This window comes from Phragmites australis, chromosome 2, assembly GCF_958298935.1.
Source record: "Phragmites australis chromosome 2, lpPhrAust1.1, whole genome shotgun sequence".
NCBI lineage: Eukaryota > Viridiplantae > Streptophyta > Magnoliopsida > Poales > Poaceae > Phragmites > Phragmites australis.
The window spans coordinates 43,077,762-43,138,709 of NC_084922.1; the positions used below are offsets into that span (position 1 = coordinate 43,077,762).

The window sequence follows — 60,948 nt, forward strand, 5'->3', positions numbered from 1 at the left end:
CAGAAAGGGATGGCGTGAGTTCCAAGGCACCATAAATGGAAAGCAACCATCATGAGCTGTTGCGCGAAGTGACCCGGGGGGGGGGATTGAAAACACGTCCCCGTTCGGTCTTGTAGGTCATCATGCCGTTCTTTAACGGGCGCCGTAGGGAGGGCCCACCGGGCAGCCCGGCATGCTCGCCCGGTCAGAGCAGGCCTGACACATTAGGGCGGCAGGCGGGGCACCTTGGGCTTCACGATGTTATCCCGAGGCGCGCTGGATGTCCCGCAATGGGACCCGTGCATTAAATGTCCCCACGCCTCCCTGCCAGGCCATGACAGGGACTGACAGCAAGCGTGGGGGAGCAGTTGGAGGTGACAGGCCACGCGCCCTCTTAAATGCAGCATTAGGCCTTTCACTGGTTGACACCTCACCGCTGGACCTCTGTGGGGGCCATCGGCGAAGGACTTCTTAGGCCCTCGGGGAACCGAGTGCTTGGGGGCCACTGTTCACAGCCCTGAGCACTCTCTCCCCGATATGCCCTTTCTTGATCCTCGGGGAATCGAGTGCTCGGGGGCTACTGTTCATGGCCCCGAGCACTCTCTCCCGGAGCTGGCTGTTCGGGTCCTCGGGGGACCGAGTGCTTGGGGGCCACTGTTCACGGCCGGAGTCAAGGATTGTCAACGAGGAGGGGGCCAAGAAGGTCCGAAAACTGATGGTGCCCGAAGGCCAGCGGGAGGCGTCGGTGGTAAGGCCAGCGAGCTTCCCGCCCGTCACGGACCGGTCGGAGCGCATCATCGTCTTCGTCTCCTTCGTTGCGGCTGGGCTGATGCTGCCGTTCTTGACGTTCTTCCTACAGATCCTGGACACGTTCGGCATCCAGTTGGTCCATCTGAGTCCGAACTCAGTGGTCATTCTGGCCATATTCGCGCACTTCTGCGAAATGTTCGTAGGAGTGCCACCGTCGGTGGCGCTATTCCGCCACTTCTTCATCCTGCGGCCGGCCGGGAAGAAGAGAGGCTCCTCCACCGTGGACGTCGCCGGGTGCTGCAACTTCTGGCTGCAGGACGAGCTGGCGGAGCTATACATCCCGCAGATACTGCAGAGCAAGTGGGAAGACTGGCAATGCGACTGGGTCCATGTCGACGTCAACCCCCACGACCGCCTCATGCTGTCGGAGGCGGTGGTGGAGCCCCACAGGCCGATCTGGGAGGCGGCTCCGGCGGAGGACGAGCGGATGCAGCCGGTACTAAACCGCATCGATGACCTGCGCCGGGCAGGGCTAACGTCAGTGATGGTGGTGGCGAACTATCTGCGCCGCCGCCTGGCGCCTCTGCGGGAACAGGCCCGGTTCGCCTGGATGTACACGAGCCCCAGGCAGCAGCCATCAGGCCGGCGAGAGAGGCGCCGCTGGTAGCGGAGCGGTGGCCCCAGGGGACAAAGGAAAACACCCCCGGTCGTTCGTTCCCCAGCCGACGTCCTTGTCATCGCCATCGCCTCCACGGCAGTGGCTGACAGCGGGCGATGAGAAAGAAGGAGGCCGGGGTGGCCAGTCGTCCGGTGCGGAGTCCGCGACAGAGGCAAGGTCCAAGGCGCGGGAGCTCGAAGACCAAGGTCGGGCCGGCGGCGCGACAGCGGGTGCCCGAGCCGACCCGCAGCCGGAGGCAGGCTCTACAGCGGCTCCTCAACGGCCCGGGGGGCAGAGCCCCCCGCCGAAGAGGAGGAAGGCAGACCTCGGGCCGAAGCCGCAGGGCCCGGAATTCAAGATTCCAGAGTCTCGATGGCAATACCGCGGACCAAAGTCTACGTGAGTTCCCTTTTTCTCCCAAGAGCATTTGCCCGGATGTAAGTTAGGGTGCAACCCTTTTCTGTTTTCAGGTCGTCCAAGGACCCCGCCGGCGACCAGAGGCGACCAGAGGCGCCAAGGTCGGCCCCCGCCCCCGAGCCGAGCGCGCCCGCGCTTGAGCCGAGCGCGCCGGCCAATCCGGAGCCGCAGGCGCCACCCTGCCCTGAGCCGAGTGCAGCGACCACGCCTGAGCAGCCGGCGCCGGCCGAGCCCGCCACGAGCACGTCGAGGGCGGGGCAAGTGGCCGCGGCGAGGGTAGCGCCGACGTGGCAACCATTGGGGACCCCGAGCGCCTCTGCTGAGAGGGCTCGCAGGGGACCCAGCGCCCGGCCGTCGTCCAGCCAGGTCGCGGAACCCCTCCCGGACGTGCTCGAAAGCGCCCAGGAGGTGATCGAGCGGCTGGAGGCGACCGTGGCGACGGAGCGAGGAGAGCTCGAGAGGCACCGCGTCGCCTTCGTCGAGGAGAGGGGGCGCCTAGAAGAGGTCGGCCGGCTCTTGGAGGCCCGCATTGCCTTGGCCCGCGCAACCCACGATAGGGCAATGCGCGCGATGGCCGAGGAGCGGGAGGCCCTGGAGGAGGTGCGCGACGAGGCTATCACCGCGCAGGAGGAGGCCAGCCGCTTGGCGCAGGCGTCACGGTGGTGGTCCGCGGAGCTCTTTGCGCGGGAGCGGTTGGTCCGTGCTCGGGAGGAGGCCATCGGGCAGCGCGAGAAGTCTGTGGAGACCGCCCGGGCAGACTTAGCCCGTCGAAACGACAAGCTCGAGCGAGGTCACGCCAAAGTCCACCGTCGGGAGGAAGAGGTCGCGATCCGCGAGACTGACGTCGAAATCACAGCGACGGCTCAGGACGCCCGGGAGGAGCAGATTACTCGGCGCGAAGCGGAGGCTGCCTCAGCGTCGGCGGCCCTAACTGCTCAGGAGGAGCAGGCCGCCAAATGGGAGGCCGAGCTGGCCGCCCGGGAGTGGGCCCTTGCTACCCTTACTGAGCAGGTGAAGTGGGGACAAGCCGAAGCCCCGGCGACCAGCGGCGTCTCGACCAGCGCGGTCAAGGGGATTAGCCTTGAGGAAGGGCTGCAGATTGCGAAGAACGAGCTTGAGACCATCGTCGCCGAGCGGGCCAACATGAAGCTGATGATGCGAGACATCCTTTGTCAAGCACGGAGGTCCGTGAGGGTGGTCGGGCTCGGGCGAGTCAACGTGGGTGAGAAGGGGATGGACCAAGAGACCATCTGCCACATTGCCCTCGGCTTCGAGGAGATCAGCCGGCGCTTGAAGGCTCTTTCCCGGGCCGTGCAGGAGTTGGCATCCCGGAAGGGGCGCGCTCTGGCCCAAGCGGTGGCCGAGCACGTCCTTGCCTGCTACCGGAGCTAAGACCCCAACTTCTCGCTGGAGTCGGTCCGGCAGGGGGTGGTCGAGGCCGAGGAAGGGGCCGCCTGGGAGGCTGTTCGGGGCATCACCGCCGAGGTGGCGGCGTGCTTCACGCGGGAGCCGCCGCTGGACTTGAGCAGTGGCAGCAACAGCGAAGACTCCTCGCCGCCTTCAGAGCCCGCCGACCTAGATTAGGCTTTTGTTTTTTGACTTGTTGTAAATATGGGAGTGATCCCTCCGAATGGTTCTTTTTGAATATAATAGAAGGCTTTCTTCGGGATCGCAACTCCAATTTTTGTCTTGATGCTTGATGATGTCTTTTCGCTTTTCACTTGATGTCCCGAGGAGTACTTAGCCGGACCGAGTCCGACCTTCCTTCCCAGAGAGCGAAGTCGCTCCGACCACTCATCGTCCGAGTAGTGAGACCAATCCGCGTGTTCAGCCCCCGAGCCCTCGCGAGTCCGCAGCGGCTAAGTCAAGAGACAAAGGCACAAACTTCCTTGCTCGGGAGATAGGTCGATCCAGCACGGAGCACGTCACGACCAGTGAACATTTTTCCACTTTGCGACCACTCAAACAAGCAGACCGGAGACACGTGCGGGCGGAAATGTGACCAAGAGTCCCTACGGTTTTGTGGTGTCCGGGCTAGGACGGACCAGACCGAGCACCGACAGCCCGCCCCCGGGGTCTAGGCGGTCCCGACCATTCTTTGCTCAAGCGGTAGGATTACCCGAGAACCCTAGAGGCTCGGTAGTGCCCGGGGTACTGCCAAGCTGGCCGAACACCACGACCACCATAAAGGACTTCGGTCAAACATCGCCGTTAGTACGGTACACCCGACTACTGTCTGTTTTGTCATTTCGGAAAAAGCGAGCATGTGGGCAGGGTTTTGTGCGCGAGGAGACCATCTCGCCGAACAGATTAGAATGAAAGGGTCCCGAGGATAACTCGGGAACTATAGATTGCTGAGTAAGTAAGAATGTGAATTCGTATGACTTTAGCAACTCATCGGACAACTATCAGCCTTTTGACCGACCGATCCAGGAGAGGTATGCGCTCCGACCTCGGGGTGCCCAGGAACTTGGTTCCCTCGTACGGAGCGCCTGAGCACTGGATAGCATGAGAGGGAACCAGGGGCTAGGCGGTCCCGACCACTCGTGCCCGAGCGGTAGGACTACCCGAGGACCCCATAGGCTCGAGTAGCGCCCTGGGCACTGAGGCCCTTGCGGTCGGGCAGCTTTACTCTCGATTGTTGATCTGTAAGCTTTAGGAAATAGGAAAAGATTCTTTCTTTGGTGCGCTCTGTTAGTGCGGTACTCATTATAGACTGCTCTCGTTTTTGACCCGGGGCCTCTCGAATACCCGGACCGACGAAGTATACAGACAGAGGCATAACCAAGAGGTCCTATGGTTCGGTGGCGTCCGGGAAGGACTGACCAGACCGAGCACCGACAGCCCGCCCCTGGGGTCTAGGCGGTCCCAACCACTCTTTGCTCAAGCGGTAGGATTACCCAAGAACCCCAGAGGCTCGGTGATGCTTGGGGTACTGCCATGGCACCGGACACCACAGCCTACCACAACAGACTTAGGTCAGCGGCAACTGCCTGCGCCAGCTGTCGAAGGGTGAACTCCTCAAGCAGGGATCCGGAGGGACCCCCTTTGAGATTCGGCCAGGGGGATGATTCTGAATCTGTTTTGCGGGTGGAATAAATGGGTGTAAATGCGATGCAGGTGGAATGGAAGGATCGGATGCAGAAAGCAGTAAATGCTAAGGAGGTTTTTGACAGGTTCGGACCGCACTGAGCGTAACACCCTACTCCTGTGTGTATGCTATAAATGCTCTGAGAATGTCCCTCAGAGGTTCTGCTGGGTTACAAGAATATTTGTCTAGTCTAGGGCTTCGGGCTCCTTGTTCTTCGGTGATCCAAGCTTCTGTGCTCGTCGCCGGTTACCGAAGATTCAATCTCGTCTCCCGTCCTCCTTTTCCCGGGGAGCCCGCCCCGCCTTAAATACCCGCCGGGGCGGTAGCGTGCCCAGAAAGGGATGGCGTGAGTTCCAAGATGCCATAAATGGAAAGCAACCATCATGGGCTGCTGCGCGAAGTGACCGGGGGGGGGGGGGGAATTGAAAACACGCCCCCGTCCGGTCTTGTAGTTCATCATCATGCCGTTCCTCAACGGGCGCCGCGGGGAGTGCCCACCGGGTAGCCACCAAGCAGCCCGGTCAGAGCAGGCCTGACACAGCAGGACGACAGGTGGGGCGCCTTGGGCTTCGCGATGTTATCCCAAGGCGCGTCGGATGTCCCGCGATGGGACCTGTGCATTAAATGTCCCCACGCCTCCCTGCCAAGCCGTGGCAGGGACTGACAAAAAGCGTGGGGGAGTAGTTGGAGGTGACAGGCCACGCGCCCTCTTAAATGCAGCATCGGGCCTTTCACTGGTTGACAGCTCACTGCTGGACCTCTGTGGGGGCTACTGGCGTAGGACTTCGTAGGCCCTCGGGAACCGAGTGCTTGGGGGCCACTGTTCACAGCCCCGAACACTCTCTCCCGGATATGCCCTTTCTTGATCCTCGGGGAACCGAGTGCTCGGGGGCCACTGTTCACGGCCCCGAGCACTCTCTCCCGGAGTTAGCTGTTCGGGTCCTCGGGGGACCGAGTGCTCGGGGGCCACTGTTCACGGCCCCGAGCACTCTCTCCCGGAACTGACTTCCCTTGGGTCCTCGGGGGACTCGGGTGCTCGGGGGCGACTGTTCGCGGACCTGAGCACCCCCTTCCCGGTACTTGGCTTTTCTGGTCGTCGGGGGACTTGAGTGCTCAGAGGCCACTGTTCGTAACCCCGAGCACTCTCTTGGTCTTCTCGGGTCATCGGGGAACTCGGGGACCACTATTCATGGCCCCAAGCACCCTCTCCCAGGACTTAGTCTTCTCGTGCCCCGCGGAGATAATCCCCGCGGGAGGGTGCCACGTGGCAACCTGCTGATCTGGCCTCGGGACTCGGGGACCCCTGGATCCTGTGTCACCGACAATACCGAACTAATGAGATTTCAGCAAGTATGCCACTAGTTTCATACAACTCCGTGGCATATAGTACACCTCCTATACATCTATAAGGCTCCGACATCCCTTATGGTCCATTACTGGAGACTTATTTTAATGTGGCTTCACAAAATACTCCATGTATGCAACCCGTAGTGTCGCACTCTCATGATACACCACAACCACAACCTTTTAGGACATAGCAATATGCTAATATGTTGCCTAATCGGCCCATAGCCGAAACACTTTTAGGGCCTGAAAGTATTAGAGAGCAAATGACTAGTATTTCGAGGGAACATTTTGGGTAGCACCAAAAGGTAGATCACATGTTTATCAAAAGCCATACTATCCCCGTGGGTTTAAGGTACCTGATTTTGATAAATTTAATGGGGAGGATGCTATGACCAGAATGGAATACATAGGATAATTTCTTGCACAATGTGGTGAAGTTGGTAGTAGTGATGCTTGTAGATTGCGTTTGTTTACTTTATCACTTTCTAGCAATGCATTTACTTGATTTACTTTGTTTGCACCTAATTCTATTTACAATTGGGCACAACTTGAGCAAAAGTTTCATGAGTACTTTTATACCGGAGATATGAAGTTGAGGTTTATTCACTTGACATCGTTTACACAAAAATATAATGAGTTCATTTTTGAATATATTAGAAGATGTTTTAATGTATCATTCTCTGATAGGTATCTTGTTGAGTTAGCTTTTGCTAGTTTGCATGCACATATAAAAGAAAGGTTAGATGGTCAAGAATTCTCAGATGTAAACTAAGTATTGCATCAGGCTCTGGCTCAAGAAAACCGTGCCAAAGAGTATAGAAAGGTTAAAAAATTTAGTGAAAAACACAAAACGGATCGTCTCGGTGTTAATGTAGTTGAATATGAGGACGATTCATCGGACGATGATAGTGTTAATATGTTTAGCTGAGTGGCCATGAAAATCGAAATCTAAACCATTTGCTTGCTCTGCTTTAAAGCCGACTCAATAAAAGAATTGACAATAAGAGATCAAATTCACATTTGATGTTAATAAGTGCGACAATATATTTGATCTCTTACTACAAGAAAAATATATTAGTTTGCCTTCTAATCATGTTATTCCACCACTTGAAGAGCTTAAGAAGCGTGCATATTGTAAGTGGTATAATTCATATTCTCATGCTACTAATGATTGCAATGTCTTCCATCGACAGGTTCAATCGTCCATTAATTAAGGACGATTGAAGTTTGCTGAAAATTCTAAGTTGAAACTTGATAGTGATCCATTCCCTGCCAACATGGTCAACTTTGAGGGCAAGAAAGTCTTGGTTCGGCCGTCTCAGGCCGAGTTGACTAAAGGAAAAGATGTGATCATTGGTGAAGATAATGTGAAACTAAAGATGATCAAACGGAAAAGTCCAAAAGTTGATCGTTGGAAGGTGAATGAAGACAAGAGCAAAGCCACTAAGAAGCTTTAAAAGCCAAAAGCTACATTTAGTGCACTTTTGGCTAAGTATGAGAGTGGCAAGGCCGGCTAAAAGGGAGGCAACTGGCCAGATACTCTTAAGCATTTAAGATCACCTCTAAAGCATGAGTTTGGAGGAGGAAAAGGCAATGGGAGAACAATATTACAGCAACACCATTTTCTCCTTTCGGGCCACCAATGCCTATGATGTGGGGGCCTTCTCCTATGGTTTGTCCTCTGCGTCTACCGTGGGGTTGGTGTGGATCTTGGGCAGCACCTCCTATGCCGTTTGCACCATTCCATCCGAGATGGCACAACACCAAAGCAATCAACATTTGACAGACTTTCTCATTCTAGATAAGACCGGTTGATTCAATAAATTGGTCAAATGATGGGAGAGATAGAAAGGAAGTTAAAAAGATTTATAGTGTGAGGAATGTGGGTGTTTGTAATGAAAAATCAGATCTAAAACAGAAGGGAAAACAATTGGTTATTGATGAAGACAAAGTGCAAAAGCAATCAGCTAATAGTGGTTTGAATGGTAGCAACAAAGAGGAAATTCTAGAGGTAGTTAGTACTGATCTTGGGACTAAATTGGAGCTTCCTATAGTAGCACAATAGCCCATGGCACCAAGTGTCAAAGGAACTACTTCTAGTGCTAAGCCGATCGATAGTTTGGGTGATCGGAAGGTTGAGAGGAAGATGTCCTTGCTACCTAGAACTAAACTATAGCTCCAATGGTGTCCTAGAGGTCTCTTACACTTCCAAAAGAGAAGGCTACAAAGACTACACAAGCAAGAGTTGGGAGAAGCTCAAGCTGAAAAGGTGAGGGATGAAGCCTTTAATGAAATCAAGCCGATGTTGCCTATTCGGCAAGAGTGGAGAGTGAAGCAAGTTGCAGCGCCTATTGTGACACCTAGTGATGATGAAGATGATATGCTAGAATACTCTCCGGTAATTAGAGATGATACTCCACCTCATGACAGCATGTACGTCAATATGGTTTTTGTTTTGCCTTCAGAGTTTCGAGCCATCGATGAGGAGGTTGCTCAACTAAATCTTGGTCTGAAGGAAGCTATATTTGAGAAGACTAAAGAATCGAGCCAATACTTGAGGCCATTGTATGTTAAGGGGCATATTGATGGAAAGCTAATTTCTAGGATGTTAGTAGATGGCAGAGCTACAATGAACTTAATACCATATTCAGTTTTCAAGAAACTAGAAAAAGAGGACACTGTGTGAAGACAAACTTAGTGCTTAATGGCTTCACCGGCGATCCTACGGAGGTCAAAGGCGTGATCTCTATGGAGCTCACCATTAGAAGCAAGATGGTACCTTCGACTTTCTTTATCACCGATGTACAGGGCAACTACAATGTATTATTAGGCCGTGATTAGATTCATGCAAATCGTTGTGTGCCTTCTAGCTTGCATCAATTCTTAATTCAATGGGTATATGATGAAGTAGAGATTGCCCATGTGGACACATCAAATTTTGTTGCTTTAGCCGATGCTTTGGTAGATTGGCAACATGGCAATGTACGATGTTTATCTGGATAGGATCTTTCCGGATAGGATCTTTCGGGTTATGTTTTTCTTAGTGTTACTAAAGATGGTTTTGTACCCATGCCTGTACAATCGATTTCTACACCTTGGCTTAGCAATATAATGTTATAAATGGATTAACAAATAATTTAGATTGGTTGCAATTGCGTGTGGAGCAATATCGATCCAAAAGGAACGATATTTGTGAGACTATCGATGATTTTGATGAGGTAGAAAAGCTAGGATAAGGTTTTTCATCGGTCGACCCATTAGAAGAGGTAGATATAGGGGATGGTACTGTTCCTAGGCCGGGAGGTATATATGCATGATGCCCAAAACAACAAAAATAGTCGCATTGCTCAAGGAATATGTTGATTGCTTCGTTTGGGAATATCATGAAATTCCAGGACTTAGCCGTGAGCTTGTAGAGTCTCAGTTTTCTATAAAATCTGGTTTTAGACCTCACAAATAATTGCTAGAAAGTTTATCTTGACATGTATAGGCACATTAAAGAAGAAATAAGTCGGTTGCTCGCTGCGGGGTTTATTCGTCCTTGTAGGTATGCTGAATGGATATCTAAAAATGAATATTCTATGCTTATCACCAATATGTAATGATGCTTCGGGTCATAAGGTCATTAGTTTGTTGGGTGACAACACGGGTTATAATCAAATTTTCATGACCGAAGAGGACATGTCTAAAACGGCCTTTTGTTGTCCGGGTTTTGTTGGTTTATTTGAGTGGGTGGTCATAGCATTTGGTTTGAAGAATGTCGGTGCTACTTATCAAAGAGCTATGAATTTGATCTTTCATGATTTAGTTGGTGTTATTTTAAAAATATACATTGATGATATTGTTGTCAAATCGGATGCTATGGATAGTCATTTCACCGATTTGCGCTTAACTTTTGAAAGGATGCGTCGATATAGTTTAAAGATGAACCCACTTAAATGTGCTTTTGGTGTATCAGCGAGAAATTTTTTGAGTTTTATAATACATGAGAGAGACGTAGAGGTAGATCCTACAAAGATAGTCGCCATAAACAAATTAAGAGCGCCACAATCAAAGAGAGACATGCAAAAATTATTGGGAAAGGTTAATTACTTGAGGCGGTTCATATCCAACTTGTCCAGCAAGATTACTCCTATACTTCGGTTGAAAAAAGAAGCTGATTTTACTTGGGGGTAGAAAAACAAGAAGCCTTTGAAGAGATTAAAAAAACTTGTCTACACCCCCCATACTTGGGGCGCCCAAGGCTAGGAATCCGTTTCGGCAATATGTTGCTACACAAGAGACAGTGATAGGTGTTGTCCTCACGCAAGAAAATAAAGGAAAGGAATATATGATCACTTATTTGAGTTGGCGTCTTTTGGATGCAGAAATAAGGTACATGTTTATTGAAAAAAATTGTGTTTATATGCATGCACTGTTGAGACATTAGTTGCTTTCTAGTACTTGTGTGGTTGCATGCTAAAATGATGATATTAAATATATGCTGCAACAATCGATTTTGAGTGGGAGAATCGAAAAGTGGACGTATGCTTTGATTGAATATCATTTGGCTTATGAACCGTTAAGATCCATGAAAGGTCAAATTATAGCTAATTTTATTATTGATCATTGTATAGATAATGATATATTGATTGGAGTTGTCTATGTGCATCCATGAAAATTATATTTTTATGGCTTGGCTTGTAGAGAAGGTTAAGGTATTGGTATTATTTTAATTTCACATAGAGGTGCTATTTTTGAAATATCTGTATTAGAATATTTTTGTACCAACAATTAAGCCGAGTATGAAGCCTTTTGTTAGGCTTACAAATTTTAGAATCTATGGGTGTGAAAATTGTAGAGGCATTTGGTGATTCATTATTAGTGGTGCAGTAAGTTTCTAAAGTTTTTCAATGCTTTGATGGGTCACTGAATAGCTATTTGGATAAATATTTAGATATTACAGCAATTTTGGATGATTTCACCATCACTCATATATCTAGAGCAGAGAATATGAGGGAAAATAACTTAGCACAGCAAGCATCTGGTTATCGAGTAAGTAGAGGAATATTCTTTGTGTTAGAAAAACCATTGTTGGCTTGTACTAGTATATTTTTGGCCGAACAGCAGGAGAGTGGTTCGGTTGCCCAAAAGTTCAGATTTGTCTACACCTAAAGATTGGAGGAAGTGGTTACTTGAGTATTTAGAAAATCTTAGTTCATCGATAGACAGAAAAATTAGGCGACAAGCTTTAAGGTATGTAATATTAGATGGCGAATTGTATCGTTGAACCATAGATGTGTTGCTTCTAAAATGCTTAGGTTCGAAGCAAAGTAAAATTGCTATGGGTGAAATATATGAAGGGATTTGTGGTACACACCAGTCGGCTCACAAGATGATATGGTTGTTAAGGAGAGCTAGTTTTTATTGACCAATTATGTTTGATGATTGCTTTAGATATTACAAAGGGTGTGAAACATGTAAAAAATTTGGTGATATACAATTACTTCCTGCTTCTATATTGCATCCTATCATAAAACCATGAACATTTTGTGGATGGGCTTTAGACTTTATGGACCAAATTTATCTTTCATCTTCTAATGGTCATCGCTTTGTTTTTGTTTCTACGGATTAGTTTACAAAGTGGACTGAGGCCGTTCCATTGAAGAACATGACGTATAAGGAGGTAATCAAGTTTATTTTAGATCATATTATTTATAGATTAGACATCCCGCAAACTTTAACTACCGATCAAGATTCTTCTTTTATTTCTCATCAAGTGCATGAATTTGCCAAATCATTTAGGATTAAACTTCTTGATTCCTCGTGATATTATGCTCAGGCTAATGGACAGACCGAGTCAAGCAATAAAACTTTGATGAAGCTCATAAAGAAAAAAATAGAGGAGTATCCAAAAAGATGGCATGAGGTTTTGAGCGAAGCATTGTGGGCTCATCGCATATCTAGGCATAGTGCTACTAAAGTTGCTCCTTATGAACTAGTGTATGGACAAGAGGCGGTTTTACCCATTGAGGTAAATCTGGGCGCATTAAGGGTGGCACTACAAAATGACTTGTCGGCCGTAGATTATTATGATGCTATGATGGATAGAATAGATGAAATAATCGATAAAATGTTGAGAGAATGAAGAGAAATTGAAAAAAGATAAATTGAGAGTAACCAAAGCTTATAACAAAAAGGTGAAGGAAAATCGTTTCCGATTGGGGATTTAGTGTGGAAAATGATTTGCCTATTGGAACAAAGAGTGATAAGTTCGGAAAATGGTCTCTGAGTTGGGAAGGGCCATACAAGGTAGTAAAAATAGTCCCAGGAAATACTTATATAATGCAAGATTTGCATGGTGAGACATTTTCCTATAGCTATCAATGGGAAATACTTGAATAAATATTGTCCAAGTGTTTGGAAAGACACTTGAGAAGGGAGGTAAGCATACATGGCCGATGTAGTTTATCATCACCCTAAGACATACAATTGTACATGGCCGATGAGGTTTGTCATCGCCCTAAGACATATAAGTGTACATGACCGATGAGGTTTGTCATCGCCCTAAGACATATAATTGTACATGGCCGATGAGGTTTGTCATCGTCCTAAGCACATGCGTGCATGGCTGAAAATACATAATGAGTTCTTCATGATTATGATGCATAAAAGTATTTTTGGTACGCAAGCTTTAAAAAAAAAAGGGGGGGCATATGTTGATAGCAAAAAAAGATATGACCAAATTTTTTTTACACACCGGATAGTCTGGTGCTTAAGGCCGTGATATCACCAGACTATTCGGTGTGTGGAATGGTGGAATTCTATAGAAGCGTTTCAGATTCCTGGGCAATGGTCCCACGAAGGTTCCGGTGTGTTCATTGGATTATCCAGTGAGTTCAAAATTTCTTGCAGAGAATTGCATCTTCTAAAATTCATCCGGTGGGTAGTCCGATAAAGCATCGGACCATCCAGTGAGCTTAATTTGATTCTTGCAGAAGGTTTGCTCTCTGGAAAAAGTATTTTGGTGATGCATTCGGTGAAGCATCGAACTATCCGGTGAATATTAAAATTCTCTTGCAAAGAGTTTTGCTATCTGGGAAAATCGTCCGCTGAATTATCCGATGTGCACAAATATAAGTTATTGCGTAGAGTTCCGAAGTCTTGAGAATTGGTCAGTTGCAAGCCTCCGGTGAGTTCATTTCCTACATCAGAACATCCGGTGTTCAGTCTAAGTCCAACTCGATTGTGTTTTCTAGATTTGTTCAGATTCATGTTTGTGATCGAACAAGGCGGGTGTAGGCTAGGGTAGAGACGTATTCCATAAGGGCCAAGTCCAAGCCACCCCTATAAATAGTTAAGGGGGTTGAGGCCGATGGCACATATTTCCTAACAGATAATGGCGCCAAATCTTCAAGGCATACATAACTGTCGTAAGATCTAAATTGTGGGTTAGGTAGTTCTCTTCGTGGCACTTCAATTGGCGAGAGGCATAAGCCACAACTCTGTCCTCTTGCATAAGGACACATCCAAGGACTATGCAGGAAGCATCACAATAGACGTCGAAACCCTTGTCCACCTCAGGCTGAGCGAGAACGGGAGTGGTCATGAACAGTTTCTTCAAAATCTAGAAAGCTGACTCACATTCACTCGACCACTTGAACACGTTTTCTTTCTTCAACAGCTCATTCATGGGCTTAGAAATCATGGAGAAGTTCTCAATAAACCGACGAGAATAACTCGTAAGTCTAAGAAAACTCCAGATGTCAGTGACATTCTTAGGCTGAACCCAATTTAGAACCTCTTGCACTTTGCTCGGGTCAATGGTAACTCCATTCTTAGACAACACATGACCTAGAAAAGTGACTTTCTTGATCCAAAACTCACACTTGCTGAACTTGGTATAGAGCTGGTGATCTCGAAGTCGGCCAAGAACAGCTCGGAGATGCTCAGAATATTTTTCTTCAGTCTTGGAGTATATAAGAATGTCATCGATGAAAACCACAACAAGCTTATCAAGTTCCTCCATGAACATCATGTTCATCAAATACATGAAGAATGTCGGAGCATTCGTCAAGCCGAAGGACATGATGGTGAACTCATAAAGCCCGTAGCAGGTGGAGAAAGCCATCTTCGGAATATCCCCCGGTCAAACTTTTATTTGATGGTAGCCCAATCTTAAGTCATTTTTTGAGAAAACACAGGCACCGATCAGCTGATCAAACAGAATATCGATCCTAGGAAGTGGATACATATTCTTCACCGTGACCTCATTCAGTGGACGGTAATCAACATATATCCGCAGAGTACTATCCTTCTTCTTCACAAAGAGCGTCGGGCATCCCTAGGGTGAGGAGCTCGTACGAATGAAAACCTTCGATAGCAACTCCTGAATTTGCTTCTTCAACTCCGCCAATTCATTTGGCGACATCTTATAAGACTCCTTCGAAATTAAGGCCATACCAGGAAAGAGATCAATAGAGAATTCTACTGCTCTGTTGGGTGGAATTCCTGACAATTCTTCTAGAAAGACACTAGAAAATTCACTGACCACAGAAATATCCAGGAGATCTGTGACTGTGATAACCTTCCGACGAGTACAAGTTTATCAGAGCCAGTTTGCATTCTCCATACAAAAAAAAAAAGCTTTGGCGTTCACTTCACTCCATCGTCAGACTATCTGGTGTACACTTTAATCTTTGCTTCTGAAATGAAATACTCTGATGTGTATATATGCTCTCGTCAGACCATCTAGCGCATGTAAGTTTGCCAAAGCCCACTTGCAACGTCTCAGCAATAAATGCTCTGACGTTCACAATGCATATCATCGGACTATCCGGCGTGTACTTCATTTGTTTCTTCTGAGTTGAAATGCTCTGACGTGTACATCATCTAAACACCAGACCATCCGGTGAGTTCAAAATCTCAGGCATCGGACCATCCAGCGTGTACAATTTTCCTAAACTCAGAGAAACACACGCTAATTTCTTTTTCTCTGCAACTTAGGTTAGCTATGATCATAATTGCAACACATATACATACTCGTGTAATCTCAATACCATCAAACTAAATTAACTCTATTATCAACTAAGTGCCCGATTGTTTGACTTCTATTTTTTGTTTTTCTAAAATGCTGTGTTTTTAGTTTTTTTTCTGAAAAACTATTTTTAAAATTTAGCTGTTAACTTTTAAAATAAATTTTTAATTGCTCAGCCTACTATTTCTCATAAAAACTAATCTCAGCTTCTAATTTATTTTCTCAAAAACAAACTTCTGATTTCTCAAAAATCACTTTTCAACGATGCTATTTATTTAGGCTTCTAGCTTCTGACAGCAGAAAAAACAAAAACAAAAACCTAAATAAATAGACCTTTTAAGTCCAGCGTAGTCTTCTAGAGCATCAATATTACTATATTAAAGTCAGAGATCTTCACTTCTCAAGCCCTTCTATAAAGGCAATTCTTTGGCTTATGACATGAGTTGTCCCCCTTTTTTTTCTGTGCTGTTGGTATGGACGTATGGTTTCCCAAGATAACTTTTCTAGAGCTTATTTAGCAGAAAACTCCTTCCCGTTCCATGCTTATGCTTATCCCAATTCTTAAGCAAGTTTGGGACCGGTGCTACACTGCTAATGGATTACTAGAAGAGTCAAATTTGCCGTTCCATGAATTCATCTATAGCAGCTCACTCGGTCTTGATCATTCGTCTTGCCGAATTCGGAATTCATCGATACAGACAGACAAGACAATTAGCAAGAACCACTGCACCTGCAGCTAAATCTTTCTGCCTATCCTCGGCTGGCTGTAGCATAGATTTGGTCAGGCATTCTGCGCCAGAATTGAGCAAGCGAAGACTATTGACTGTGGAGTCCTTCCTTCGTCTACAAGTTTCTTAGCCGGAAGTGGCAGCCAACATGAACCCTTTCGGTTGTGGAAGATTCTGGAGGTAGCCAAGAGGCAAATCGTGCAAAGCAAGAGGCGCATCAACGACGTATGGCTAGGCTTAATCTTGGAAGGCAAAATGGAGTGACATACATCTTCTGCTTGTTTCTCAACGTCCACTCCTTTTGTCTGTAACGTACTGTCCATTCATGATCTGCAAGATGCTTTTCGGCTGTCTGGTCCGACTCCTAGACGAGGAAACGGAGGGATAGTTGGCCCCGGTGCCGTGTCGGCACTGAGTAGGTGCCAATGTTCCCTGATGCTACGATCATGATGGCAGGAAATGAGAAAATACCAAATTTTAAGGCATGGTGGAGGCTTGAGTTACAGCCATTCACTAATCCCTTCTAACATTTTCCGTGTATTGATGGCTAAAGTTTTCATCAATCTATGATGAGATAAGAAAAAGGGAACCCTAAGAAAAAACAGATAGCACCGTCTGACGAACAGCGACAGCTACATTATACAACTTTTGGAGAAATTGCTCGATAATTTACTTAGTCAAGTGGCCAGAAGCTCGGAAATTTCCCAGCAAGTGACACATTGACGGACTATGAGTAGAAGTCTTTCCTTCTATCTCCCCCCCCCCCCCTTCCTACTGTGAAGACCACTACTGATTGGAGCTCCCAGTCGATCGATCACCCGGACGATGAACACCATGGCAGCAAACTCTCAGGTATACAGACCTTCCGATTTTTTTTTGTGTGTTCCACCTTTTTCATGCCTTTCTGCATGCGAGGTCTTCCTTTCATGCGCGTTCACCAGGTTTCTGTTCTACCATTTTTTGGACACTTCCATGATAGATCTATATCAAACTCCATGTTATGCACGATTTATGTCGAAGCCATTAGATCTAGAGCGAAATCCATGTTGTTTCATAAGAAGGATTTCCTTGTTCCCTAGATAGTTGTTTCTTGATGCAAATTGAACTTACTGCCATGTCTAGTCCTATGTTCAGCAGTTTTCATGTCAGCTTATCGGTTACTGTAGCTTGTTTACTAGTATATTTACACCTCACCCCAGTAAAAAATACGTATGATAATCATATATACAGATCTATTGAAGAAAGGCTGTTTTTATCGAGAGCAATTCTACAACCAATGTGTTAGACTATATTTAGTTAGTTTCTATCTCCCGATTGGTTGAGATTGTTTCCTATTTTCTAGGACTTGCTCCAATCCCACCGGTGTTGTTCCATAAACCGTGTTGGCTGATTTGGTATGCGTCCAGCTATATATGTAATTTATGCACCACTGTTCCCATCTATCGCGATTATTTGCGCAATCATGGTATCACAGACTATTCCATTCCTGCGACCTCCCGCCCACCATCCCTAGATCGCCGCCACCGCCCATGATGCCCGCCGGCGACGTTGCCACGCACGCTGCCGAGGAGGCGAAACGCGCTACCGCGGAGGAGGCCAAACGTGTTGCTGATTCTGATGCTGCACGTCTGCCTGCTGAAGAGGCCGAACGCCTCCTTTCAGCTGAGGCTAAACATCTTCGTCAAGCCGCAGAACTCGCGTGCCAGGATGAGGAACTGCGCCGGGCCTATGTCGCTCAGGCTAGCACGGCCCTTCATGCGCAGGCCATCGCTGTTCCTAACATCAAGGCGCTCGTCCCGATCGTCCTCGACCAAGCTTCTACACAATACAGCATGTGGCATGGCCTCGTCCTCAATACGCTCGTCAAGTACGAGTTGGACGATCACGTTCTGTCCGAAGACGACCCCGACCCTGATGATGCTGACTGGAAGCGGATGGATTGCACAGTGCGGTCGTGGCTATTCGGCACCATATCCTCGGACCTTCTCGAGATGGTCATGACGTCCGGCTGCACTGCTCGCACCATCTGGACGGGCCTCGAGCAACACTTCCTTGGAAGTTATTGAGCGCATCGGCATGTCAGACTGCAAGCCCTGTACTACACCTATTGATACAAGCTCCAAGGTATCCAGTTCTGATGGTGCTCCTATGTCTAATCCTACTCACTATAGAGGTCTCGCTGGTGCTCTTCAGTATCTTACTTTCACACGGCCGAATATCACTTATGTAGTTCAGCAAGTGTGTTTACATATGCATGATCCTAGGGAGCCCCATTATAATTTGATCAAACGCATTCTGCGCTATCTTCAGGATAGTTTGGATTATGGCTTGGTGCTTCATCGTACCGCCATCTCTTCATTGGTGGCCTACTCCGATGCTGACTGGGCTGGTTGTCCTAACGCTCGTCGGTCTACCTCTGGTTATGGAGCTTTATTGGTGATAATCTAATCTCCTGGTCTTTCAAGCGCCAGCACACTGTCTCTCGTTCCAGTGCCGAAGTAGAGTATCGTGCTGTTGCCAATGCTGTCGCTGAAACCAGTTGGCTGCGCCAGTTACTTTTGGAGCTCCGTTGTCCCCTGCAGCGTGAGACACTGATTTATTGTGACAATGTGAGTGTTGTTTATCTCTCATCCAATCCCGTATAGCATCAGCGTACGAAACATGTTGAGATTGATCTTCACTTCGTCCGGGAACGAGTGGCCGCCGGTGCTGTCCGCATTCTTCATGTTCCCACGACTTCACAATATGCGGATACCTTCACCAAAGGACTTCCGTCGTCTGTCTTCACTGAGTTCAGGTTCAGTCTGAACGTCCATCTCCTCCCGCTCCGACTGAGAGGGGGTGTTAGACTATATTTAGTTAGTTTCTATCTCCCGATTGGTTGAGATTGTTTCTTATTTTCTAGCGATATGATTTGCCATGACTTGCTCCAATCCCACCGGTGTTGTTCCATAAACCGTGTTGGTTGATTTGGTATGCATCTGGTTATATATGTAATGTGTGCACCACCGTTCTCATCTATCGCGATTATTTGCGCCATCACAATGAATTATTTGACGCAGTGTACTCCAAAAGAAACTGATGAAGCAGTTGATTAGCTATACTGGTAGCATGCAGCAACCTTGATCAGCCTTTCGTTAGTTGAAAATGCCAATGCTCACTATGGGAGGTCATGGAAGTAGTTAGGATCTTGAAATATGTGTGTTAGGCATTCCTGAACTGAAAAAATTCAGATTTCCAGTACTTAATTAAGCTCGTCCATTAGCAATATGTCTTGGTTGTTTATTAATAGTTTACATGTCAATTCAGAAGTTTTTTCAATGGTAGCCATTACAGATGTGTTGGAGAAGTAATGTTTTTTATTAGGAAAGGGAGCATGCACCAATTTTGATCGGCCTTTCATTAGATAGAAATACCAATGTTTACTGTGTGCACACAATTATGCAACAGGTGAATGAAATTAGCCGATAAGAACCCGATTCTTTTAACCTATGATGTTTGTGTCAGGTATTCCTGACCTGAACAATTCATATTCCTATACTAAATTAAGCTAGTTTATTAGCAGTGTCTCTTGTGGTATGAATTGATTCCTAGTTGGTTACCTCTCTGACATGAATTCTGGTGTGTTGAGAGCATGGCCTGAAGGTTAGCAGTCAACTGTCCTGCAAAGTACTAGGGCCTCTAATAGACATTGTTCCTGAAATCAGAGTTAGCTTCTGAGAGACAATTTGTTAATCGCCCAATAAACTTTTCTTTTGAAGGGAAAGAGTACAATGAATGACCCAGAGGCCAATGCTCCTCCCAAGAATGAAACAGAGGAACAGCTAAGGCAGGCAACAAAGAAAATGCTGAAGAGTGTGATCTCACTAGCTCAAACCTTCATTGCCATTGCCACTAGTATCCTCACTGCAGCATTCTCAGTGCGCAAAGATGTCAACTTGCACCGGCACGTCCTGATGGCCGGCGGTTGTTTCCTGGTCATTGCATATCTGTCTGCTCTCGTGCTGGTCTACTTGAAATTGTTCTTGTCAGAACACAGGCAGCTGCACATGTGGCACATCCGGTTCATCCAGCTGCTCTGCGTCACCAGCGGCGCCGCGCTGATCGCGACGAACTCCCTGCTTCTGGTCCTCATCAGCGAAGGCAATGGCTTGCTCTCGCTCAACCTGCTGCCCATACAGGGCATCGTTGGCATGCTGGCGTACCTCGCGACGCCGACGGAGGACAGCATGCGCGACGAGGTGTTCGAAGCGGGGATCAAGAGTGGCCGCAAGGTCGCTCTGTTCGCCACGGCGACGGCCTTCGCCGTGCAGGCCACCCTCGTCTTCGGCTACTTCAACAACTCCAGCTTCCGGGCGCTGGGTCACCGGTTCGACATCTCGGTGTCCTTCCTGGCGTCAGCGCTTAGCGTATTCTTGGTCGTGGCCACCTGCATGCCGCTCGGGTACAGGACCGAGGCTGCGAGGGACAAGGTGCTGTCCATCGTGAGGTACCTGAAGGACGCCGTCATCGCCATGCTTGCGGTCACCGCGGTGACTCTCGGCAAGGAGTTTCTCGGTGGCGACACCGTGCTCGCGCTCGTCCCGGAGACCACCGTAGCAGCCATGTATTACGCTGTGGCCCTGTTTTCTGACGAGAAGGCTGCCGCGCAGGACCAGCGTGACGCCGCGGAGCACAAGATGGAGATGTTGCCGACCGCCGTCGTGGCCACGTTCGGCTTCGGCATGCTGGGCGCGGCCTACGCCACGCTGCTCGGCACGGGGGAGTACGACCTGTACACGAAGGCCCTGGTGTTAACCTTGCTCGCCGCCGTCGTCTCCAGCCTGGGGCGGGTGGCGGGGCCGCTCAGCGGCTCCCGGCGTGACAAGAACGTAGCGACGTGGGTGGTGTTCCTGGGCAACATCCTCCCCATCGTGGAGATGCTGGTGGCCGTCCCGCTCGCCGCGGACGTCGTCATCAATATCCTCCCCGTCTCCTAGCACTGTCAAATGATGAACACGATGTTGTTGTATCTGTTAAGATTTTCTGACCTGTTTCTGGAGATGTCTTGTACGTATGGAGATTGGTAGCCTGCTCTACTGTAACTTTATTTTCACACACGACTTGGCATGGAAATGTAAAGTAACCTTATGAGATGTGGTCTCCTGTATTTAAGGGTTAGATGCAATTTATAGTGTGATACGTGATATTTTATTTTCTTCTTTGTTTTTTACTTATGATTTTCTCTATTCATTCATACGTTTTATAGTAACTTATGTCATGTGTCATATCATAAATTGGATCCAGCTCTTAAATGCACAAGATCAGGTCTCATAGGATTATTTTTCAAAAGGAAAAAGTATCAACATTGTGCTTAAGTGGCTTAAAAAAACATTGCGCTTAACTTACGAGGTGCTGTTGTTTCAGAGCTGTACAAGAGCAGGTCTTGTTTTCAGTCTCACTTAGTATGCAAACACCTGAACCATATATTGTTACTAACATTTGGCAAACAACTCATAAATAGAAATCGTTACAGAAAGGATGCCTGCCAGAGTAAGCTAAGCAACAAATTAGATATAGTACGATAAAACTGAAGGCAACCTGTTCCACAATTGTTTTCCCTAGATACGGAATGGAGGGATTCAGTCAACTGGGTGTGGGTGATATTCACAAACTGAACCAAGATAAGCACAGCCAATCAGCCTGTTCAGTACCGAAGCAAATACATCTCAGTGGGATCATGGATCGAAACAACAGTGAGTAAGATGAAAGCAATGTTAAGCATCTCAGATGGACACCAATTTTCAGGCTCCTCACAACACCCACAACAGTGAGTAAGATGAAAGCAATGTTAAGCGTCGTCGTCGTTTCACCAGAGACAATCATAAGTGGATTGAGCAGACTTGGTGGCACCCTATGCGCCGACCGGCGCCGAGAACCCAGGGGTGAGCGGCCGGGAGAGGATTTGCACTAGAATCAGCCTGGAATAGCAGTCGGCAGGTAACGTGTGTTTCGATCTTGGATCTCGAATGTGCGAATGATGGGCCGGACTGATGGGCTGGAGTTTGACGATTAAGTTGTGGGCTAATGCGGGCTGGCTGAGAACGAAGAGGACCTTTTTTATTTTTTATGTTTTTTTAAATCCGAAAATTACAAATATATGTGTCCGGTTTTGAAAATTTGCAAATATATATGGGAGACATAGTATAGAATTACAAAATTTCAAAACCGATGTATACATTTGCAATTTTTGAATTTAAAATATATAAAAAACGAAGGAAGAGCCAGTTGCCTGATGCCTGCAAGATGGGATCTGAGCGGATCCCCAATTAGCATCAACGGTGGATTTGCACCTAACTTATACATGGACCATACGTGCATGCATGACCAAGCTCTAAGTATACTGACTAGGGATGATAATTTAACTCGATTATCTATTTACCTACAGGCTAAATATCCTAATAGGGTCAGATATGAGTTGTATTTGGTGTCTGTGGGTGTGTTCGTGCGTGAAAAATAGACGTGTATGGGTATGAGTAAGACATACCTATACCCGCCAAACTCATTTACCCATATAAACTCTCTGACAGGTGGGGTCAAATTCTATAAACCCTAATCCCCCAACCGACCCAATTCTTAGAGTTCTAACTCAGATAGCAGTCCACGTCGTCGTCGCCTCCCTTATCCGGTCTCCCCTGTGACCCCATCCTTGTCTCTCCCATCTCACATCACCCGTCTCCCCATCCAGCCCCTCCCCATCTTGAGCCAAGTTACCGCCAACCCCACGTTGCATCACCCTGAGCCTAGCTACCACTGCCAACCCCGCCCTGAGCTGAGCCACCATCGCAAGCCCCGCCCTGCGTCGAGCCGCCGCTGCCAACTATCAATATTTTGGATGTGGATTCGTGGGGTTGGTGGTCTGACTTGATCTGATTCGCCATGCTCCGTATTTTGGATGGGAGAAACAGGTGTGCTTGTGGCCTTCTGGTCTAGATTTGATTCTATGTTGGGCGCTGCATCGATCTATGCTAGTTGTTGTTTGCCCTTTATTGCTTGAATAGCATGTGATAGATGGAATGGTTTCTGCAGCTTCTGCATAAAAGACTAACAAGTTTAAGCTTGATTAGCTCGGTGCCAATCAAACTTCAACAACCAAGTTTCACGTCTGATCTCGACGTGTAGCTTTCATCTACCTTCGGTATGTTTTCACTTTATCAATGTTCACTTAATTGCATATGGCCGGTGGGTAAATGGATATACATGTGGACGACGGATTTGGTGTCCGCTCTTCACCCGCAGGCATTCACGGGTATATCCGTTGACAAGTAAAAACTAGTGGATACGGATATGGATGAGCACTACCCGTACCTGTCATATCCGATTATCATCCCTAATACTTACTAAAAACGCCCAAAACATTGATGAGCATCACCACGTCAGGGCATGAAAAGGATCAAGTCATGTATCAACTTCTATTCTCAACCTCATTGGAATGGTTTCCAGAAATTGTTGAGAAAGGAGGAGGATCGCAACCAATGTATGTCGTCTTTTAGATACTACATTGATGGAAATCTTTACCAAGCATGATATAAGTTCAATAATCAGGTATATGTTTTATATATTGTAAGACTCCTTTCTCGAGATCTCTTATGCCTCTTGTATCAGTCCCTGGATTAAGTAGTTGATACTATAGCACAACAATTGTGATATCGCAGTTATAAAATCGTATATAAAATATTAAGTTTATAACAGTACAAAAGGTCTTAAACCATAAGGTACATTACAACTTGGCCAATAAGCCAACAAAAGCACAACGGAACAACAACCCAAAATCACAGACAACTAGGGTGCGAACTGACCGCTAATCTACTCCTCATGTGTGCCTTCGTCTCCCACGAAGTCGCATCCATCTCTTCATCTGAATAATAGCAAGAATGAGTACGGAATGTACTCAACAAGTCATACTATTGCAAGGATTTGATAGATGCATAAAGGTTGACTCAAGCACAAGGCTTTACAACAAGGGTTTGATAGATGTATAAATGTTGACTCAAGCACAAGACTTTACAGTTTAGTTTTTAAGCGTAAAACAATTTATACAAATATCCATTTATATTCTCTACTGCTAACTTTGAGACAAATTAACAAGATAACAAGGTATAACTGAGGGTTTTCGATCCTAAGAGGGGCTACACCTCACTCCATAGTCCCTATCATTGTGTCTGGTGTACCTCCGGTACTACACAGCTCCTAGCGGACCGAGCCAGCAACCTCATCATATGAACATCTAGTCCACACACTTACTCATTGAAGATACGCAGGACCCGAGGCTAACCAAGTGAGATCATTTCTTTGCATATTTATAACCGTAGACATGGCTATTCAAATAGATTTACATTTTGTATAGGTTGTACCATGTGCCCACATGATATGCTCAGCCTCCAACCGTTGCAAGTGGATGAGCGAATCATACCAAGATGCTTCAATCATCTTCCCTCGCTGGACTATACTAGAGACACCCCTACCGGCGAGACCTTCATAAATAGTCTAGTTCCATGAACATCCCATGAAGCACTTGACAGACGCTTGGGTTCTCATTGCTCCCTTTGCCTCTTAGTAAAATGTCCAGCTTTGTTGGGAGATAGAAAGGTCAAGTCCTGCCCATAGCAAGATGTATTGTTGCAGTGGGGTGGTTTAGCATGACGGCGTAGTGATTCTATACTTAGATGACTGGGGCTGTCAATGAATACTACACAGTTAACTCAAACCCCTAATAGCATCTTCACCAGAGGACTATTCTACTTGCCCCTGCTAAAACAATTTTCACCATTTTTAAACACCACCCCCCATATCCCACACTATATCAAGAATTCAACAATTACCAAATATTAATGGCATATGAGTTGAATTGATATTTAGTGAAGCAACATCTCTGAAGAAATGTATTCTATAGTGACATCTCTGGAGAGATGTATTCCATCATAACATGCTAGGTATCAAGGCATCGTCCGATGTTAATATAGATAACAATAGGTAATCCTAGGGTGACATGGATTCAAAATAATGACATTTAATATATGATAATTGTTTGATAGGATTTAATTACTGCAATCAGTTGAAATAGCACAATACATAACACATGTGATAATAAATCATGTTTTAAGTTGATCAAATAGATTATTGAAACATGGGTTCAAAATTATCAAGGAGATAGAACTTACTTTCTCTGAAGTCTTCTTCTAGTCCTTGGTCGAAGTTAGGGTTCTTTGGCTCCTCTGCGAATTCCTCTGATTCTGCAAGCACGATTACGATTAATGATGGCCTATACTAGAGAAGAATCAAATAACACCAAATATAATATCAAATGAGTCCTAATGGATATCACACTATGATAGAAAGTAGATCTCAAATTTAGACGAATTTAGGCGAAAGAATCGTCGGAATTTGAGTCAGAACGGAGAATTTATGACTCAAGAAGATTTAATCTAAAATTAAATCAAAAAATTATAAAATGATACTATTCATGATGGGCCCACAGGTGGGGTCCATCGAACAGTACCTTGGGGCCCACTAAATAGTACCATGAGCCCACTAAATAGTACCATAGGCCCACTAAATAGTGTATTGTTGGGCCACTAAATAGTGCATGGTTGGGCTAGATATGGACTTGGACTTGTGTCTGGGCCTGGTTGTACAATGACTGACCCATCGGGAAAAAATGGCTTCAGGCCGTTAGGCTAACGGGCTGAGAAGGCTAGGCTAGCCCATCAACTCAGTGGCCCATTGGGAGAAACGGCCGACCGACCTGGCCAATGGGCCAAGGTGCGTGATCTGCCTAGTCGGCCCATGCCGAAGCGACAGGGGATCCCACGTGGCTCATGTGCATCTCACTGGATGGCACAACGCGGAGGAGAGGAACGACGGCAAGGAATTGCGATGGCGCTCATCGGAAGCTCACCGAAATAGCGTACCCGCTGGGGTTTCACGATGATGGTTAGGGGTTGGGCATCTACACGCAACATGGAGCTCATTTTGCCATGGTTCGTTGATGACCAGCCATCAGGGTGAAGCCAGATGGCACCCGGAGGTGGTCTAGGCGATGGAAAAAGAATGGGCAGCACCTACCCTACAAATGGTGTGCTCTACCTGCAAGGTAATGAGGCCTAGCGCCTCTGGGACTCCTTAGCACAAAGGCCAGCACACAGGAGGGGCAAGGTCGATCGGTGGCGATGAGTGGCTCATCGTCATGCGTTCGTTGGCCACTGGCCAACAACAGCTGAGCTAAGGCCAGCTCCATCTATCCTGGCGCGCTACAGAGAAGGGCATAGGGAGACACGGGGATGCTCACCGAGCTCAGGGAGGGTGAAGAGTGATCGGCATGGAGGGGAATCGAGTGGCAGCGAGATGGGCACCGCGGCGGAGAATCCTCCTCGGAGCTCAGAGTCGACAGCTCTGGCAGCTCCTGCTAGGCGAAGGGAAGCTCGAGAGGGCCGGTGACACCATGTGGTAGCCTCCTTCCTGGCTTTCATGGTCGGCGGCCAGATTGACAGTGGCGAGATCGGCAGCGAGAATGGGGAAGAGGGGAAAAAGAGGGAGGGCTTCTTGCTTTATAGAGAGAGGGGAAGTAGGAGGTGGCGGTGGTGAGGTGTTGCGACATGTGTCTTGATGGAAACACCTACCGGAAATTGTGCGGCACCGGCAGCAAGGGCACCGTCCAGCCGACATGGCGGTCACTGAAGTTGTGGATTGTCAGGCCACATCTCGGGTCGCACGTGCTAACGGTGAGAGAGAGAGAGAGAGAGAGAGAGAGAGAGACTGGAGAGGGGGGATGGCCGAAGTCGTCGGCTTTGATGGCGCAGGAAAGTGGTGGCAGTGGCTTGATTAGGAACAACGTGACGAGGTGCACTGGAGGAGAGAGAAGAGAGTGGCGAGAGAGAGAGATAGGCAACATGGAGAGAGCGAGGCGCGCGTCGGGCTGCTGCTACTCGCGCATGTGTGTCATGGCCCGTGTGTGGAGGGAGGGTGCTGGGCTAGCTGCTAAGCTAGCGCAGGGGGGAATAAGTTGGGCTGGCGTGTGGCTAGGCTGTGCAGAGGTGAAGCGATAGGAGCTGGGCCGAGGGGAGAAAAAGGAATGGCATGTGAAAAGAAAACAAAAGGGAAATGGTTTTGTGATTAAATTCAAATGGGAATATTTGAATTTGGATTTGGGTTTGACATTAATTCAAATAAGTTTATTTGAATCAGGATTTGGATTTGAAGCCCTGGAATTTGGTAGAGATTCGAATTCAAAATATTTGAATTTGATTGGATTTCAGCTGAATTGAATCTAAGAAAGATATTTGAATTTTAAAGACATTCAAATTCAAATCTCCACTCAAAGAATCATGAAAACAAATAAACCAAAATTTATATGATCAATTTATTGCTAGGATTAATTTAGAAATTAATTTGGTGCTCTTTGGAATACTTATCCAAAATAATATATTTAAATATATACAAACATATGTGTATATATATATATTTAAATATATATATTTCTTTAATTTTATATTGGTTTTGGATAATTATAATTTTTAAAAAGGTAAATTTTGTTATAACCTAAATGCTAAAACTTGGAATGTTACACATATTCCGTTCCATGTTTTGGTTTCCATTGGACCTTTTGCTTTGTTATAGTGTGGTAGCTTATGGCTATGAACTTGAAATAATAAACGGCCATAAGATAAATTTTATTCCATTGTCTAAAAAACCTACGATTCTCAACTGGCGTTTCAGCATCTCCTTTGGGCACACCCCAGCACGCCATCCGCATCGTCAACCTGTAAACCAATGATGAACAATCACCACGCCACACTATCCTGTTTTAACAATTCAGCAGGTCGATTGGGTGAAAAAGAGAATAAAGACGATCCCGGGTATCAGGAAGGTGAGGCAATACTGTTCCGGCAGTCCGTGTCAGCTGGCAGCTAGCCAATCCATGCTCGTGGTGCTCGCGCAGACTTCCAGATGCTTACGCGAGGGAAGTTCTAGATAACCGGTGACTCCGGTGAGGGAAGTTTCATATCCACACAACTTTCAACTGGTATTTTATGAACAGGACTGAATAACCGGCACAGTGTTCGTCAAACAATATAATTAGCCAACAGGCCTCGTTAAAAATGAACAAGCTGTGATTCGCCAAAAAGAAGTTTTACAAGTTGTAACTTCTCCATTGATTTACCAACTCGATTAATGTGGATTTATTGGGGTGGACTCTTGTAGGACCGATGTTAGTGATTAGATTGGGTAAATAGGTGTTTCACCAAATTCTTTTGAATCGGATATCTTTGACCCCAAGCAAGTATCTCGATGTCGACACGTGTACTTCGTCTTGCAATATTTACTTCCAGCAAGTCTCTCTTGCTCTTGATCCCTCAGGTCGTCTTGTCACTTGCACGGGCATCCCATTCGCTTAACTTTATCACTACGTCATCTTCATCATTCTCATACTTTGCTTAACCTCCATGTACACAACTAGGATCACCCTTGACTCCGTCCGACCTCTTTGATTATTCGACACCAAACTCTCTGCTTGGCCTTGATCATCTCACCGTCGACCGCCAAGTTGCATCCATAACCTGCACAATATTAGACGAGCAAAGTATGTTTCTCTAATTCCATTACGGGTTAGTCCAAAACCAAAATGCTCAATGGAAAGCACATCCCACAGAAAACATGAATATCAAATGTTCCGGTGTGTTCACTCTCTGAACACCGGATCATCCGGTGAGAGTAACACCTTCTATGCTATGAAAATTTTGCTCTCGGCAAGAAATAGTCTGGTGCAATGCTCCGGTGTTCACTTCTGCACTCGCAGGAACATCCAATGCATTGTATTTCCTTTTTCACAGATACAACCATTTTCTGGTAAATGGTCTGGTATACCCTCCGGTGTTCACTCTGCTCATCGTCAGACTATCCGGTGTGTATTTTCTCTCTGGCACCGAAAACATACCTTTCTGGAAAATGCTCTGGTGTTCACATCCACTGAACACTGGACCATCATGTGCACAGTCCAAGTGTTCACCCTTTGTTACGAAAAGTAGAATATAGAGAAAATGCTCATCCAGTGTGTTCACCCTCTGAACAACAGACCATCCGGTGAGAGTAACACCTTCTGCGCTCTGAAAAAAAATTCTCTCTGTAAGAAATAGTCCGATGTAATACTCAGGTGTTCACTTCTACACTCGCTGGACCATCTGATGCTTTATATTTCCTTTTTCCATAGATGTAACCTTCTATGATAAATGGTCTGGTGTACCCTCCGGTGTTCATTTTGCTCATCTTCGGACTATCCGGTATGCATTTTCTCTCTGACACCAAAAACAAAAATTTCTAAAAAATACTTCGGTGTTCATATCCCCTAAACACCGAACCATCCGATGCACATTCTAAATTTTGCCTAAAAAAGCTCCGATGTGTATTGCCTCTGATCTCCGAACTATTTTATGGGTATAATTTCTTACACACCAGACTATCTGGTACGTACAATTTCCCTATACTTAGAGACAAAAACATAAACCTCATTTTTTCGCCTTTGATTATATTTACAATATATAGACATACTCATACAACTCAAAACTTATCGAATTAAAATTACAAACTTATAAATCACTCATCATAAATAAATTAAAATATATTTTCACTGAATCTCTCAACTTTATTATTAATTTTTTTATGTAGGTGTGGTCAGTTGCATCTTGCCGTGCTCCTGAGCTTTATTCGGCATGATGAAGTGCATGGTACCCGCGAATCAATTGGACCATCCCATGCATATCCGTCTCCCCTCTCGTGCCATCGTGTCATTCGGTGGTGCAGCCTGCGGTGATCGACATGGCGCTCCGTCGTCTGCAAGCGTGCGTGTGTACGAAAAGTGACGTCCAACCACCGAGCAAGATCCGCTATATAAGACGCCGCGTCCTTTCCACCTACAGGATACACCGCCGCGGAACACACGAGCGCTTCTTCACTTGGACCGTTCGTTCCACGGTGACATCAGTGAGAGAGAGAGGGAGCGCGATCGAGATGCCTCCCGGCGTCGCGGACATGTCACCGCCGCAGAGCCCTCACCGGAGCATCATGACGCAGAGCCCGCTCCGCATCAAACAGGACGGCAAGTTCTACGAGAGGCTCCTCACCAAGGAGAGCTCCGCGGCCAACCTGTCCTTCCGGTACTACTGGGCGGAGCCCGGCGCGGTGCCGTTCGTTTGGGAGACGCAGCCGGGCACGCCCAAGGACGTCGCCCGGATGGCCGCCGGCGCGCTCCCGGCCATCACGCCGCCCCCGTCGTACCTGCTCAGGCACGGCAACGGTAAGCAGGTGGTCACCTCATCACGTCATGATAATCAGAGGAGCAAGGGGGCGAAGGGCGGCAAGAAGCGGTGCAGGCTCAAGCGCATCAGGATCGGCTTCATCGCCGACATCTTCCGGAGGCTCAGCCTCGGGAAGGCGCGGCGGCGACCGGCGCCACCGGTCAAGGTGTCCTCGTCCAGCCGGTGGCTGTTCTCCTCTGTGGCGGCGACGGAGAGAGGCGAGCACCACGAGGAGACCGCCGTGGCGGCGCACGCGCAGCAGCAGAAGACCGTGCTGCGCAGCTCCCGGGAGCGTCCGAGCCCGTGGCTGCTGCGCTTCCGCCGCTCCGGGAACCGGGGCGGCCGCAACGATGGTTGGGCGTAGATCGGTCGTTCTCAGGCGTGGTGCCGGGAAGTGATCAAGACAGAGTCAAAAGTGGTTTGTTATGGTACGAAAGATGTTGACGATTGTGTTCGTACGTGCAGACTTTGTTTAGAGTTCTATCTCCAGCTGCAAGGCCGACCGTGCCCAGCTAGTGCTGCATGAAAATTTATTCTTGTATTTTTAAGTTTACAGATGAAGTTCACGAGTTTGGAATATCTCGTTAACGTTTAGTGTTTCGTTGCTAGTATATAGCTCCACTTTGTTGTACACATGTAAACCAAATGTGCGTGGTAGCCTGTTGGAACCATTGGTTGTAATCATTGTGCTCTCTCTTTTTTCTCTATAATGAAAATCGGCAGAACTCCTATCTAGTTCCGCAAAAACAAAAAAAAACAAAAAAAAAACACCTTTGTTGTCCATGGATTGTAGATGGAATCCTAGGTTGATTGCTCTGGTCATGGTGATATATATGATCCTATCATTGGCTTCATATAAAGTGGTTGCATCCTTCCTGCACTTGGAAACAGGGTGTCCGGATGATGGACCTTTCCTAATCGAAGTGATGAAATAATGATTTGGACGCCGTGATGCAAATAGTGATCTCTCAGAAGAAACATAAAAACCATAATCGAGTCCACTTTGTCAATGCCAATGTAACCCATCTGACCACTTAACAGTGCTCTTGCACAACTGTTTGATGTGTTGCAAGAGCCAAGAGAAATGGTTAAGTATGACTTGTAGTGACTTCGTTGGCCATATTTACTCCACCGCGCTTAAGGTTTTGGATGGATATTCACTGGTGCATGAAACTCAATAAATGTATGTATCACTCAAAGATAAGTTGCAGATCTTAGCAAATACTCGCTCCGGTAACAAACACATATCACTTTGAGTGTATCAAAACTTATACTATAAATACTATCTCTGTTCTTTTTTACTTATTGTTTAGGACATCGATACGGTCTTCAACAAGCACGTTTGATTATTATTTTTGACAACTATCTATTGGTAAAAGTTAATAAAAATTAGATTATGTTAAAGTATTTTTTCATGATAATTCATTACCATTATTTTTATGTATCAAATTCTAATAGTTTTGTGTATATTAGTGGTCCAAATTTCTAAAGTTTAACTGCATGTATTTTAGGATGATATCTATTTCAGAATGGATGTAGTATATTTTAAATGTTTGCATTGGGAACATGAAATTCATATGGGTAGGTCTGAGATTTTTCGCAGTCCTGGGAAACATTATCATGTTCTTGTAGTTCTTGAACTAATTGTATTTTTATCTCTATATTAACAGGACACCAACATTCTCATGTTAAGTCTGCGACTTCAACTCAGATGGACATGTTCTACTCTAACGACGCTAACTAACTGAGCTATGCTTATTTTACTACTGTTTCCTTTGCTATTTATATGATCAGCCGAAACAAATTTTGTGGCAGTAAATTCACTGTCTATGCATATGCATATTGGGAAAAGCTAAATGACGCGTAGATCGAGATGAATCGGGCAAGATTAGAGTCTGTTTGGATCCTCATGCAAGATTTGTCTCTCCTAGCTGAGCAAGAAATTGGAGCAAACTAAGTGTTTGGATCTCTGGTGAACTTTCCTCAGGATCTGTGTTGGGAAACTTTTTTCTAACTATTTTAAGCTAGTAAATTTGACTCTCCTCCTCTAACAAAATAAGGCTTGCTCGTGATAGCAAAGCAAGATCAGGCTTGCTTGAACCAAACTGACCCTTAATTGCTCCTACTGAACATGCAGGACAGCGCCGACCGGGTAACGTACACTCAGGCTTTTTGAGATGCAGAAACGAGCGCCATCGCTAACGAACCTTGAAAGTAAGCCAGTCTTCGCACAGGCTTTGGGTTAGTGCAAGTGCAACGAATCCCATCACGTACATGGTCCAACTTGGTATCTCTCTCTTCATTCAATAGAAGCAGGGTATGGATGTGATACAACAGGAGTTCGGGAAAAGTCCACACCATCTTATGGAGACATATAGCCAGCTGACAGGCGCTAAATCGTCCAGTGACAGTCCAGTATGTGCTTCCCTGGAAGACCGAGACGATTTAGCTGTGGTGCAAAACCGTAGGTCGGCCAACGCAACCGATCCTGACAGACTCCTTGCTTGCAACAAACTCATACGCTCTAGGCGGGTAACAAACGGGATCTCCTCGACCGGTATGCGTTGTCCAGTTTGCTCTCCATGCAGAAAGACGTACCTAGCTACCTGCAAACTTGCAGTCGAATTGTACTCTGTTTACAGTATAGGAGCTCATTTGTTACTCCTCTGTCATCTGGTGCATGCCGGCAGTGAAGCACGCCATCTCGAGCGTCATTGTTATGTGCACGCCCTGAACTGGTAACTACCCCGTGCTACAGTAAAAAGAGCTCTAGAGAACCCTTCCGTTTGCGGGCAGGATCCGATCTCTCCCCTCCGTCTCCGGCGAGGGATTTGTCTCTTGTATAGCAGTTCTGTAGATCTATTTTACTTTAGGTCTTGAAGTTCCTCTCTCTCGTTCGCCGGTCTTTGCTTCTTCTTTCGTAGGGGCAAATTGTCTTCTCCAGCGTCGGCTTGAATCCCCTCATAGAGACACTGGAGCAGTCGGCCGCGGACCACTCCTTCTCGCCGTAGCCGGCGTCGTGCTGTTCCTAAGCTCTGGGCGCCTGCGCGGCCAGGGTCAACCAGTGGAGGGTGTTCGAGTCCGGCGGCATACGGCCGAGCCCGCATGAGGTCCACTTCATTGTGAGCGCGGAGGCGACTAAAGATGTGCGATGCTCGGGTGTGGGTCAGCATCTCTGTCTCCAAGGTCTGTCAAGCAGCTCGCTGGCCTACGTATGTGTATGTGTTAGGTATGTGTTAGCTTTTGGGTATGATTTACCAGATCACCGGTGTTTTGTCGGTGGTGTTGCGTATCGACGGGCCGTTTCTGGCCGGCCGACCTACTGCAGATATCGTCGGGTTGCTGGTTTGCAGGAGTTTGTTTGAGGAGCTCCGGATTTGGGACTTCGCGGTGAGGAAAGTGCAGCAACGTTTGGATCTGCATCGTGCCTATATCATGTTTCTCTCCGATGCCGTCTTCGACCTATATGAGCTCGCCGGCGACAACTATGTTGGGTTTGTAGGTAGAGTGTCTGCATTTGAAGGGATGAATCCTCTTGGCGTTTTTTCTTGTCTTTGGGTTGTCAGGGTTGCTCTGACAAAGTCCGATCTAATTTTGGGTTGTTAGACCTCGTTACGGTGGTGACCGATCTATTTTCCTCAACCGATTTCGACGACGTCGTCGCCGATATTCGGTTAGGGACTTGGTTGTAACTTGAGGATGTACTGTACTCCCAGTTTAATATAAATCCCCTTATTCGAAAAAAAAACTAGGCCTGTAGAACTTTGTTTCGTTATACCAAGCAGTGCTGAAAGGCCTAATGGCTAAGTCGTAGTACCGCATAGCGATTATCAATCCACGTCTTGTGCAGTCCAGTACTCAGTTCGCTTTGTAGTTCGTAATCAATTGTTTGTTAAAGACCTAGCGCGATCAGCCATACAATGCAAGCATATATCAAGTATCGAAGCCGTATCAGCTCACGTATGAAGTATTCCATGACCAACCATGCAAGTGGCTTCCTGATACTGATGCTCAAGTTTTCCATGTCAGAAAGTCTATACGTCTCCCTAGTCCTAACCAGATGCAGTAGTATTCGCGGACTGTATTTTCTTGCCAATCTACTCCCTTCAGTCCTAAATACAAGTCCATTTAGTTTTATCATAAATTAAATATTGTTAACTTTGGCTGTCAATAGTTAAAAAATCATATAAGTTGATAACTTAAGTTTGGCGTTATTGGATTCCTTATAAAAAAATTCGCATAATATATATCTTTTTCTATTTAAAAAAATCTATTTTCATAGTTACTGTTAGTTAAAGTATCATATGGGAGATCATGGACTTCTATATAGCAAAATACTCTCTCTAGTCATAAATATATGTCATTTTAGATTATGTTAGGTCAAACTTTTAAAATTTTAACTAACAATAGTTTTTAAAATATTTAGTTTAAAAACTTTAAAAATCATATGTATAGATTTATCTTGAAAAATATTTTCATACTATCACAAAATCAATAAATTTTATAAATATATTTTAATAAAAATAGTGATCAAAATTATATATTAGAAACTATATCTTATTTAAAATAATATGTATTTATAACGGAAGGAGTTAGTTTCAGCTAGTACTTCAAATCAACAAGCGTGCATTGAACTACTGATCGACCTAATTGGTCGGCTAGAAATATATGCATGTGCTCTAGCAGGTAGCAGCTATTAGCAGTCGTGTCATGTTTACGCATGATACGTCAGCGGTCAGCTGACCTGTTTGTGCAGTAGCCTGGTAGGGTGACTACAGGGTAAGTATGGCTCGTTTGTCGCATTGTGTTGCTGAGCTTAGTTAGTAAGACTGTTCTAACTATATTTTTTTAATTTCATTCTATTCTTTATTCTTCTTTTCATTGCTATTTTTTTATTTTTTTATCACTAATAGTTTCTCTTCGAAAAGATACATGAGAGAAAAAGGAAGAATCCCGTTCTAAAAGGAATGACATTAAGATATTTTTGTGACGAGAACTGTGAAAGATAATTATTTGAGTATTAAGGGAATAAAAATTCCTTCGTAAAAGGATTCTAGTCTTTGATGAAAATCGATTAGGATAATCTAAGCAGCGACAGGTCTAAAGTTAAAAAAGTAGGAGATTTTTCTTTTTATCTTTTGTTTAAGGATCACAAGTATTCCGAGAGGCAGGGGCTCGTGAATCTGCCCATATTGTACGTACCTGCTTGAAACTCTGGAGAAGACCAGTGAACAGTACTGCAACTAATCCTAGGGTCGCATGGATGTGGACACCTATATGGCTATATCCATGCCTGGTGGTGCGGATGCTCACATATGTTTCGGTGGACGGGACAACTTCAGGTTTACGTTTCTCGTATGATATATATATCTCTAAGGGTCCATCTTACGCCACCTGTTTGTTTGGTGCCTATTAAGATTTTCGTCCTTTATGTCACACGTAGTTTTGTACCGCCTAAACTAAGACTAGATAGGAATCATAGGAGTATGTAGTTCAGCAGTGCAGATCATTCATCGGCTCGTCGTCGTTTCGTCCGAACAGGAATATTGAGACCGATAAAGTTGCTAGCTAGTGCGTGCGTATCACGCGTCAAATCACCTAATGTTGATCGATCGATTATTTGGCAAGATCACGAGCAACTAATGTCCTAATCGAATGCTAATAGGATTCAATATATAATATGAAAGGCAGTAGCCCCACCAAAAGTTTGTTGGATACACTCCAGAGATCGATCAACAGGAAGTTTGTTGGAAGCAGGGAAGCTGTTCATCACTGTTGTGTGAAGCCCAGCATACTATACGTCTATACGTTGATGGACACTTGATGAATGACGAATCTCCCCAACAGAGAACAAATTAATACATAGATGTCAGTAGTTTATCAGTCGATCTCCATGATATCTTATGCAACTGATGTTAACATGCGTGACTGCCCCACATTTGAATTCCAATCAGTGCTACTGTCTTCCAGGGAGCCAGAGACTGGATGATGTTTTCACCGGTGCCCGTAATGAGCTAGCTCGGCTATGGGTTCGAGCTACGCAGGACCATCTTTTCTCTCGGGTTCGTCTTAGCGATCTTTGACTACAAAATTATTATTTTTTTGCAAAATCTGGAAGTTTACATTATGTGCTGTTCAAAGACCTCGTTTTTTTTTTTGTAGAAGTGAAATATGTAAAGGTTTACATAAGGAGGAAACCTATTATACATTATTCGATAGCCATTTAAAAAGGCTTCTTTGGCCCGTTGAGCCATACGTCCAGAACGAGAAGTAGTTGGGCCCAGATAAGACAGGTCTCGTGCACAGCAGGCCTTTGCCTTCATCGGACCGTACAAACTACTGGAGTTTTTATTTTTTAATATTTGCAAAAGTAAATGCTTATTTTAAAATATTTCACGTCTAAGCTATCGTTGCCCGTTGATTGAACGATACCTTTAATAAATTAACAAAAATATTATGTTTTATTACTCTCAAAATTCAAAATATTATCAAAATAGTCATAAAAAATATATGCGGTGGATGATTATGATCTAGCTCTAAAACAATTTCAGATAAAAATATGATTTGTACAATGAGAAAAAAAGACAAAATTATCTAATTGTAAAAGTATTGGCTTATGTTGAAATTCTTTACAGAGATAGATTATAGCATCCTATACAACACATTTTTTTTACATTTTATTGCTCTCAAAATTCAAAACACTATTAAAATTATCATGAAAATTCTGAAATATGTTGGATATCCACGGGGTATCTGGTCACCCTCATGCCCATATGTCCACACCCTGGAGACCATATTGACGCCCTCCTCTCGTTCCTCTCTCTCCCCCCTCCCATCCATCCCCTCGTTAGATCCGAGCTCCTCGTTGTCGGAGAAGGTGGAACAAGCAAGGGAGCAAGTGGTGGAGGCAGCACTATAAGCCAGCAGCGATGGGAGCTTGTCACCAGCGCGAAGCCTGTAGGCTTAACCACCTTGTCGCCACAAGGTTGTCCTCGCTACGGGACCTTCCTCTTGTTCCTCTCCCTCGGTCCCATCCATCCCCTTGTCAGATCCGAGCTCCTCGGAGAGGGGGAAGAGATGGTGGATGAAGTGTGTGAGTGGGCAGTGGAGGCAGCGTGGCATGCCGTGGCGATGGGAGCTCATCGTTGGCACGGAGCCTGCGACTCGATCACCACATCGCCGCAAGGCTGTCCTCACTGTGGGACCTCGACCTCTACAACAACCCCATCCAAGATGTCGATGACCTCGCGTTGTTCACCCTTTCTTCATCTTCGTTAGTCAGCAGGGGCTTCATCGACGGGGCGTGAAAGCGTGAGTTTCCAAATTGCCAACCGAATTGTGTGGATGTGCTCAGGGAATTGCAACAAATTTCTTCTAGTGTTTTTAGTGAATTTGCTAACTGGTTTTGAATTTGGAAAAGTTGCTCACAAATTATACAAAAGTGCTCATACGTATACAACAACTTGCTTTTCCAAATTGTATTAATTTGCTTGCAGATAGACAACAATTTGCTCTCCAATTTTCAACTATTTCTTCTCGGATTTGACTTTTGCACAATTTTCTCCCCCAAATGTACTAGTTTTACTAGAAAATATATAACAGACTGGTCCAAGAAAGCGTTCGTTGATGGTTTACTTTTATATGTGTTGTACCTTGCTTTTGAATTTTATTCAAAATTGCTCATGATATTACGATGATTTGCCTATCATTTCTGGACGCAAATTGGAATATTGAGATGAAATTTCATTTTGATTTACTTATCATTGGATATGTAGCTTTGATCCAATGTTGCACAGATTGCAACAGAGTGCAACAGAAAAGGTGGGAGACGATTTTTTGGTGGGAAGCTTCCCGTGTGTTGGGCACCCGTGTCATGTCCGTTGCAAGTCGGCGTAGCTTGAGTAAGCATGGAAAGACGGGGAATCGGGTTGGGATGGGATGAGTTGCCAAAAATAAAAGTGTGCATGCTACACAACTATAGCATATACATGCATTCTTTAGCCTGGTCCTATAATTTATTCATATTTGTGTATATATGAATCAAAATTTAGATGCATCAACGCATGTTTTAGCTCTAGCAGAAAAGTAGAAGCGATTAAAGTGGGGAGGGATATGGTGAATTTTTTATAATATTATTTTATTGGAAAATTGTAAAAATAATAGGCAAGTTCACAAAATTGTAAGAATAGGTATCTGTCGGCACACGAAATGTCAACTAGTGACCTATCAGCACTTCACGCGCTGACAACCAACGTGGCAACGGGCCCAGGGGCTTGTCAGCACGTATGTGGTGCTGAAAAGGCAGGTTGGAACTCTGAGTACCGACATGCTCCTGGGTAAACACCGACAATGCTATCGGTCCAGGGGAGAGCCGACCAGCCTGTCGACACGTCAAGTGCTGATAGGCCTGTCGGTAATCGGTGTGCCAAAAGATGGCCTCTCTTTTTTGTATTTTTTATTAATATTTTTTAATTTGGGAAGAATCATGTATTTAATGAGGCACAACCAGAGCAAAATTCAGTGTACATCCATATCTCAGGGTTAGGCATATGTTGGTACTAAATAATACCGCTTATAGTATTGAAATGTTATACTTTGCGAAGCACCACATGCCATACCCCGACTCTAACAACGATAGTGACATGCTCAGTATATTTTTCATTCCATCATAGGCATATACCGATGACAAACCTAACGTGCCTTAGGGAATTTAAAGAAGCTACAACAAAAAGTAACGACGATATTGGCGCACAGTACAATTATGAAAGTAACATAGACATGTACTAATTCTAAACCTAACATGCCTTAGGGAATTGAATTTAACTCATTACTATTGACACTCTACTAAGTACAGTGTGGGTACTTTCCCTTCCTCGCTGCCTCATGTCTAACTTCATGAGCCCAACGTTCCCTCTCGCGCTTCCGCTCCCTATCTGCCTCAAGCACCTCCACTTTGAGGTGGTTCTGCTCCTCTCTCCTCTTCTACTCTTCCTCCAGTAGACATTTGTGAGCGTCTCTCTCTGTCACGTCCCAAATCCATAATCACGTAATTAAACATAATTAAGCTTCTTAAGCATTATGCATGATTGTGTGTAATTTCATTTTTGAACGTTGGAGCACTTCGTTTTGAGTCAAATGGATGAGAGAAAGAAAATTGGGAGAGAAAAGAATAGAATTCACAGCTAAAACAGACTTCTTTCTCTAGCACGTGGGTCCCACCGGAGTGGACCAACCACTCTCACCTTCTCTCCACTTGGGCAGCAGCCCACTCCCCTCCCTCTCTCACTCCCTCACCTGCTCCATCTCTCTCCCACCAGTGTAGCCCCTCTCCCTCACCCCTCAACTCCCACTCTCACTCCCCTCTCAAGCTCTCTCTTCTCCCTCAGATTTCTCCCTCAAGAATCGAAGTTGAGGTACGCATGTGGTATCCACGCGATTACTAGCTCATGAGCTTCCCATCCCTCCAATTTTTTTTTTTGTTTTCCCGAAGGATTCGAGCCTGTTTTGATGTTTTTTTGTGTTCATGGTTGAAGCACAAGAAGCATCAGAGTTCTTCCTCTTCCCGAGCTTTTCCCCCTTCAACCGACAGTCCCAAAGCTCGACAAAGTACCTTGGGTGAGTCTACTATGCTCCCATGGCATGAATGCATATTTTGGTTGGTCAAAATCCGAGCTTTGGAGCTTCGTTGCAAAATACCCGAGTTCTTGATATTTTTGGAGCAATTATGAGATTTTGGTGAATTTGAACTCGGGAATCGAGTTGATAGGTTAGTAACTAAGTTCCATCCGCCATGAGCCATTGCAAAACCTTGCTCTTTAGTTTGGAATTGAATTAACCAAAGTTTCCCTTTGAAATTGCTCTATGCGCAATATCCGGAGACTCCGGACAAATGTACGGACAGTCCAGACTTTCTAAAAAGGGGCTATTGAATTGTACTAAAAAATAGTTAGGGTTTAGGGTACAAGTGGGGTCTAGAACCCTTTGTATAGTGTATATGCATGTTTATGTAGCATAGATTCATCATGTGAGTCGAATCGATCGATGAAACAGCGAACGTGTTTTCCACTGGAAGTCTAGAGTGTCCGAAGAATTTTCTGGAGGCTCCATAGCTCGGAGAGTCCAAAAAACTTCCCGGAGAGTCTGGATAAATCCGGAGAGTCCAGAGATTTTCTTGGAGTCTCAAGCCTCCTGTTGGTTTTCTGATGTACTTTAGATTGCACCGTTGTTATTCTTTTCGCATGTCTTACACTTTTAGCATGTTGTTATGCATATTGTAGCATGCTTTGTTGCACTTTATTCATGCTCATCATTGCATGTGTTCTTCTCTAGTGAATGAGGAACCGGCGCGTGACCCGGCTGCGGTTAAAGGTGACGCCAATCTTCCCGAGTTCTGTGAGTGTTACGCAGGCAGCATTTAGCGATCACTAGAGCAGCAAGGCAAACATCTAAGCATATTTCTCCCATTAATTTGGATCATATGCGTCATATGTGATAAATTACACTTTATGTATGTTATACATGAGTTTGAGTCGATATCGGGTTTATGATGGGTAGAATCTATGCTGGTGCACTAATTCTCTTGGCTTGAATAATTGTTGATCTGTATCCTTATAGCCTAGGTTTAATATGATGTTATCTAACTTAAAATGTCATTTGTGATGCTTAGCAAGTGCTTAGGTCCTCGATAGAAGTCGAGAGGTGAAATGTTTCATCGTTCGTGAGCATAGGCTTTGATTACTTGCACAATAATCACAATGATGGGTTGATGGTGTTGGTTGGATAAGTGGTGAGGATGAGATGAGATGTGAGTGGTGGTAGGGGTTTTTGTCCTGCCCGAATGTAGAGTTCCACTGGGCAAGTTGGGAGAGGGACTCGGACACCGTAGACCGCTTGCATCATTTAAGCATCTATCATTGTTGCAGTTAGCTTTAGCATTTCTTGTACTTACTACATATCGTATATGGGAACAATAAGCCGATTACCTTTGTAATTGTGGCTTTTTGGCATGTAGGTCGATGGTGTCGGGCATAAGGCCGGTTGGGGTATCTATTTTGCTCCGGGAGTAGTTCTGGATGACCCCCATACCTATTGCCACATGATCAAACGATCAGGTCTTTTTAGAAAAGGTTGATATAAGTACCTCTTGTATGGACCTGTGTGGTCATGTGAGCCGTATGGTCCTTAAGTCGTGTAGGTAAAGGAGTACCCTTGTAGGGTGTAAAAATATTTTGAAATGCCACGCTCTCAATCATGAGTATGCTTTTATCCATTTACAGCAGTCGTAGAGTTACGAGTGTGGATTGGTGTAGTTGATGGGTTGAGATGGTGCTTTATAGATATTATTCTTATGGTTTTGCTTACGTATATGCTCAGTTGAGGCTTATGTGTTAAATAGTCATGTTGGTTAAGTATAAATGCTCACACATGTTTATGTCAAATTTGCTTTCGCATATGAAGTTTATTTAACCATGTGGCATTTTATTTCTAACATCTAAATGCATAATCCTTGGAGTTGGGCTATAAATGCTCATTATGGATTAAGTCTTGTGAGTACTTTTGTACTCACGTTGCTTTTTCAGGTGCTAACATCGAGGAGTTGGTCTTTGGCTACTTCACGCCCACCGAGGATGGTGGCGGACATGAGTAGGCAACTACTCAGAGGTCACGCTTTTGTGATGAAGCCTAAGGGCATATGGCTCCACCCATCTTTTGTTGTCTTTAGCTTTTGTTTCCATTGGGTAATTTCTTTTGTTGGTTAGGAGTTGAGTCTATTTTTATCTACTCCTAGCTCTCTTTTTCTAGAACTTGGTAAATACTTAAGAACTTGTAATGTAATATTAATTATTCGCTCTTTATTACGTTGTCTTGTGATGTTAAATGTTGGAAAGACATGTGTTTCAATCTTAGGTATAAAATATATGTCGAGACTACCGGAATAGTATTCTGGTAAATCGTTGAAGTTATTATTAAGTAAATGATCGACTTAATGATTAATTTAGAATATTTTTGGATGGTTCCTAATACTCTCCTTTCGTCAGCATCCATTTCATGGAATCATCTCCATTTCACCTAGTGTTGGGTGTGCATGAGGAACGTATCTGCTTCACTCTGCTCATGATTGATTCATTGTATGAAGTCGTATAGTGATGGCGGAGACTAGCAAAGAAGGAAAAATTCGTAAGTGGTAAACAACAAATTATTGTGTTTTAGTTCTGCAATATGTGAGTACCTGGCTGCGGTAGTCACCAGAGATGCTACCCTCCGGTGGGTCATACTCGTAGTTAGGGCACATGAAAAACTTTCTACCGTAGGTGTCCGAGAAGTCATTGGACTTCTTAACTCTACACAGGTCTCCGCACCAGCACATCAGAACTTCGACTCTAGCAGGCAAAAGATTCGGCATTGACTTCTTCGGGTGAGGATCATAAGTCATTTTGGTAAGAGGAGAAGGCTTCGGTTTGTTGGGACAAGTTGCCTCCTACGCTGCTATTTATACAGAAAATCAGTGATGTTTCATGGACCGAGTCCATGGAGATTTTGCTTGGAAACATGAGTCTAAAAATACTACTTCTGAAAAGTCTACGTCTTAAAAGCTTACTTCTGAAAAGTCTACATCTGAAAAGGCTACTTCTTAAAAGACTACGTCTGAAAATGCTACTTCTAAAAAGGTTACGTCTGAAAAGGCTACTTTTGAAAATGGTAGCTCTGAAAAGTCTAGGTCTAAAAAGGCTATATCTGAAATCGTTGGATTAGGGTTAAACGATACGATAATCATCGTACGTAAGGCTTAATGGTAATATTAGCATAATTAATTTGCGGTAGTGTATCTATAAAAGGGCTCGCATAGTTGCAACCATAGGCACAACGAAAGAATGGCTACTAGAGGTGGGAGAGTGAGAACTAGATGGTCTACTGGCGTGGGGAGGGCACCGGTGATATGGCTAGGTTCATTTGGCCCTGTGCGTACGATGAGCCACTCGAGAACTTCCCTTTGCAGCGGAAGAGTGATTTTTGGCCACCCCATCATCTGTAGACTTACAACTAAAGATGCCCAAATGGGCTATGCCTACTGGGCCGGCCCGAGGCACGACACTGTAGGCACGGCCCAAGCACGACACGGCCTGAGCCGAGATGGGTCAGGCTGGCACGGCACAAGGCCACGGGTCGTGCCTGGGCCGAGCGCGCGGCATGGCGTGCCGGCACGGCACGGTCCGGCTAAGTCGGGCCGGTACGGGCACAGCCCAGCCCAGGCCGGCACAGCCAGGCACGATTTGGTCTGGCACGCATGGCTATTTTTAAATTTGTAGCTATTTTTTATCTATTCTATATTTTTATATATTTTCTATATATTTTTTAAGTTTGTAGCTATTTTTTTATTTTTTCGGGCTGACTGTGCCGATAGGCCGGCCGTGTGCTGACGGGACGCCCGTGTGCCGACGGGCCACCCATGTGCCGTTGGGCCGCCTGTGGCATCATGCCCATTAGGCCGACTATGCCCGCCGGGCCGACCGTGTCGCTGGGCCGAAATCGTGCCCGGGCCGGCCCGACACGGCACGGTGACCGACGGACCATGCTATGGGTCGAGGGGGAGGCACGAGGGACAGCACGGCATGACCCGTTACAGTAGTTGGGTCGTGCCGTAGCCGGGCCGTGCCGAGCCGCGCTTGGCCCGTTTGGCCATCTTTGCTTACAACCACCCGAAAGAGGAGGAGCCGAAATACTCCCATGGATACGACTGCGTTGTGCAAATGTATGATAGTAGCATTAACGGCGGTTGATTCTAGGAGTACATTCATCACCTGCAAGATTGTATCTTTGACCAACAGTGTGAGGTTGATTCTATTCCAATCCTTCAAGAGGAGGACGAGCCGATCATCCACATCGACGATCCTACCGTATGTCTTGATCCCTGATGCCCCTTCCCGTGTCACCAAAAATTTCCTCCTCCTCCTCCTCCACAACCACCGACGCACTATGGTCAATGGGGATGCTAGGAGTCAGGAGAGTCTTCACAGTTCATTCTAAGTCAGTATGACTAGAAGTAATGTATCCCGATGTGTTGTCTTAGGCTTATGTTATATTTCCTTGTATCATGTTGTTTGTAGTTTAATAAATTGTACCTGTCATGTAACTTTGTATTCTGATTGCACGCGTAATACTAGTAGGGTTTGTAATGCGAAGGGTATTTATTCGATGCAAGTGAACGATTTATTGTCTAATAGGACAACACACTGATATGGTGCGAAAGCGAATATGATTGCACGATGCTACACTTTGGGATGGAACAAGAACACAAGTAATAAAAATATGGCTGATAACATAGTAGAGACATAATCATCATACATGACATGACAACCACATAATAGAAATAACATAAACTTGTTCAAGTACTATCTAATGGCACGGTCAAGGGGGGTCGTAATGGCCACATGCATGCTTTGTTGGGCACGCCTGCTGGCCTTCGTCGGCCAACTGCTCTGTGATGCATGTGGTTGGTGGAGTACATCAGGGGGTCATGAGAAGGGTGCTGAGGATGTACAGCGTCTGCATGGGTGCTAGGGTCGAGCTACGACGGATGTCGTTAGAGGTTCCTACACTGTCTATGACAGACCCTCCTCGTCAGGCGTGACAGTGAACCGGTCGTTCGGTAGGGAGTGCGTCGAGCCAGACGCAGCGTTGAAGGAGCTTGGAACTATTGTACAGTACAACCATGTCAAATATCATGCATCACATTATAATTTAATTGTAAGGTGAAATTCTGAGTGATAAAATTGATAGTGATGGACTTGGAATTGTAGCACCTGAGTAGAAACCAAGAGTCGGCATCTACCGCATTAGTGGTGGCTGAGATGAGGACGTTGGTTCCTTGTAGAAGCGTAGTGTCATAGCTTGAGCACGTGCTAGAGACCTCGTTTGTGTGCTAGGCTCAATGGTGTATGGTAACCTCTGGCACGAAGCGCACCAAAATCCATCGAGGCAACAATGTGCGAGGCAACGCAGACCAACCATCAGCTCGCCTGGGTCAACCCGAGGTGAGACCGACTCCTAGTGGTCCACAAAGTCTAGTAGCTTTGTGCCGACGTCCTGCACGTGTCTGACTGCAATGCATGAGAAAAAAATGTAATATAAGAATGCAAGTTAGTAGAATATAACAAGCCACATGTACCATGACGTGGTACGCCACCGTTGGCTCCGTAACGGAAGTGTCGGTGATCTCTGGCTCGTGCTGTGGTGCCTCTAGAGGCACTATGATGCACCTAATCCGTGTCACTGCATGGAACTAGCTCAAGTACACGGCCTCCTGCAAGACAAAGTTACCATTATGGAACTGAAAACATAATTAGTAAAGCACTTGTAACAAGAAATACTTGCAAGTGAGTGTTGTTCATCGGTCGGCGCTATACGGAAAGTGTTGGTAATATATGAACTGCTTGTAGACTCTGTCCAGGTAGTAGGGCTCGACCGTGACGTCGAAGATTAGCCGCCACCTCGTAAGACAGAGAGCATGGTCCCTGTGGCACAAGTCGGAGAGGCCAAGAGGGACGTGCGTTGTGACTGCCTCGTGGTCGTAAGGTGTCCAGCGCACCCTGTTCATCTGTAGCTGGTTGAATGCGGCAATGAACTGAGGGTACAAAGTGTGTGTCGTCATCATAGCCCACCTCGGCTGCATGAAAAAATAAAGTGTGAAGCATATAAGCGTAATGAAGTAACAGTACTTAAACAAATGTGTGAAGTTGTATTACTTACGTCATGCTTGCAACAGAGCAAACACATCAAAGGGCCATCTACTATGTCATGCAGCCCTAACTCATCGGGGAAGTACAAAGACTTGTCGTACGACCTCAACTGCGGACGACCTATGTCAAAGCGCTCGTATGAACATAGGTTAAGGAACAATGGACAACATGTGATCTATGAGAAGACACTTCTCCTACAGCAAGCCTCGCCCAACATCCGGTACATCTGTGCTAGGACCATGGAGCCCCAACTGGACTGAGGAACCTACTCTAGGGGGTTGTTCGCAATCTGTTGCACGAAGAAGACAAACCACTTGTCGACGGTGTCCTGGTGCGTGTTGGTGAAGAGGACCCACCCAAACAACCACGACAGGAATGTCTCTAGGTGCTGTCGCACTCTCCACTCCTCTGACTCAGGTGTGAGATGGTCTACCTAGAACTACTTCACCCAGGCCTTTGGCGGACCATGCTTCGAGTTTAAGCCCACCTTCTCTGGCTGCTGGCCCTTGGGGATGACTCCGTTGAACCTGTCAAGCAGCTCATCCCTCCACCCGGTGTGCAAGTCAGGCCAGTACATTGTAGTCTCTGCTACGACAAACCCAGTAGCATGGAGACATCCTGCAATGTGACAGTCATCTCACCTACGGGCAGGTGAAAAGTGTGTGTTTGTGGCCTTGATCAGTCAACAAGTGCAGACAACAATGCCCGATCAAGGGGAATCTAGGGGGTCTGGTCCCTAGTCGGGTCGAGAAGACATGCCACCGGAAGGAAACCCGATGCCCTCAACCTACGAAATAAAGAATGAGAGTAAAGTATCAGGTGATTTAGAATAACAAACATATAATGAATGAACTTATTACCTCAGGATCCAACGCTATCAAGCCTCCAGAAGTGGTCCCGAGTACGTAAATACAAGGTGGGGTGCAGCTGGGTGCCTTCCAAGTGTGTCCGATGCGTCGCATCGATCACTGGGTCGATGAGCTCCATACCTAGAAGCAAAAAAAGATTCTAATGCATAACATAATGAATATAACCGACACATAATAATACAACACAGAATATGCAAAATAAAGATTGAGCTCGAAAGAAATATAACTTAACGAATAATGCATAAATGAAATATAATATTAGAAGAAACAAAGCAGCTTGTTCAAAAACATCATATAGTACACCACATACTAAGGTTGTCCGATAGTCCAAATAATATATAATACAACATGGTCCAAATATTGCATCACATACTCAGGTTGTTTGATACTCCAAATAATACATAATACACCATGGTCTAGATATTAAAACACAAAGTCACATTATCCAAATATTACATAATACAACAATGTACCAATACTACAAGAGTTCAACACATAGTCTGATGAATATTACGAACTTAAGGTACCATCCAATTAGTAATACAACATGGAAACAGTCATGCTGTGCTTCAAATATGAGTCCCGTTCGAAGGTTTTTTCTTCTTCTTCGGCTTGCGTACTGGGACACGCTTAACCTGCTCGCCTAACACCAGTGTCCATTAGATATTGATTGCACTGCCCCCTCCAATGCGGACATCCGCATACCAGGCACTCCTAGCGGGCTCATGCTCCCTCAGCATCGTCCCTTTTTGTCAACCTTGTTGTTTGGATCTAGAATCCAAGACGGGCTACTTTCAGGCGGCTTCGTGAAGTCTTTTACCGCCCGCCACCCAAACAACTTGCCGGTTCAAGTACTTTCTACAGCTTCCTTGCGGTAGTACGGCAACACGAAATGCTTTGACTCTATATTGCCCTTCATACAACAAGCTAGCACATGAGAGCAAGGCAAATGCATCAGTGATGGATTGTTGCGTGTGCACTCGCACTTGTTGTCCGCTGGCCACAACCTGCATTCCATTATTATTTTTTATCTTCCGATGTCCAGTTCGCCCTTGTCACGCAACATCAACTCGAAGATGTGCTGACGGTTACCAACAACATAAACTCTGTGGGACTGGCCCTTCTCGCTCTTCTCTTCCATGTAAGATGTTATCTTCTCCGTGTACACTCTTTGCGGGTTGCTTATATGTAGCGCTACCTTACAGTAACGCTCTCAGAGATACCGTTGCGTTCCACGTGTGACTCCCTTCATAATTGCCACCAATGGCAGTTACCTATTCCCTTTCATTACCCAATTGTAAACCTCAGCGAGCTTAGTTTTCATAATTTCATAATCTGAACCATCAGTTTCCGCAATAAGTGCCCATTTCTCTAATGGTTCATGTCTAATCCAGTCGAAGAAACACTTAACCATCTTTCCACCTTTCCTCCTCCTGGTTACACTATGCGGCTCAAGTGGTAAAGGCTCTAAGCCCTCAGGCTCCTCCTTTGGTAGAACTGGCTTCTTCCAAACTTCATCCATGTGCCTAATAGTTAGTCTATCCATTTGTTCCTACAGAGCATCAAACTTCCTCCTTTGGTTCTATTTGCACAACTTCTTAAAAATATCCATCAATATTTTGCTCCTAAATTGTTTGTAGAAGTTTGCTCCAAGATGGTGCATGCACTAATAGCTATGCAAATCTGGCCATGGCAAGACCACGCTCGCACCACTTTGCAATGTGTTGATAGCGTTCAACAGGCCTGCATGGCAATCATGGAGGACACACACGTTCAGCCTATTACCAATAACACCTCTCTTAACTCACTGCAGGAACCACAGTCAACTATTAGTAGACTCGCGTTCAACGAATGCAAAAACCAAAGGCACAACCTGATTCTCACCATCTACCTCGATAGCTGTGAGTATATGCCATTGTATTTGCCTGTGAGGAATATCCCATCCACGCACATCACCAGTTGGTAATGTCAGAATGCCTCGATCATATAGCCAAATGATCAGAACGCCCATTGGAGGACTTGATCTCCATCTAGATTGACAAAATCATGAGTAGCAATGCAGGTACCCAGGTTCCTCCCCTGAATAACCTCTAGAAATAAAGGTAGGTTGTGGTATGAGTCCTTATATGTGCCAAACCTCTTCTCTAACACATTCTGTTTCGCTCTCTATGTCATGTCATACAAAATATCGTACCAAAATCTATTGTCGATAGCATGCATAATTCCAAACAGGGACATACTAGTCTTCCTCACAATCTCTAGGTACATCTCCTTCGCAAAAAAATCAACGATCATATTCTTGTGTGCGCTCAAATGTCGGCTCAAGTTGCAAGTATGCGGCTCAACAATGGACGCTATCCATATAGTGTCACACATTGGCAAGAATTCATGGACTCGTCATGTGCAACCTTCAGCTAAAAATTTCACGTCGTATGTCCGAGGATTGAAAATTACCACCTTGAACTCCCTCTTTTTCCATGACGACTCGTGAGCATCGTTCACCGTCAACTTCTTCAATGCAAAACTCGACCATTTTTTTGGAAGTCCTTTACATGAGTCCACAAATGTGCGAAACTTGTCGTCTTCCTCCATCTGGTCTGCCTCGTCTAGCTCCCCCTGATTAGCAAGCATCGCTGCCTAATCATCTTCCCTGTTGTTACATTCTTCTCTTGCCGTTTGCACCTGTTGGGATCAAAGTCCCAGACAAGATGGACCTTCGGGGGTGGAAGTGGCGAAGGTCCCTTATAGTGACGTGTACTGGAAGTAGAACAATTTTCGATTACCTTTCACGGTTACACTGTGGCTCTATTTATAGCTCGTACCCGGCGATCACGGACCCGGTTTACATATATTACCCCCTAACCTGCTACATTCCTGGAATATCCGGGGGTAATATGGTACAAATGAGCATGATCCCATAATTACAGCAGTGCCCAGGGCAACTGGGCCCACTGTCAAGCTGACCGTCCAACCGAAGGATATCGAAGCCCTCTTGGTTCGACCACCTGACGAGCTGCCTTCACCGCCTCCTGGCGAAGACCTGGTCGTGTCTTCGCATGGTTCGAAGGATGCGGGACGCGAATTAGGGCTTCACCCGACAATCGAGATCGGTCAGCCTTCGCGTGCGCCAATCCAACGAGAACAAGATGCTTGGACGCTTCGCACGCGCCAGTCCGGTGAGAAGAAAATGCAACCAGCACGACAGCTATCACGTAGCACCTCCAACTAACCTCGCAGTTGTCTTCGAGTGCGGGGATGGCAGGAGATGATCCCTGACAGTACCTCAACCGGTGCACTAGTCCATAGGGGAACCTCCGGAACCACACTCTTCTGCACCTCCTCATCAACAATATTTTCACCAACAGCTTCTATGGTGCTAAGGCTGGCTTCCGTGGAACCAAGAACGCTCGTTTCTACAAGGATGCAGTCTGAAAAAACCATGTCTCAACCCTAGTGACACAAATTGTTGCTATTGCTTCGAACATGTAAGCTCCAGGAGCTCCCACTACCACCCGATTTCGCAACATCTAAGAATCAGAATCTTCACCGTCAGCAGCTGATGTGCCGGATTAAGTTGCAGCAGATTATACAGCCAACCTAACACTTAGGGTGTGTTTGGTTGTCCGCATGAGGTTTTGTAGAGCTGCATCGTATATCCTGGATGAGTGGAAGCAGGCTGAGGGGATCCGTATTCTGGAAAAGAAGTATGTTTGGTTGGTTGGATAAGCGGATGCAGGTAGATTTTGAGTTTGTGTTTGGTAGGTTGAATCTCAGACTGCATGTGGGGATTCGATGTCACTGACGAGTGGGCCCCGCGTCGTCCAGGCTGCATCCTGCCGGCCAGGACGGCACCTACGGCCGATTCGGCCTGCTCCCGGCATGCAGCACGCGCGCGTATTCGCTGCACCCGCGGCTGCAGCGCGCTCCGTCGCTGCACCCATCCAAACGCGCTGCTCCCTCATCGTATACTGCTGTGGCTGCACGCGCGGCTGCATGCACGCACGGCTGCGCCCATCCGAACACGCTCTTAGTGCCCGCCGTATTTCTCCAGGACTATTCAATTATGTGTCCACATACTAGAAGTTACTCAAATCCACCCCATTATCATAATGCATGATATATCCAAAATCGTAAAAAAACCTTCAACCCCACTACAATTGACATCCCTGATTGAACATACAATACCAATATTCCATCAGCTAAATTTACTCTAATTACCTTACAAATTATACTAAAATCACTATAAAACGGTAAAAAATATTATGTCTAGCCACCTAAATATTCCAACCGACAAATCCAATTTTAAATATACCGCATGTTCCTATATAGTCTCTAAATTTTATACCTGTAATTTTCACCAACATCTAATACCTACTGTAAACATTCTCCTCTAATTTTCTAAATTCCCCTAATATTGTAATCCTAGATTTCTACGAAATTGAAATGAAGTACTATTACATAATACATTTGAAATAATATATTTCCTTTATATTCTAATATATCATATCAAAATTATTCCTCTACTGTAACTCTATGTCTCCTATATTTATATCTAAATTTCTGTAATCCTAATTTTTGTATAACATTTCCTAATCTAACCAAAACTATAAATTAATAATATCGATGAACATTGACGTTGCATTCTAGAATCAATGCTACATAAAATTACCAAATCTATAAATTATAAGATGCGCCTAATCACTAAGATGCCTCAAAAATGTTTTATCAAACACTACTAAATTTCTACCAACTCTTTAAATAAATAAACCTAATTTTTGTTTTATCGAATCTTGCCTATCTTAAATGTATTGAATATTGCTACTCTAAATATGCCTCAAATCTAATCAAAATTCATATTCGACATATATCAAAATTTCCTAAATAATAGGCTTACACTATTTCCTATTCTACATGTATTGCAAAATTCTAAACATTATACTAAAAAAATACTACATATTGTGCCTACAAATTCTAGCCTGAATATTCTTAACATTTGACTCTAAACTTTCTAAACATTATATCTATATTACGGAAATCCTACTCTAAATTTTCTATCTATACCACTAAAATCCTACACTAAAATTTCTAAACACTCTAAATATCCAAGTCTAAATATACCATGCACATCCTACACTAAAATTTCTAAACACTCTAAATATACCGCGCAAATCGTGCTCTAAATTTTATATCCGCCATTCTATACAACTATGTCTCTAACTTAATTTTATTCTACTGAATTTGTCTCTACACTATCTACTACTATTCCTATTCTACCTACTACTATTGCTATTCTAATCTAAGTTAAAAAAGAAGAAAAAAGTACCGGCGAATGTAGCAGTATGGTGCCGCAGGTTCCTTCCTCCGTGTGTCGTAGATCCCTCTCCTCCTCGTGCTGCCGCTCTCTCTCCTCCATGCGCGTCGCTGCTCTCGATCACAAACGCGAGTGTTCGAAGAAGAAGACGAACCGATCGGCGGCTGTATATAAATTATAGGCATGTCGGTACTCCGAGTATCGACAGGTACCACATCATAGGCTGTCATCATTCACCGAAAGCCTCTATGGCACCCCCATTTCACCGAGCCCACGACATATCGATACTCTGCATATCGATAGGTCTACGGGCCCACTACCACATAGGAAGTCGGTACACGAAGTACCGACAGGTCCCTAATTGACACTCTACATACCGAAAGGTACTATTCTTACCATTTTATGAATTTAGCTATTATATTTTATAATTTTCTAATAAAATAATATTATTAACAAATCAGGAGCCAAGCCAAGTAATCGAGTCGACCTGCACTCGCCAACATTTCTTCCTGATCTCCTCACCAGATTTACTTACTACCAATTGTCGGTCTTTAGGCCCATCCCCCTCATTAATGCCTTGCCTTTTAAGCACTCTTTCCTTCCTCGCTCTTCCAAACTTTACACTTCTATACCTCTCCCTGTCCCTTCCCTGTCCTGTCATTCTTGTTCGTGTCCATCTCCATCTCCCCAGCACAGGAGAGCATGCCTGAATGTCCACGGAGAGGTAAGCGACCACAACAATAGCTTGCAGTTTTCTTCCTCTTTTGTCTCCTTGTGAGTTGTGTCTCTTCCTTCGCTGACAGAGTTCTCCAAAAGAAACTTTCTCCAAAGGGATCTGATTGCGTTTCTTTGTTCTACTCCTTTTGCTTGAAAGGTTAATCAAGAGATAAACAATGGACTAGTATATTTTTCTAGTTCTAGTGGTTTAAATTCTACCATTGTGCTTTGCATCAAACTGGACTCTCAAGATTTCCCCTCTTCAATCCCATGCAACAAACCCTAAGTGGCAACTCTGCCTGTTGGACTTCCACCAGGGAGAGACTCGATGAGATCGGCAAGAAGATCAAGCGAGAGCCGGGCACAGCCGTCATCGCCGCCGCCGCCTCTGCCTCCACCGCACCGGCCGACAACCGCGTCCCCCGCCGGCTCGGCCTCGGCGAAGCCCTGAACACCGTGACCCCGTGCGCCGCGTGCAAGCTCCTGCGCCGCCGCTGCGCGCAGGAGTGCCCCTTCGCCCCCTACTTCTCGCCGCACGAGCCCCACAAGTTCGCTGCCGTCCACAAGGTCTTCGGCGCCAGCAACGTCTCCAAGATGCTCTTGGTACGCCGAAACATCACAAATACACACACACACACACATATAGAGATATATATATATATATATATATATCTAATAAAAAAATTTGCATCGTGACATGTGTGTTGATGGCTTCCGTGCAACGCGTTGATTGGCAGGAGGTGGCGGAGGCGGAGAGGGCGGACGCGGCGAGCAGCCTGGTGTACGAGGCCAACCTCCGGCTGCGGGACCCGGTGTACGGCTGCATGGGCGCCATCTCCCTGCTGCAGCAGCAGGTGAACGCGCTGGAAGCCGAGCTGGAGGCGGTCAGGGCCGAGATCTTCAAACACAGGTACCGGCAGGCCTGCGCCGGCGCCGGCGCGGGTCTCATGGACAACGCCGCGCAAACCGCTGCCGGCTTCGTCGCTTCCGCGCCGCCTGTGCACGCTGGGGACGTGGTGTCGGTGGTGGAGGGTGGCCAAGAGGTCGCAGCCGCGGTCGGTGCTCCGGGGATGTCGGCGTCGTCTGCGGTGTACGTTGCCGAAGCCGAACAACCCTCAAGTACTACTGATCACTATGGCTCCCTTAACACAAGTGAGCATGCTGCATACTTTGGTTGACATGCATGGATTTATTTAACATTTGGTGAGATGAAAATTAAACCGGCCGGGAGAATAAACCGTGTGCAAGTTTAAAATTATATATGTTTTCTAGAAATAGATATATAGCTGTGGATCCATTGGGTGGCAAAAATTTCATCCAATGGAATGTATGTACCATTTATTTTTCTTGTAATTGCCCGTGTGATTGGTTGATTAGTTCAATTAATTAATCCTTCCGTTCATAAATAGTAGAAATATTTTTTGAAAAAAATCAAACTTCATCTACTTTAACTAACATTTAATCAAATTATAAGAATATCTGGTATATAAAAATTATATAGCTAGATTTACAATTTAAAATGATTTCACACTTTATAGGTTTTGTAGTTATAAATGATATATTTTGTAAGAAAATATTAGTCAAAATTTAACTTTGAAGATCGAGCCTAAAAGAAATATGTCTATTATTTCTGAACGGGGGTAAGAGAATGCTAAATCTTATACAAAATACACAGGCTAGTTTCTAGATTTGCCGCTCAACAATTTTAAGCAAAATTTGTAGCATCTAACACTACACGTGTGTAGCTCAAACCTGCTGTTTCATTAACTCGAGCTTAGATACTGATAGTTTGTTGCTAATTGAATCGATCAATCCAAAAAAGAGTTCTTCCTTTTTGATCGTGTGAATTTCAATGTTGATATGAATTTCTATCTAGGTCAATAGTTCTTTCAGCGGCCAGTGCTCGGATATACGCTTCTTTTTACAGACTTTGCTGTTCACTGTTTAATTTTTTGAGTGCTTGTTCTTCCATGAATTGATGCATATCAGTTTGATGCTTAGTGCTTAATCGTGTCTTTACCAGAATATCATGTTCATTTTCTACTTGTGGCATTTCGGCGAGTTGATCATTTTGCTCAAGTAGAACTGTATATACGGATAGGACAAATGAAAGTCTACAGAACGTGTGAATGAAGCAACACAAGGACGCTACTATAGCAAATACTTGTCTACACTGATCCACATACAATATATAATTCGGCTCTGCTATGTTTTGGTAGATGTTATATATGATATGATTGACGTCATTTTATTTCTGGACGAGCATATCGTCGAAAGATTTCGTTTTCCTGTAGCTCTGAAATTATCAATGACTTTCCTGCATGTTGTCTGTTTGCTGAAACTTTTCTTTCAGTTATTAAGCAAAGCTAGCTTTAGGATTTTTGCTATCACTTCAGTTCGATCACCTGCTTTATCTCATTTCATTAGAGGGGGCATTCATTATTTGGTAAAATGAAGTCCAGTGGATTTTCAAGATCTTTTTGTCTGCTGATACTACTTGTTATCATCATCTTGCCTTTTGTAGATCTGTGTTGTCAGCCATATTCTTTACTCTCTTTTTTCACATGCTGATTTTGTGTATTGTTTTCTATAATATACCATATCCCTGTGCTGAAGTCTACGTAGTGCAGAAAAGGAACTAGTACTTCATATGTAGATGCACGTGGTTTTGTTGCTCCACACATAGTGATATGAGCCTTATTAGTGCGCAAAGCTAGACTCTATTTCTTACTCAAAATAAGTCTCGTTCTCAAAAAAATTAAAGTCTCCAAATATTATTTTCATAATTGTATTTTTACATAGTTTTGAAACGTAATAAGATTATACTATACCGGAAGTAATACCTAGCCGTTTCGAAAAAAATGAAAGTACCTTCTACGACAAATTCACTTGTTATCATTTTTATATGGTTGATCCAAACTATAATAAAGATATTAGCGTTCATCAAAGTATTACTTTGTTGTGTAAACTTCATAATAATGCTAGTTTTTCTTCCTGGTGACACTATATATCATGTATGCAGGCAAGCATGCGTCCTCTTAACCCTCTTTACCTAATACTCGTGTGATCTTGTCCCAGTAGAAAGCAACGTTAATTACTGGAGTAGTAGAAGTCTTAGGGTCTCTGCATGGTGCATATACTGAGTCTGATAGAAAGCTGGCTCTTTCATGCATGGATTGGATGTCAAATGTCAATGGCTGCTAGCAGCTAATTGCAATCCCAAAATCTGTAGGATGAGGACGAGGGGCCTTTCCTTGGCGTGTGGACTTTGCAGTTAGCTCGTACTAGTTGAGTTCGAAGTAGGTAAAGTAAGGTACAGACACTCGATCTTGAATAGTTGCATATTAAAAATCGCAGCACCAGCACGGCTTCTGGCTCCAGGATCCGTCCATGTCATGTGTGCGAGAGAGAGAGAGACTTTGCTCTTTCCGAGACAGAGAGAGAGAAGCTTCAGCCTTAGAGAGAGAGGCTTCTTGTTCGTTAGTTTATTAGAGAGAGATCGGCAGATAGCGAGGTTCGCGTGCATGGCGTCTGGGATGTATAGGCAGCGGGATCTGGTCCACCGTCGTGCTTGCTTAATTCGGACGGCGGGCACCCCCTGCTTGTCTGCACTCAACCCCATTGGCCATTGCCGACGCTTGGAAGTCTTCGCTAACCTCGAAACCGAGCACGGAATGCTACTACCCTCCCACTTGTACATCGTCAGTGTCAGTACAGTGTGACTGATGTGCTTACGCATGGATATGGTCACAATGCGTCCAAGGCCATTCTTTCACGAGAGGCCGTGGGCCGTGCCGGTCGTCCATGGATTCTCCTCGCCGGCATGGACCAAGGGGCAAGGGCAATTAACGATAGTTCGGTGTGCAGCCTGTGAGCTGTACTGGGCATGCATGTTCGAGTCCCTGCTATCGCAGTTCACAGTCGCACGCTCTGACTGGTCGGCGACGGTGCAAGCAGACGGCGGATCGATCAGGAATACTTTAGTTAAATCGTTCGTAGCGATGGTACATAATGTAGCGGTTTCATTGACCGGGAGGTGCCGACTTCACGAATCTTGAGACGCTGCACGTGGTGGTGGCAGCAGCTACACGCGACCTCGATGCCGCTGTTTTACATGTTCGGTGAGAAGTACACATGTCACTACCTTGCTGTTTCTTCATGGCCACTGACAAATGACAGTTTTTGTCAAGTCAGAAACACACCGAATCTTGCAGTTACGTGCTCCTTCGTTCAGAATCGAGTCTATAGGGACAGCGATATGATCTGTTTCCGTGCATTCGTCCAATCGTCAAAGCTCGACTAACATCTAGCCTGGCAACGAGTTGGGTCAGCACCGGTGCAGACAACACATCCAATTCAAAACCTGAGTCAGAAAATCCTATTCGAACGTGATTCGACTAACGAGTGAAAATATACCCTTGATCTTGAACTCGGCAGGGACCTGAAATCCATGCACCCGCGAGCACTGCAGTGGCTTGGAGCTCGAGGTGAGAGGCGGGCGGGCACAAGCGAAGGCAGGGCGGCCGGCGACGGGCGTGGGTAGGCGACGGTGGTCGAGAGGCAAGCAGGCACGAGCAGAGGTGGGGCGACCAGCCACAAGCACGAGCAGCGACAGCGGCCAGGACGTGGGCGAGCGAGGGCGGATTCGGGGCGGCCGACAGCGGCCAGGAGGTGGGTGAGCGACGGCAGCCAGAAGACAGGTAGACAAAAGGCAAGTAACAGTTGGCGCGGGTGGGCTACGTTGGGCAGGATGCGGGCGGGTGGCGGCAATCAGGAATCGGGCACCTGTCGGGTCGCGGGAGGAAATTGACCCCCGACCAGACCCGATTAGTAATCGGGGCCTGACCTGCGATCCTACGGACGAAAATTCAATCCCACTCCTACCCCATCGGGTGTAAAACCCGCAAAAACCTGATCCGACCCAGCCTGCTCCGTTGCCGGCCCTACTAACATCTGCGCCGTCGTCGTGCGGTGCGTCGATCACTATCTCAGGCGAACGCTGGACGGTCTAGTATTGCTCCAGCTGTGGCCGTTGTGGTAGGCTGTAGAGATGGCAAATGGCAAGAGTGCATGCCCAAGGCCTAGTACTAGTAGTGCTACCAAAGATCATGAACTGGGCCTGGAAACTGGATCCAACTAGGCAGCAGGAACCCCAGCAGTCTCGTATATTAGCCCAGTTTACCATTGGACACTACCTATAGTCTTCCAAAAAAAATGGATTTCCTGTATGGATTGACGCGAAAAATTAGAAAACTTATGAAGAGAGAGGATTTATTATATTGAGTGGAAAAATAAGAAAATTATAAAGAGAAAAACAAAAATTAAGAAAATTATAAAGAGTGGATTTGAACCCACGCCCTTTCGGACCAGAACCTTATTCTGGCACCTTAGACCAACTCTGCCATCTCAACATTTGTTGTTTAATCTCAAATAAGCCAATTAAATTCTCTTAATATGAAACTTAAACAGGTAAAGGTAAATAATCTATCGTTAATCATCACATGTGAAACATGCTGCGCGTATATATGATAACCGACTAGTAGTTCATGCTTCTATTCAGGTTGGGCCAAGTAACACACACCGCACAATACAACTGATGGGTATTCATCTATGCCCATACCCTAAGGCTCTGACTAGTGCTAACTATGATTTCACTTCACTGATGTGTTCCGACCAATAGATTCTCATCGAAAAAATCAGCTTGCGTTCGTTTTATCTTGCAAATACTAGTGGAAAAGAAGAAAATGTGTTTCTTCAAGAAATATCCTAGGTCCATATTGTGCTGATCGGCTCTCATCGAACTTACAGGTCTTATTGGGCCGGCCTTTTCAGCCCAAACAATTATGGGCTTTATTAGCAAGCTTCTGTTGTCTACTCCACAATTGGCCGACGTCCTCTCAAGAAAAGAAAAAAAAATGATCCAAGGCCCTCTAAACTGAAAAATGGTCCAGTGCAGTCATGTTCTTCAAAGGAAAGAAAAATCTCTTGTCACATCATCCTATGGATCAGCCCATAATTACACGGTGTAACTAATATTACTAGGGAACTGAACGATCTTTTCAGAAAATGGAGCAGTGCTCTGAGCCACTGACCGCAGGGCTATCGGTGTCTTGGTGACATGTGTTTGATTCTTGAATCGAAACTGGAGTTTCGGTGATATGCTGGAGGCAGCGGATAAGGTTAATGTAGTGCTTTCTCTTTTGCTGACACAACTGAATCCCTTTTCTTCAAATATCTGGACCATCTAATCACTATCAGTAAAAACGATTGTTTAGATAAAGAAATAACATTATCCCAGCCTCAATTTTAAACAACTTAACATGTATGACATGAATAATAAAAGTTTAAACACTAAGTTTGTTACTAAACTGACACCTATGTTTGGCAAAAATTTCCAATATTGTGGTCTCCAACAAGCAGCATGCTACCTTTATGCGGCCGCGTTCCTCTTCCTTTTGCAACAGGAACAAAAAGCGAATCTAATATATACCTTTGAATATTACCTATATAGAAGAGTGAACTGATTTTTTTGTTTGTCAAAAACTGCATCTTTTCGATTTAGCCAAATTACCTAATAAAGAGTACTTGTCCCAATCAATATCTGATACTTAAGTTTATGATCAACCCCATTAAGCTAGTCTCCAAACATGTTAAAAACACTTAAAGGAGGGGAAAGGCCAAAAGTAATTTGTACCATCCTCCATATAAATCTAGCAAATTGGCAATCAAAGAAAAGATGATGAATGGTCTCATCAAGAGTACAGAAGCAACACTTAGTATTATCCTTACATTGTCTTTTCACTAAATTGTCTTTGGTTAAGGTTACCCCGTTGTATAAATACCCATGAACACTTTAATCTTCAGAGTGAGTTTCAATTTCCAGATATAACCATTAGTTGGCAGAACCCTATCATTAACCAAAGCTAGATACATTGAAGGAACACTGAATAACACATTATGTTTTTTCCTATGTATTTCATGAATGATTTCATGAAGAATGAACACACCTTCCATAATATACCTTCCAGGCAAGAGCGCTGTTTGAGTTGGTCTAATGATTTTTTGAGCAATTCCGTCGTCGGCCGCCATTCGTCACCGGCGTCCAATCGTCAATCTCAGACTTCTGCCGATTTTGGGTCTTGTTCTCTGACGCAATCGCAACCACCATCCTCCTCGTGTCCTCCCTGGCCAGACGGATCTATCGCTCCGACTCATCCTGCTCCTCACCAGCGACAGCAGATCTCGCACCGGCGACTCGCCGGCGGATCTCGTCGGCTGGCGCAACAATGAGTCCGCGACCTTTCATCGCCTCCTTTCACCTCCGTCGCTCATGGCCATTCGAGTTTATTCGCTGGAGGAACGTGTGTGCATCCCAACCTATCAGAAAATGAATACTACAGGCCTTTTGTGACCTGCATTTTTTCCACATCTGTTACAGAATACAGGGTAACTAAGGTGAGCATGTCGTTTTTTTCTGTGGAGAGTGGTAGACTTTAGCTTGAGAAAAGAGATGGGCAAACTTTAAATGGCAAAGATGATCCATTTCTTCAGTCGTTTGATATAAAATCGCAACGCTAGCTTCTGGATTGGCCGTATACAGGTTCGCGTAGCGCCTGGAAGAGTGGAAATTGCTAGGTAGAGAGCACTAGAGCTACTTGTGCTTATAGATATGCACAAAGTTGCACACTCGAACCTCGTCTAGTCTGATCGCTGAAGTCACGTACATTGGCACAATTTATCAGAAGCTCAGGATTGGGCGTCGCGGCGTCCTGACGCTCTGCGTGCGTTGCATGTGGTGCCTCTTGCAGTCCCACAGTAACACTACGGATGTGAGCGACTTGATGACGTAGGCTGTGTACGTATTTTAGCATACTAAAGAACATGGATTAGAAATCTGCCTTTTGCATCTTCTAGATCTTATCATGAGCTCTGCTGCCTCGTCCACTTAGGTCTAACTAAAAATACAGGATATGATGGCGGAGCCCACTGCTGCTCTCT

General features: G+C 45.4%; 3 protein-coding genes across 5 annotated transcripts; all 3 read left to right on the forward strand.

Annotated features, from left to right (window-relative positions):
- The first annotated feature begins 16,673 nt into the window (after window positions 1-16,673).
- On the forward strand, window positions 16,674-21,184 carry LOC133909037 (uncharacterized). Of its 2 annotated transcripts, none has more exons than XM_062351306.1 (2): window positions 16,674-16,838; window positions 19,748-21,184. In XM_062351306.1, the coding sequence occupies exons 1-2, from the start codon at window positions 16,812-16,814 to the stop codon at window positions 20,963-20,965; spliced, it is 1,245 nt and encodes a 414-aa protein (XP_062207290.1). In that variant the 5' UTR covers window positions 16,674-16,811; the 3' UTR covers window positions 20,966-21,184. The 2 variants fall into 2 exon arrangements, with proteins under 2 accessions (XP_062207290.1, XP_062207289.1); XM_062351305.1 differs by lacking the exon at window positions 16,674-16,838 and adding an exon at window positions 16,847-18,110.
- An 8,776-nt stretch (window positions 21,185-29,960) lies between these two features.
- On the forward strand, window positions 29,961-31,065 carry LOC133909039 (uncharacterized). The gene has a single exon (XM_062351309.1). It carries the CDS (start codon window positions 30,030-30,032, stop codon window positions 30,678-30,680), a length of 651 nt encoding a protein of 216 aa, XP_062207293.1. The 5' UTR covers window positions 29,961-30,029; the 3' UTR covers window positions 30,681-31,065.
- A 21,690-nt stretch (window positions 31,066-52,755) lies between these two features.
- On the forward strand, window positions 52,756-54,199 carry LOC133909038 (LOB domain-containing protein 15-like). 2 transcript variants are annotated; one of them, XM_062351307.1, is made up of 3 exons: window positions 52,756-52,957; window positions 53,037-53,553; window positions 53,688-54,199. In XM_062351307.1, exons 2-3 carry the CDS (start codon window positions 53,221-53,223, stop codon window positions 54,126-54,128), a joined length of 774 nt encoding a protein of 257 aa, XP_062207291.1. In that variant the 5' UTR covers window positions 52,756-52,957; window positions 53,037-53,220; the 3' UTR covers window positions 54,129-54,199. The 2 variants fall into 2 exon arrangements, with proteins under 2 accessions (XP_062207291.1, XP_062207292.1); XM_062351308.1 differs by having other exon boundaries at window positions 53,268-53,553.
- Window positions 54,200-60,948: the final 6,749 nt, after the last annotated feature.

Bases quoted from the DNA above. Each gene is read 5' to 3' on its own strand.
- LOC133909037 (XM_062351305.1), top strand. From the start codon at position 18,063: ATGTCAGACTGCAAGCCCTGTACTACACCTATTGATACAAGCTCCAAG. The intron at 18,111-19,747 runs GTATCCAGTTCT...TTTCTTTTGAAG, and splicing joins CTATTGATACAAGCTCCAAG to GGAAAGAGTACAATGAATGA.
- LOC133909039 (XM_062351309.1), top strand. From the start codon at position 30,030: ATGCCTCCCGGCGTCGCGGACATGTCACCGCCGCAGAGCCCTCACCGG.
- LOC133909038 (XM_062351307.1), top strand. From the start codon at position 53,221: ATGCAACAAACCCTAAGTGGCAACTCTGCCTGTTGGACTTCCACCAGG. The intron at 53,554-53,687 runs GTACGCCGAAAC...GTTGATTGGCAG, and splicing joins ACGTCTCCAAGATGCTCTTG to GAGGTGGCGGAGGCGGAGAG.